The 71,627-nt window shown below is 40.5% G+C and overlaps 3 protein-coding genes across 4 annotated transcripts; all 3 read left to right on the forward strand.

Moving 5' to 3' along the window:
• On the forward strand, positions 7,204 to 7,797 carry LOC109224495. The gene is made up of 2 exons (XM_019389071.1): positions 7,204 to 7,322; positions 7,380 to 7,797. Exons 1-2 carry the CDS (start codon positions 7,204 to 7,206, stop codon positions 7,795 to 7,797), a joined length of 537 nt encoding a protein of 178 aa, XP_019244616.1.
• LOC109224098 (protein trichome birefringence-like 14) lies at positions 31,001 to 43,535 on the forward strand. The gene is made up of 6 exons (XM_019388682.1): positions 31,001 to 31,272; positions 33,388 to 33,605; positions 40,322 to 40,612; positions 41,008 to 41,157; positions 41,357 to 41,552; positions 42,013 to 43,535. Exons 2-6 carry the CDS (start codon positions 33,461 to 33,463, stop codon positions 42,839 to 42,841), a joined length of 1,611 nt encoding a protein of 536 aa, XP_019244227.1. The 5' UTR covers positions 31,001 to 31,272; positions 33,388 to 33,460; the 3' UTR covers positions 42,842 to 43,535.
• On the forward strand, positions 46,824 to 53,635 carry LOC109224099 (mediator of RNA polymerase II transcription subunit 20a-like). Of its 2 annotated transcripts, none has more exons than XM_019388683.1 (6): positions 46,824 to 46,968; positions 48,118 to 48,238; positions 48,339 to 48,481; positions 49,764 to 49,945; positions 51,965 to 52,054; positions 53,069 to 53,635. In XM_019388683.1, exons 2-6 carry the CDS (start codon positions 48,225 to 48,227, stop codon positions 53,309 to 53,311), a joined length of 672 nt encoding a protein of 223 aa, XP_019244228.1. In that variant the 5' UTR covers positions 46,824 to 46,968; positions 48,118 to 48,224; the 3' UTR covers positions 53,312 to 53,635. The 2 variants fall into 2 exon arrangements, with proteins under 2 accessions (XP_019244228.1, XP_019244229.1); XM_019388684.1 differs by having other exon boundaries at positions 49,767 to 49,945.

The following is a 71,627-nucleotide window of genomic DNA, read 5'->3' on the forward strand; positions in this document are numbered from 1 at the left end:
AAGACTCAAGGATCAAGCAGCAATATCTTCTGAATTGATCGAAAAGGTTGCATAAAGGATGAGGAGATGAAGTCTCCTAATGTGAAGAGAACTTAATCCGGATCAAGGATAAGGGTTGGAGTTTGTATTGTTGTAGGACTCAAATTCGACAAAGGATCAGCAATTGAGTCTCAATCAAACTCTGATTACTAACTCATTAAATAACAATGATTGTTCTCTTTTACAGGTGTTGCACAAACGCAGAAGTGAAACTAAACTGAGAGCAGAAGAGCGAGGCAATTTTACAAGCAATTTATGTGAAATTCAAGTGTGCATTCCTGAAGCTACTTGGACAAGATAGAAGAACCAATTTTATTGTGTTTATTCTTATTCTAGTTCAATTGTAGTAGGTGGGTTAAAGTTGTACCTTTCCAGCTTTCATAGAAGCAATTGTATTAGGTACTTTGAGTATTCAAGTTAGTGTTAACTTGAAAGTGTTGCAACAGTTTAGGCTGTGTGTCACACTGGGATTAGAGTTTACTCCTTAGGTTTACAAGAGTTTTGTAAATGCTGTTTTGGCTCAGTGATTTTAGTGGAAGTTTGGGAAAATCCTACTGAGTAGTAGGTCGTGGTTTTCTCACCTTTTGAGCCAGGTGTTTTCCACATAAAAATCTCTGAGTTCTTTATTATGCACTTTTAATTCCGCAAACAGTAGTAGTAAGTACACCTAGAAGAACCAGGTTCTTCTAGAGCGAAAATTGGATACCACACAAATCACCCCCCTATTGTATGGTATTGACGTTCAGAACATCAATTGGTATCAGAGAAGGTTATCCTTGAAGAGGCTAACACCTTAGGAAAAGATCAACATGAGTGCACCACCTGGGAACTGGGAAGGGCAATCCACTGCTAAACCTCCACTTTTCAATGGTCAGTACTATTCTTGGTGGAAGAACAGGATGAGAGATCACATCATAGGGGAAGACTATGAACTTTGGGACATAGTCACTGATGGTCCCCTAGCAACAACAGAGAAGAATGCTGAAGGATTGATGTGCCAAAGACAAAGACTGACTGTACTGCTGAAGATCTAAGAAAGTGGGAGAAAAATGCTAAGGCCAAGAAATGGCTGGTGTGTGGACTAGGTCCAGATGAGTACAGTAGGATCCAAAGCTGTACTACTGCTAAGGAGATATGGGACACTTTGCAAGTGGCCCATGAAGGAGCACCTCAAGTGAAAAGATCAAGAGGAATATTGCTGTATTCTCAATATGAGAATTTTACTATGAAGGAAGGAGAAACTATCCAGGAGATGTAAACTATCCAGGAGATGTATACTAGGTTCACTACACTGACAAATGAACTTAAGTCTCTTGGAAGGGTTATTCTTGAAGAAGACAAGGTTGAGAAAATTCTGACAAGGGTTCTGCCAGTCACATGGGAAAGCAAAATCACTGCTATTCAGGAATTCAAGAATATTGCTACTCTCAGACTGGATGAACTGATTGGAAATCTGACTGCTTATGAAATGAGAAGGCAAACCATGAAGATGGATACACCCAAGAAGGAGAGAAGCTTAGCTCTCAGAATTGCTGAAGGTTCAGATCTGGAAGATGATGAGATGGCTATGATCACTAGAGATTTTAAAAAATACCTGATGAGAGGAAAGGGTTCTTCAAGAGGTACAACCTTCAACAAGACAAGAGCTCCTGAGAAACAGACCAATGAGGGTTGCTACAAGTGTGGTAAGACTGATCACATGATCAAAAACTGCCCTCAACGGGAAATTGAGTGGAAGAAAGAAAGAACTGAACGAAGGAACAGGAAGAAGGAACAGGTTCAACCAAAAAGAAACAAAGGTTCAACCAAGGCTATGGTTGCAGCTTGGGGAGAAACCTCAGATGAAGACTCAGAAGATGAAGCTGAAGAAGAGCAAGCACTGATGGCCATCAGAGAATCAGATGATGAACAAGAGGTAAGTATTCTTCATCTCAAAGACAAAATTAAATTCTTGTCTAAAGAAAAGTTGGCTGAGCTATTACTAGACTTCATTGATGAATCTGAAATAATTAACAATGAGAAGGAAGTTCTGTCTAGGTAATGTGTGATCCTAAAAGCAAAATGCAAAAGTCTAGAGTCTAGGGCAAATGAGAGTGATAAACAAAAATGCTGAGTTGAAGAACCAGGTTCTTGAACTTGACAACAGTGTCCTAGAACTTAGGTCTGAAAACTTAAAACTAAAATTAGGAACAGGAAAGAAGAAAGTTGATCACACATATCTCACTCTAGAAGAAAATTTGGGAAAAATGAAAGATGAATTGTATAAGAAAGATGAATTCACCAAAGTCTTAAAGGAAGATCTAGGAAAGGTGAAACATGAACTAGACAGAACTTGCAAGTGGAACAAGGCTTCCGATGCACTCTCCTGGCTGCAAGAGCATCACAGTAGCAACAAAAGAGGACTTGGCTATGGGACTCAAGCTCCAAAATGGGATCCTAAAAGCAAGTACCTCACACTTCCTGAAAATAAAATCTGCACACACTGTGGTAAGACTGGCCATTACAAATATGAATGTAAGGCAAAAGAACAAGCCAGTCAAAAGAACAAAGCTTTTGTTCAAGAAAAAAGTAAGCTGCCTGGATGGGCAAGAAGGAATTTGATTCACCCTTTTGCTTATAGAAAGGGACCCAAACTAGTTTGGGTTCCTAAGACTAACCCTGATTCCTTTTGCAGGTCCAAGTGAAAGNATCTCTTACAAAGTTTTTATATTATGACATTTGAGGCATGTTCAAGGGAATTATACTTGAAGAACCTGGTTCATCAGTATATGTTTATGAGAAAGTTTAGGTATGTTTTCTATACTTAGCACAATTAGAAAGATTAATTTTTCAATCATGAGCAGAAGTCCTATTTTCACCAAACTCCTAGAAATTATATCCGTTGAACATTGAACCAGTTTCATTCTCCTAGAACTCTAAAGAAAACGGGATTCTTGCCTAAAAAATAGCGTCGCCCATTAATCACTAAGAGACCGGAATTCTAAAGTTATTAGACTCCTGATTGACTACTGCAAAAAGGCTGTCGTTAGTGCATTTAATCATAACCCTCTTTAAATACACTCCACATCCTTCTCTTTAGTCCATAACCGTCATTAATCTCTCCCAAGTTCTGATCATCCTCTTTCTCTCCAAAATTTCCAAAAATCCCCAAAATTCTCCAGAAATCCTTCACCATAACAAATCCTCAAGATAACCCTGGAACTCCCCCACCCAGTGTCTCCCTCAAACACATCCTCATCTACTCCTCCTGTTGAAAACCCAAAACCTAGTTTTCGTAGGCAAAAAATGCTAGCCAGAAAAACAGTAGCTTCTGGAGCTTTGAGGAAAGCTCTAAATGAAAAATTGAAGGCTAGTCAGAAGAAGGAAAGTCCTGCTAAAGAATCCGACTCAAGCTCTGAGTCTGAAGCATTTATCTCTGCTAGTGAAGGAGAAGAACATGGGTCTTCTGATACTGACAAAAATCAAGAAACCCCTGGTGAGGTTAATACTTGTTTTGTATTTTCTGATGTGATAGAAAAGGAAGAAAATAGGTTTGTTTTGGTTGGTCCTTTGAAAGATGTAAATGAGGCTGAGTCTAGTAGAAAGGGAAAGAAAAGGAAAGACAAAATTCTTGCAATCTGTGCAGGGGTTGAGGAGAGTGGCAACAAGTCAGGGGGAAGTGGCTCCGGGGAGGCTGCTGAAGGTCTTGCTCATTTGAGTAAACAACAAGATGAACCTGGTTCATTTGTTGAAGAAACCCTAGCTGACATCTTGAAGAAGGTTGGGGCCAGCTATGACCCAAAGAAGCGCAAGGCTTCTTCCCTAAAAGCTCCAACTGCTTCCAAGCCAACAAAGAAAAGCAAAGTATCATCTCCTAAGTCTACTCTCCCTTCAAAGGGAAGAGCAACTAGAAGCAGGGTCAAACAAAGTGAGGAAGAGTTGCAGAAAGCACTGGAAGAAAGCAGGAAGAAAAAGAGGGAAAAAGGAAAGGCAAAAGTTGTGGAGAGTGTTGAGGTTGCAGAAGAAGAAGAGGAGATGGATCTGGTCCATCAAGAAAGAGGAACAACTGAAAAGGTTCCAACACCCAAACCAAAGAGTTCCAAGACTTCGACCAAGAAGTCATCCTCTGTACCTGTATCTGCTGATTCCTCGTTGGCTAAAAGAACTAGGTCTGCTGTGAAGGGAAAACAAAAGAAAATTATTGAAGAAGAACAAGAATGGAGTGGAGAAGAAGAAGAGGAGGAGTCTGAGAAAGAACAGGATAGATTTGCCATTTTTGGCAGGAGAAAGATCTTGAAAGGCAGGTTGTTGAAAGACCTGGAGGAGCCAGGTATGATAAGATTGGTGGATGCCCTAGCTGCACAAGGATGGAAGGACATGATCCTTCAATTGGATGGGAAACTGGCCAGGAAGGAGCTGATTGAGTTCATGGCCAATGCCACTGTCAAGAATGGGGTTGTCACCAGCATGGTGAAAGGAGTAAAGGTGCAGTTTGATGCACCTAAATTGGGTGAGATTCTAGACATTCCAGTGTGGGATATGATGATTATACTAGGCAAAGGTGGCCTTGTCTGGATTCTCTTCCTACTGCACTCCAAATCACTAGAAACTTTTGTGATTCTGCAACTGCTGAAGATGTGCCTGAAGCCAGGTTTGTTCAGAAGAGTGAGATGAGGCCTGAGCACAAGGTGCTATTTGAGTTTGTGAACAAATGCTTGCTGCCAAGGCAGGAGAGAAGGCACACTGCCAATTACATGGACTTGGTCCTCATGGAGTGCCTGGTGAGAGGAATGTAGATAAACTGGCCTGCGTTTATTGTCAAACTACTGGATAGAGTCATCAATGGCTCCAAAGCTCATGCCACACCATATGGGTTCCTATTGACTACTGTTCTGGAAAGGCTAAATGTACCTTTGAAGAAGTGGGAAATGGCATCAAGCAAGGAGCACTTTGGTGTCAAGACTCTTATGGCTTGTGACTATCCAGTGAATGCCACCCCAGTTGAACCTGGTTCATCTCTGAAGACTCCTGTGAATAGCAAGGTTAGGGCATTGGTTCAAGAATGTGGAACAAAAATGCTGAAATTGCTAGGCTCCAGGCTCGTATTGCTGAACTGGAACATTAGAGAAATGGCCTTAAATCTGAGCTAGCAAAGGAAAAGAAAAGAGTGATGGAATGCTTCAGAATATGCTCAACCTTCTCCAAACCCAGCCCTCTAGTTCCTCCAAGCCATAGGATGTCCAGTCACTCTCTTTGAACCAATCTAGAACCCCCCAGTGACCCAGTTAGGGATTTTTTGTGTTTTTGCTCGTGGTTGGAAGTTTTTTTTCTTTCTTTTTGTGGTCTGTGTATGGAGGCATCTCTAATCAATGACAATTTGCTATTTCTCTTGTTCTATTGCAGATTCTGATCTTAATAGTTCATTTTGTTTGCTGGTTGTTGATTAATTAAATCATGTTTTCACTTGCAGTTGCCCCAGTGGCCATGAGTAATTATTAATATCTGGGTTCACAATATATGCAACTTTTCGATGATGCCAATAGGGGGAAGAGATATTGTGCTTTACATTGTATTCTAAACTAAAGTGATATTTATAACCTGATTAAACCTGGTCCTTAATGATAAGTTAAGATTCTGAGTTCCACAGGTTCTCTGATCAGTAAAAGCACAGAGTTTGTCATTATCAAAAAGGGGGAATTTGTTGGCCCAAGTTCGGATGAAGTTTTGAAGATTGACAAATGAACTCAGTCATGGACCGGGTTCATCATGTGAGACACAGTGGTTATCTACTTACACATGTGAGATGCACGTGAAGAAGATAAGACTCAAGGATCAAGCAGCAATATCTTCTGAATTGATCGAAAAGGTTGCATAAAGATGAGGAGATGAAGTATCCTAATGTGAAGAGAACTTAACCCGGATAAAGGATAAGGGTTGGAGTTTGTATTGTTGTAGGACTCAAATTCGACAAAGGATCAGCAATTGAGTCTCAATCAAACTCTGATTACTAACTCATTAAATAACAATGATTGTTCTCTTTTACAGGTGTTGCACAAACACAGAAGTGAAACTAAATTGAGAGCAAAAGAGCGAGGCAATTTTGCAAGCAATTTATGTGAAATTCAAGTGTGCATTCCTGAAGCTACTTGGACAAGATAGAAGAACCAATTCTATTGTGTTTATTCTTATTCTAGTTCAATTGTAGTAGGTGGGTTAAAGTTGTACCTTTCCAGCTTTCATAGAAGCAATTGTATTAGGTACTTTGAGTATTTAAGTTAGTCTTAACTTGAAAGTGTCGCAGCAGTTGAGGCTGTGTGCCACACTAGGATTAGAGTTTAATCCTTAGGTTTACAATAGTTTTGTAAATGCTGTTTTGGCTCAGTGATTTTAGTGGAAGTTTGGGAAAATCCTACTGAGTAGTAGGTCGTGGTTTTTTCACCTTTTGAGCTAGGTGTTTTCCACGTAAAAATCTCTAAGTTCTTTATTTTATGCACTTTTAATTCCGCAAACAGTAGTAGTAAGTACACCTAGAAGAACCAGGTTCTTCTAGAGCGAAAATTGGATACCACACAAATCACCCCCTCTTGTGTGGTATTGACGTTCAGAACATCAACAACTCATTGTCAACCAAGTCACAGGGACTTTCCAAGTTAAAGAACAGAGGCTACAAAAGTACCAGGCTGAAATTCATAAAGTACTACCAGAATTCGATGAATGTCAACTTGACCAGATACCTTGAGCACAAAATATCGAGGTAGATGGCCTCGCCAAATTAGCAGCAGCCACCAAAAACATCACTAAACAAAATGTGGTCACCCTCCTCCATTCGTCAATAGACCAACTTGAGGTACACTCTGTAAATTTGACTTGGGATTGGCGCAACCGTATTATAACATACTTGCAGGAGGGATAACTCCCATCGGACAAAAAGGAAGCCAAAAAGCTTCGAATACAGGCAACCAGGTACAGCATTATCAACCACGACCTGTTCAAAAGAACATTTGGGGGCCCCTTGGCGAAATGCCTAGGGCCGAACCAAACAAGGCGCATCCTCGAAGAAGTACACGAGGGCCACTGCGGTACCCATATCGGCAACCGAGCCCTCGTCAGATGCCTCATTCGGGCAGGTTGCTACTGGCCCATGATGAAGAAGGAAGCCGCCGAGTACTTCAAGAAGTGTGAGCAATGTCAGAAATACGCTCCTATGATACACCAAGCAGGCGAGCTCCTCCACTCGGTTACATCACCAGGGCCATTTATCAAATGTGGAATGGATATCGTTGGGCCCCTCTCAGCAGGACGAGGTAACACACGATTCCTTTTAGTTTTAATTGACTATTTTTCCAAGTGGATGGAAGCAGGTGCGTTCGCCAAAACACGCGAACAGGAAGTTATCACATTCATATGGAGAAACATCATATGCCATTTCGGCATCCCCAAGAAATTAGCTGCGACAACAGACCCCAAATCATCGGAAAAACGATCGCCGAGTTTTTTGAAAAATGGCACATCAAGCGAATACTCTCCACGCTATATCGTCCCGCCGGTAACGGTCAAGCCGAATCCTCCAACAAAACAATATTGAACATCTTGAAGAAAAAGCTCGAGGACACCAAAGGATTATGGCCAGAATTGCTACCAGAGGTACTGTGGTCCTATCGCACTACACCGAAAACAAGCACAGGCGAAACGCCATATTCACTAGTCTACGGGACTGATGCCATGATACCTGCCGAGGTCGGGGAACTAAGCCCGAGATACTCCAATGAAAGCGGATAAAACAATGATAAGAACAGAAAACAAGACCTCGACGAGGCAAAAGAACGAAGAGACATGGCTTACGTAAGAATGGTAGCCCAAAAACAACAAGTAAAAAGGTATTACAACAAAAAAGCCAAAGTACGACCACTCAAAGTCGCAGACTATGTTCTCAAGGCCAAAACACAAGCAAGAAAAGACCCGAAAGAAGGCAAACTAGGAACCAATTGGGAAGGGCCATACAAAATCACGGAAGCAATAAGCAAATGAGCGTTCCAACTAGAAACAATGGAAGGAAAACTACTACAAAACAATTGGAATGTCGCCCACCTCAAATACTTCAACTTCTGAAAAAGGATGTCCCTCAAGTCGTACTCTTTTTCCCTCACCCTGGTTTTGTCCCAATTGGGTTTTCCCGGGGAGGTTTTTAACGAGGCGATGAAGGGGATGTCTCGAAGTTCAAGTATGGTTCATCGCCCCGCCTGCCGACTGCTTCTCCAGGCCGAACGATGAAGGGACTAGATACATGGAAACTTCTCCAATATATGTATGAAATGGACATGTATAGTATTCTCCAATGAATGAAATAAGGCAACACTTTCTCTCCATCAATTTTCTTTTTTGCATCTTCAATTCGACCTCGTTTGAATTACTTCGCATTCGACATCGTTCGAATTACATAACATTCGACCTCACTCAAATTACTTCACATTCGACATCGTTAGGATTACTTAACATTCGACCTCGCTCGAATTGCTTCACATTCGACATCGTTCGAATTACTTTACATTCGACCTCGCTCAAATTACTTCACATTCGACATCTTTCGAATTACTTAACATTTGACCTCGCTCGAATTATTGCACATTCGACCTCGTTCGAATTACTTCACATTCGACATCGTTCGAATTACTTCACATTCGACATCGTTCGAATTACTTAATATTCGACCTCTCTTGAATTAGTTCACATTCGACATCGTTCGAATTACTTCACATTCGACATCGTTCGAATTACTTAACATTCGACCTCGATCGAATTACATCACATTCGACCTCGTTCGAATTACTTTACATTCAACATCGCTCGAATCACTTAACATTCGACCTCGCTCGAATTACTTTACACTCGACCTCGCTCGAGTCACTTTAATATCTACGATCGATTACGCCAAAACACTACATACAAACGGCCAAAAATCCAGAGACCACCGCATAGCAAACAAAAATGACTCCGAAAAAACACAGCAAAAAGGTAATCATTCCATTACAACTGTTATGTTACAAAACTTTTTATAAAGGTCCCTAAGACGCCCTTACAAAAATAGCAGAGCAAAACAAAAATAAATATAACGGCCTACGCCACATCATCTCCTTTAGCATACTCATCATTATACCAAGAGTCGGAGGCGAGCCTGTCCACATCATCATCAACATCGTCCCCTCCAGGCGTACGAGGGTCATTACCACAGGCTTTACGGACAGCACGTGCTTTAACATGGACACCCTCAAGTTCAACCTCGGAAACTTTCCCGTCGACCTTCAGGGACTTGTACACATCAAGCTGAGTCTCAGAATGAACCCAGATCTCATACAACTCCCGCGGCACGACGGGATCGACAGAAGTATGAGACGTAGACGGCCGCGACGGTGCTTTCTCAGCCTTCATAGCAATAACTTGTTCGTTTAATTCGGACAACTCTGCCTCCAGATCCTAAATCCGCTCTTCTAGCCTCGCCACCTTGAGCGCCGACGTCTCTACCTCATTATTCCGCTCAGACCTACAAACACGGAGGGCGTCATCTAAGGCCGCTACTTGCGGTTATGGCAACCACCCTGCTTTTTTCGGCACGAGTCAATTCCTCGACCTTAACGCTCAACTCGTCCCTCAGGTTGATAGCCTCTGTTTACCTCCGCCCAAGCTCAACAGTTAAGGAAGCCACCCGCGCTTGAAGGTCGACATTTTCGGCCATCATCCCCTTACTCACCTCAAGCTCATCCTCCTTGGCCTTAAGAGCCGCCTCAAGCTCGCTGCAGCGACCTATAGCCTTCATCAGCTCATCATCCCGCTCCTTCAGCTCCTCAAATTTCCTCGCCAACTCTTCCTCTCTCTGTTTGAGCCCGTCACGAAATAGCTTAAACTTGCTATCTTGGTTAACGACGTCGGCCAACGCTCGGTGCATGGTACGGTATTCCTTATACTTGGAGGTCATTTTCTTAAAATGGTTGTCCTCCGTTCATCCCGGCGGTCGCGCTCAATCCCCATAACGAGGGTCTGACATGCAAAAGAAAGGAAGTCAGCATAAGCAGATTACACATACGAAACAAATCCTAACAGTAAAATACACTTACTCGAAAAGCCATGCTAGAAATACTTAGCGACAGCTCTGCGTCACTCATCGTCTGAAGCGCCGCGTTCTCAGAAGCAGCACACAAGGGGGCGAAGGACGACACCGCCCGTTCAGAGTTAGACAAAAGGTCGTAACCCACATGAATGATCACATGTCGGTTAGGACCCTCCGTCCTCACTTCCACGCGAGTGTTTCTCTCCAAAAAGGCCCGCACCTCTTTAGGGTCGATGTCCGAGCCTGAACCATCATCCTCTGCAAGCACCGCTCTATCTCCTCCATCCGTCGACGATGCGCCACCTTCAGCAGCCCGTACATGCTCCCCACCTTGATGTACCCCCTCAGCCCTAGGGGACCTCCCCGCTGCAATAGCATCCGCCATAAAAAATCCCCAACATCTGGCACAAGTGCGGACGCCGCCCTCGGGGCAACGACCTTCCTCTTTTCAACTCTAGTAGAGACGGTCTTCCTAAGTTCCATTCTTTGCCTCTTTCTCGATGGCGACTCCTCCCCATTAGAGGACCCATCTATGAGGTGGTAGGTAGGTCGGGAAGAGATCTCATCCCGTACAACAACATTCTGAGAAGAGTCCCTAGTTGACACAGCTTGAGTACGACCTTCGCGGACGGACTCAGGTAAAGTAAATTGCATCCCTGCCGATGCAATAGCCTAGCGAAACGCCGGCAGTGGAGCCTTCTTTTTTGAAGCACGTCGACCTGCCACCATAAGGAGGTCGTATCAACAAACAACGGTAAACACGAAAGGCCGAAACAAAAGTGGCACTTACTAGACGGGACCTTTGGTCCAAAACGTTTGTAGAAAACCACCCAATCTCGAATACCCGCCATATGAGGTAACACGCGAGCCACCCAGTCTTCAATGCCGACGACGAGAAAGGGTGCACGACTCTCAGCTAAAAAAAAAAACAACACAAAGAAACCACAAATGAATGAAAAAAGAAGAGACGAAAAGAAGACAACAGGCATATGCCAACAACACCTACGATTATGGTTCCATTGCTCGAGAAATCCAGCAGGGTCCGATACCAAGTGTTCGATTTTGATAAAGAAGTATTTGTGCCAAAACCTCCAATTCGTCGTGTCATCCATTGATAACTAGGGATTATGATGCATTTTACATTCCTTCTTACTTGAGTTTTGATTAGAAAGGTGTAGAAAATAGTCCCAAAGGCTCACATGTTGTACTTGATTGCAGGGTTTGGTCAACAAGGTGACAATTCATCAAAACCAGCTCAAAAAGGAGTGAAACATGCACAAGTACCAAGAACAAGTCCAAGCTCAATATAACAGGACCAATGCCGTCGCACTTCATTTTGTGCGGTCCGCAAAGAGGAGGTTTAGAGAGTGCTCATTTCAGGCGGCCAAGCAATACAGCCGCAAAAAATTTCATGCGGACCGCATTGACTTCATTGTGGCTGCACTCGATTTTGTGTGGTCCGCAAAGCTCAAGTTCAGAGAGTTGCTAAGTTGGAGGAACATTGCCAATGCGGTCCGCGGTCCATTTTGTGCGGACCGCAAAAGAAGCCACCGCGGCCGCGGTGCATTTTGTGCGGCCCGCGGTGGCCAAGTTCAAAGAGCAGAAATTTCATCCAAGAGCCTTAGTGCGGCCGCACTCGATTTTGTGCGGTCCGCACTAGCCCCGCAGGGGTATTTTTGTCCAAAATTTTCGGCCTAGTATAAATAGTTTCTTTTCCCATTTTTAGGTCAGCAGTTATAATTTTAAGCTGATCTGCGATCGTGAATAATGTCCTTTTACCATTTTGAGTAATTTTACAATAGTTTTATCATTGAATCTTCAAGTTTTAGTTAGTAATTAAATATTATGGATTTTTCTTCATCTATTTCTTTATTTTCCTCTATTATCATGAGTAGCTAGACCCATCAGCTAGGGTTGTGGCTCAACCCTAGTGTGGGTAATTGATGGGTCTTGTGCTTTAAGGCTTGAATGTCTATGGGTGTTTGATATTTGGACTAATTTATAGTTTTAATGTTGAATTAGTGGTTGAAAACACTAGCTTATTCCTAGTTGACTTGGGCTCTTCTTGAGAAAGAGAGCCTAAGTCTATAAAAATTAGTCCAATAAGGAATTGGGGCGTACTCAAGAGACTGATAGCCCCAATTAAAGGGTTAAACCTAGAGATAGTAATACCCGACTTGAACCTCAATTGCTTGCACAAATGATCATACCCAATTGATCTTGAGAAAGTCAATTAGGGAAAAATCATTCGAACTACCGAGAGGTATAGAGTGTGTAGAATCGTGCAATGGTTATATCGTAATCCCCAAATATGACAACCTAGCCTTAGACACGAGAACCCGTCAAGTATCCACCTAGGAGAAAGTCACTCCCCTAGTGCCTTTTAACTAATTAGACAACCTTCAATAGTCTACTCTTAGCTTAACTTAGCTTAATTTATCATCTTAGTAGTATAAATTTAGAAGTAATATCAAAAGCAAATATGTTTAGAAGTGCAATTAGGAACAATTACGTAACTCCAATTTAGATAGAAACTCAATTCCCATCTCTAGCTCTCTGTGGAAATCGATCCCGACCTTCTCGGGTAAAAGCTGCTTCGATCACTCTTGCTAGTTTATAGTAGTACAGGGTTGGCCTCGATCACTTTTTGGCACCGTTGCCGGGGATCTAAAGGTTTTGGCTATCTATCTAAATAGTTTGTGTATTGTTCTTCTTTCCTTCTGTGTTACTAATTTGTGTGTGTGACAACTTCAGGTACAAAATGGCAGCAAACAACAATGACCCTCTTAGAAATGTGATTGCGGGGGAGGAGGTAGATGATGTCGGAGATGATGAGGTGCCTTTTGTACCTCAAGGACAACGTAGAGGCCGCAAGGCCAATGCAAATGAAAATATTCCAGACCCTCCTCCGCCACCTCCAAGAGTGGCTCCTCGAGTACTTCCCAACCAAGGCTATGCTAGTGCAATTGTCCCGCCCCGGATCCGGGCGGGCAATTTTCAAATTACTAATGTGATGCTGACATTGTTGGAGCAACGATGGTATTTCACGGGTGCTCCCACTCAGAATGCTTACAAACATCTCAAGGGGTTCGTGGATACCTGTTGGGGGAGCAAGCAAACCAATGTGTCCGAGGATGCACTTCGGTTGAGACTCTTCCCGTTTTCACTTAGAGGGAAGGCATTGGATTGGCTTGAGCGACTTCCCAACCATTCCATCACTACTTGGGATGAGTTGGCGGATAAGTTCATTGCCAAGTTTTTCTCACCGGGGCACATGGCAGCATTGAGGGATGAGATCTTAGCTTTCAAGCAGGAGCCCACCGAACCATTACACGAAATTTGGGAGAGATATAGAACCATGGTGAAGGAATGCCCCAACAATGATATGACTGAGGCAATGATACAACAGACCTTCTACCGGGGCATCAACACAACGAATCAATGCATAGTGAACTAACTTGCTGGGGGTAATTTCATGAAGCTGCCTTATGATGAAGCTTGTGCCATTCTTGACGAGATGGCTGACACATCCTCCGCTTGGCAAAGTAGAGCCAATGTGCCACAGGGTGACCCCACGGTCACTCACTTGAATAAAGAGCTACATGACCATGGGCAGGCTATAGCAGAATTGACAACAACAATGAACCAACTAGCAAAGGCACAGTTGCAACAAGTTCAAAATCCTCGTCAAGTGAATGCCATGGAGGGTGTCAACATGCTAGTGAACAATAGAAGACAAAGAGGTCAACAGAACCAAGGGAGTTCGGACCAATTTGACAATGATTGTGGTGGATTCCAAGATGATGGTTATGATGGGCAGAATGAAGAGGTACAATACGTGAATAATTATCAAGGCCAAAGGGGCAATTCTTCTAACCAACAGTAACAATGGAGATCCAAGGCAATTGGGGTAACCAACAACAAGGCAACAACAATTGGAATAATCAACAACAAGGGAACAACGATTGGGGAAACAATAATCAAAATCCGAATTGGGGCAATCAAAACAACAATCGGAACAATCAAGGAAACTGGGGCAACAACAACAATTGGGGTGGAAACAACAACCAGGGTGGATGGAACAACAACAACCAGGAAACTGGGGCAACAACAACAATTGGGGTGGAAACAACAACCAGGGTGGATGGAACAACAACAACCAGGGAAATCAGGGGCAAGGCTTTCAAAGGCCCCCAGTGTATCAACAACCGAGCAATCCACCGCCTTTTCCATCCCAAGGACCTAGTTCATCCAACAATGACATGGGAAGAATTGAAATGATGTTTGAACAGATGATGAAGAAGAATGCTGACTCCGATGCGCAGTTGGCATCTCACAACACTTCAATCAGAAATTTGGAGGTTCAGCTAGGCCAAATCTCACAGTCCTTGAATACTCGCCCTAAGGGGGCTCTACTGAGTGATACAGTAGTTAACCCAAAGGGTGGGAACAATCATGTTATGGTGGTAACTACAAGGAGTGGACAAGGCGGTGATGTGAATGCCTCCAAACAAAAGCAAATTTTGAGTGATGAAGTTGAGTAGCAAGAAGATGAAGTTCCTTTGGTGGTTGAAAATGTGATTGATGAAAATGTGAATGAAGAAGTGAGGATTGATATTCAAGATGCCGAGGTGGAAACACAGAATGACGTGAACCCGTCTAGGGAACACGTAATAGACATGCCGGAGCCGGTTGTGCCAAAAGCCAAGGCACCCTTGCCTAGGCCACCTCCACCTTATCCTCAGAGGCTAGCAAAGCAGAAAAATGAGAATCAGTTCAAAAAGTTCATTGACATGATGAAGAGCTTATCCATTAATGTGCCTTTGGTGGATGCTTTGGAGCAAATGCCCGGCTATGCTAAATTCATGAAAGATTTGGTGATGAAGAAAAGATCCATGGACTGTGAAACTATCAAGATGACCCACCAAGTTAGTGCTATAGTACATTCAATGGCTCCGAAGTTGGAGGATCCTGGTGCTTTCACCATTCCTTGCACTATTGGGAGTGCAGATTTTGCCAAAGCTCTATGTGATTTGGGGGCGAGTATCAACTTGATGCCCTACTCAGTTTTCAAGACTTTGGGTATTGGGCAACCGAGGCCGACTTCCATGAGATTGCAAATGGCGGATAGATCGATGAAGAGACCATTGGGTATTATTGATGATGTGCTTGTCCGGGTGGACAAGTTTATCTTGCCAGCTAATTTTGTGATCTTGTATTGTGAGGTAGATTATGAAGTTCCGATCATATTGGGGAGACCTTTCCTTAATACGGGGAAGGCCTTAGTTGATGTGGAAGCAGGGGAACTCACCTTCCGGGTGGGTGATGAAAAAGTGGTCTTTCATGTGTGCAAGTTAATGAAGCAGCCCAATTATACCAAAGTGTGCTCATTTTTGGATCTTGTCACGGCTGTGATAATTGATGATACTAGTGCAATGATCAATGTGGAGGACCCTCTGGAGGCCGTATTGTTGAATCTTGATATCAATGATGATGAGGGCCGAGTGGAGTGCGTGAATGCTTTACATGGAATGGGCTCTCATTCTTATGATCCTAGGAAACTCTCTTTGGATCTTGAAAATAGAAAGACTCCTCCAACAAAGCCTTCAATTGAGGAGCCTCCGGTGTGGAGTTGAAGCCATTGCCTCCACACCTCAGGTATGAATTCTTAGGCCCTAGTTCAACTTTGCCAGTTATTCTTTCCTCTTGTCTTACTAACATGCAGGTAGATGCCACATTGGCGGTGCTCAAAAAGCGGAAGAAGGCAATTGGATGGACTTTAGCTGATATTCGAGGAATAAGCCCCGCATTCTGTATGCACAAGATTATTCTTGAAGATGATGCAAAACCCTCCTTGGAACATCAAAGGAGGTTGAACGAGGCAATGCAAGAAGTTATGAAAAAGGAGGTGATCAAGTGGTTAGATGTTGGGGTTGTTTACCCCATCTCTGACAGCTCGTGGACTTCACCGGTGCAGTGTGTGCCGAAGAAGGGTGGTATGACCGTGGTGATCAATGCTCAAAATGAACTAATTCCAACCCGGGCAGTTACCGGATGGAGGGTGTGAACAAGGTGACCCGCAAGGATCACTTCCCATTGCCTTTCCTTGACCAGATGCTTGATCGTCTTGCTGGGTGTGCCTTCTACTGTTTCTTGGATGGATATTCTGGGTACAACCAAATCTTGATTGCTCCGGAAGATCAGGAGAAGACCATGTTTACTTGTCCATATGGTACCTTTGCCTTTTCTCGGATGCCTTTTGGGTTGTGTAATGCACCGGCGACATTCCAACGGTGTATGATGGCCATTTTCACCGATATGGTGGAAGATATTTTGGAGGAGTTCATGGACGACTTTAGTGTTGTGGGTGATTCATTTGATGAATGTTTGAAAAATCTGGATAGAGTGTTGGCCCGTAGTGAAGACACCAATCTTGTGCTCAATTGGGAAAAATGCCACTTCATGGTTGAAGAGGGCATAGTGCTCGGTCATAAAATTTCAAAGCATGGCATAGAGGTGGACAAGGCTAAAATAGAGGTGATTTCAAGGCTTCCTTCCCCCACTTCTGTCAAGGGGGTTAGAAGTTTTCTTGGGCATGCGGGGTTCTACCGGAGATTTATCAAGGATTTTTCGAAGGTAGTGAATCCTTTGTGCAAGCTACTAGAAAAGGATGCCAAGTTCGTGTTCGATGAGGGATGTATGCAAGCATTTGAACTTCTCAAGCATAAGTTGACCACCACCCCTATCATTACCGCACCCAACTGGAGCTTGCCTTTCGAGCTCATGTGCGACGCGAGTGATGTTGCGGTTGGGGCAGTTTTGGGTCAAAGAGTGAACAAAATATTTCATCCGGTGTACTACGCGAGCAAGACAATAAATGAGGCTCAAAGAAACTACATGGTAACTGAGAAAGAGTTGTTGGCTATTGTGTTCGCAATGGAAAAATTTTGGCCGTATCTCATGGGAGCCAAGGTCATAGTGCACACCGATCATGCAGCTCTTAGGTATTTGATGACGAAGAAAGACTCCAAAGCTAGGCTGATGCGATGGGTCTTGTTACTTCAAGAGTTTGATTTGGAAATTGTGGACCGGAAAGGTAGTGAAAACCAAGTGGCGGACCACTTGTCCCGCTTGGAGGAGGAAGGGAGGCCGTGTGATGGCCTAGAGATCAATGATGCATTTCCCGATGAGCAACTACTTTCTGTGTCAATGAATGATATGCCATGGTTTGCAGATGTTGCTAACTACCTTGTGACTGGTATAATCCCGTGTGAGCTCTGTTCTAACCAAAGGAATAATCTCAAACGGGATAGTTGGATTTCTATTGGGATGAGGCCGTACTTATTCAAGATTTGCACCAACGGAGTGATCCGGAGGTGTGTCCCTGAAGAGGAGCAGTTGAGTATCTTAGAGGCTTGTCATTCCTCTTCCTATGGTGGCTATCATGGCGGGGCGAGGACAGCTTCGAAGGTCCTTAGTTGTGGGTTTTACTGGCCAACATTGTATAAAGATGCAAGTGATCTTGTGAAGAGGTGTGACGAATGTCAAACAGCGGGTGGTATTTCGAAGAAAGATGAGATGCCTCTCAACACCATTCTAGAAGTGGATATTTTTTATGTGTGGGGTATTGATTTTATGGGCCCATTTGTAAGCTCGTGTAGGAACACCTACATTCTAGTGGCGGTTGACTATGTTTCAAAGTGGGTCGAGGCCGTGGCTTTGCCCAACAATAAAGCTCGGAGTGTGGTTGCGTCTCTCAAAAAGAGCATTTTTACAAGGTTTGGCACTCCTCGTGCAATCATAAGTGATGGGGGTCGCACTTTTGCAATAGAGCTTTTGACACCTTGCTTGCAAAGTATGGTGTCAATTACAAAGTTTCTACTCTGTATCATCCTCAGGCGAGTGGCCAAGTTGAAGTCTCAAACAGGGAAATCAAGAGTATACTGTCTAAAACGGTCAATGCATATAGGACCGATTGGTCTAAGAAGTTGGATGATGCTCTATGGGCTTACAGGACTGCCTACAAGACTCCGATTGGTATGTCTCTGTACCGGTTGGTGTTTGGGAAAGCTTGCCATCTACCGGTTGAGTTAGAGCACAAGGCCATGTGGGCTTTGAGAAAACTGAATCTTGAATGGGATGTGGCAGCAAATCTTCGTGTGGAGCAGCTTAATGAACTTGATGAATTCTAATTCCATGCCTACTAGTCTGAAGAACGACTCGAAGATGCTGCTCGTGCTCCACCCAGCTGCGGGAATAGATCAAAATATCGTCAATGAAGACAATCACGAAGGAATCCAAATAAGGCCTGAACACTCGGTTCATCAAATCCATGAAAGTTGCTAGGCATTTGTCAACCCGAATGACATTACCAAGAACTCATAATGCCCGTACCGAGTGCGGAAAGCTGTCTTAGGGACATCGGATGCCCTAATCCTCAACTGATGGTAGCCAGATCTCAAGTCTATCTTAGAAAACACTTGGGCACCCTGAAGCTGGTCAAACAAATCAGCAATCCTCGGCAATGGGTACTTATTCTTGATTGTGACCTTGTTCAATTGCCGGTAGTCTATACACATTCTCATCGATCTGTCCTTCTTCTTGCGTAAAGGAGTTGTGGATACTGCTGTACGAACATCAGACGCTGGATATCTCACTCGCAGACTTGTTGAAGTAGTTCAACACATTGTTGTACGTCGAACGGATTGTGGCACCGCCCGGGGTATTTCTGTGAGTCCTCGGAATGGGATGATGCCGGAAAGGATTTTTATCCAAACATTAATTGGTCGTGTATTAGCAGATGATATATACATGGGTCCGCGATGTATTGCCACTAGAAATCAAGACATTGGCATTGGACTTGTAAATCGATTCATAACCTTTCGGGCACAACCAATCTCTATTCGAACTCCCTTTACTTGTAGGAGTACATCTTGGATTTGTCGATTATGTTATGGCCGGAGTCCTACTCATGGCGACCTGGTTGAATTGGGCGAAGCTGTAGGTATTATTGCAGGTCAATCGATTGGAGAACCGGGTACTCAATTAACATTAAGAACTTTTCATACCGGAGGAGTATTCACGGGGGGTACTGGCAGAACATGTGCGAGCCCCATCCTAATGGAAAAATCAAAATTCAATGAGGATTGGTTTCCGACACGTACACGTCATGGGCATCCCGCCTTTCTATGTTCTATAGACTTGTATGTAACTATTGAGAGTGAAGATATTCTACATAATGTGAATATTCCACCCAAAAGTTTGCTTTTAGTTCAAAACGATCAATATGTAGAATCAGAACAAGTAATTGCTGAGATTCGCGCAGGAATATCCACTTTGAATTTTAAAGAGAAGGTTCGAAANGGCTGGCCTCCACCTCTAGCGGCCTGAACTCCACCTCTAATACCTCTACCTCCACCTCTAGCACCTCTACCTCCCCCTCTAGCTGGCTGAACGAGCGGTGGAACACTCGGTGCCTGAACCATGGCACGGGAACCCTGATGTTGAGAGATGCTCGGTGCTCGAGGGCAAAATCTAGCAATATGCCTCGTATCCCCACAAGTATAACAAGCCCTCAGCTGCTGAGACTGCTGACGACGACCTAAAGGACCACTCTAAAAACTCTGAAGCGGCGGTGCACTGATAGGAGCTGGTGGTGCACTGTAGGACTGCTAATCAGAATACTGCATATGAGAACCACGACCACCTGGAGCACCGTGAGAAGCCTAAAGTGCTGAATGATACGGCTTGGAAAGATGGCCCCTACCAAAAGAATCTCTGCCTCCAGATGAGGCACCACTGAACCTGCACGAATGACGAGGCCTCTTGTCAGACCCCTGACCACTCCCCTGTGATAGAACCATCTCCACTCTCCTAGCCACATTGGCCGCATCCTGAAAAGAAATCTCGCTCCCCGTCTCCTTAGCCATCTGCAATCGAATAGGCTGAACGATTCCCTCAATGAACCTCCTCACCCTCTCTCTCTCTCTCTCTCGGTGGGAGTATAAGAAGAGCATGACGGGCCAAGTCAATGAATCTGGTCTCGTATTGAGTGACAGTCATAGAACCCTACTGGAGACGCTCAAACTGCCTCCGATAGTTCTCGCTCTGAGTGATTGGAAAAAACTTCTCCAGAAATAGCTGAGAGAACTGATCCCAAGTCAAAGCCGGTGACCCAGCTGGTCTAGCCAAACAATAATCCCTCCACCAAGTCTTGGTGGATCCAGACAGTCGAAAAGAAGCAAAGTCGACCCCATTGGTCTCCACTATCCCCGTGTTCTGTAGAACCTCATGACAGCTATCCAAATAATCCTGGGGATCCTTAGAAGACATACCACCAAAAGTAGTAGTGAACAGCTTGGTGAACCTATCCAACCTCCACAAAGCATCGGCAGACATAGCTGCTCCCTCACTGGTCTGAGCTACTACACCTGGCTGAACTCCTCCAACTGGCTGAGCTGTTGGAGTCTGAAACTGGGGAGCCATCTGCTCTAAAGTGCGGGTAGCGGGAGTCTGTGCTCATCCCCCCGGCCTGAGAGACAACTGGTGCTACAGGGAGTGAGCCTGCCCGAGTGACACTCTCCATAAGGCCCACTAGACGGACCAGAGCATCCTGGAGTACTGGGGTAGCAATGAACCCCTCTGGGACCTGAGCTGGTCCTACTGGAACTGTCTGGGCTGGAACTTGCTCGTCAAACTCAACCCGAGATTCCGCCACTAGTGTTGCTGCTCTGGGCTGAGCTCTGCCCCTGCCTCGGCCCCTAGCACGGCCTCGGCCTCGCCCTCCACTCGTAGATGTTGCCGCTGGGGGCTCGGGCTGCTGATCAACGGATGAAGAAGTGCATGTTCTCGCCATATGCAAAAGAACAGAGTAGAAGTTCAATTAGCATTGAGAAACCAGATCGCACGACAGGAAAGAATAGACGTTAAGTTTTTCCTAACTCTGTAGCCTCTAGGGGATAAATACAGACGTCTCCGTACCGATCCCTCAGACTCTACTAAGCTTGTCCGTGAATTGTGAGACCTAAGCAACCTAGAGCTCTAATACCAACTTGTCACGACCCGGATTTTCCACCCTCGAAAGTCGTGATGGTACCTACTAGTGAAAGCTATGCAAGCTAATTGTTCCAATTACTTAACCCTTTTCATGTTTTAATTCCTTAACAATTTCAAAACAACATAACAAAAGCATCGGAAATAATAATAACAAAATGATGCGGAAGATGAAATATGATAGTTTAGATTAATACAAACTGCAGAAGTATAAGTACAACTCTACCCAGAATTTGGTGTCACAATGTCACAGACCATCTACGAATACTACAAATAAAGTCTGAGTAGAATTACACGAACCTGTCTCTGAATAAGTAAAAAGAGAAAGGAAATGATAGAAGGAGACGCCATGGCCTGCGGACGCCTGCAGGACTACCTCGGGTCGCCTGATGGACTGGAAGCAGCAACCTCACTGTGGTCCAAAAGCTGCAGCACCGGGATCTGCACACAGTGCAGAGTGTAGTATCAGCACAACCGACCCTATGTGCTGGTAAGTGCCTAGCCTAACCTCGGCGAAGTAGTGACGAGGCTAGGACAAGACTACCAATTAAACCTGTGCAGATATATCATATACAACAAGTAATATTGACAGAAACTAGCAGTTAAAGATGGGAAGGGGAAACATGCTGCGGGGAATATCATGTACAGACAAAATCTCAGTAAAGAAGTGAAAGGTACACGAAAATTCAATTGTAAGCAAGAATAAGGAAATCAAAGACAAGTGCACGGCATCACCCTTCGTGCTTTTACTCTCGTCCTCACCATAAGAATCAATATAATCGGCACGGCATCACCCTTCGTGCTTTTATCTCACATAATCATGGCACGAAATTAACCTTCATGCATTATTGCTTATATCATGGCACGACATTGTACATCGTGCGGCACGGCATCACCCTTCGTGCTTTTACCTCACAATATCGGCACGACATCACCCTTCGTGCATTAACACTCAAAATCATGCACGACATCACCCTTTGTGCTTTACACTCTCAAAATCATGCACGGCATCACCCTTCATGCTTTACACTCTTCCTCACCCAAGCAACAATCACAAAGCAATTTGGGCAAGGGATTCAATAACATCACAATAAAATCCCGGCAAGGGAACAATAGCATATCAACAATATCCCGGCAAGGGAAACAATATCACGGGTAATAACATCCCGGCAAGGGAGATAATATCAAAAGCAATAACATCCCAGCAAGGGAGATAATATGAAAAGCAATAACATCCCGACAAGAGAGACAATATCATAAAACTCTTCTCTTTTCCACAATTACTTCACAACTCAATTATCAACTTGAGCCAACGCTCTACAATGTTCATTTACCAATAATACTTCCACAAGCCTTGTTCAACAATAGAAATCATCATGTAAAACATGAAAAATACGAAATGGAGTCACATTTATCATAATATAAGACTCACGGGCATGCTTGACACCGACGTGTAGATACTCGTCACCATGCCTATACGTTGTACTCAATAATTAACACATAGCAAATAAGACACAACTCATAATCCCTCGAGCTAAGGTTAGACCAAACACTTACCTCGATGCCACGAACACAATTCAAGCCTCAACTACCGCTTTACCTCTTGTTTCCACCACCAATTCGCTTGTATCTAGCCACAATTTACTTAACGATATCAATAAATGCTAAATGAATCAATTCTAATGCATGAAAATAGGTTTTCCAATGATTTCCCCAAAAAGTCAAAAATCGACCCCGGGCCCACATGGTCAAAACTCGAGGTTCGAACCAAAACCCGATTACCCATTCACCCACGAACTCAAATATTTAATTTATTTTGAAATCGGACCTCAAATCGAGGTCCAAATTTTCAAAATTTGAAAATCCTAGGTTCTACCCAAAATACCCAATTTCCCCCGTAAAAACCCTTGATTTTGAGTTGAAATCATGTAAAAAGATGTTATAGATTAAAGAAAATGAGTTAGAAATGACTTACAATCGATTTGGAGAAGAACTTTTCTTTAGAAAATCGTCCAAGAGAGCTTAGGGTTTGAGGGAGTTTTGAAAAATGAAGAATTTTCGGCTAAGTCATGATTTACACAGGCGCAAATATCACATTTGCGATGATATGTTCGCAAATGCGAACTCGCAATTGCGGCCAAGGCTTCGCTATTGCGAAGTAAGGCCTGCCCTGTCAACCTCGCAAATGCGAACAACCGTCCGCAAATGCGAACACTGTTGGAGTCGCAAATGCGACTGGAACTTCGCAAATGCGAAGGTCACCCCCCCTGCCCAGTCATAGCAAATGCGATGGTTAGTCGCAAATGCGCGCTCGCAATTGCGAAGCCTGCAGACCTGCAACACACAGCAGTTTTCCTAAGTCCAATTCCACTCCGTGGCCTATCCAAAACTCACCCGAGCCCTCGGGGCTCCAAACCAAACATGCACGCAAGTCCAAAAATATCATACGGACTTGCTCGTGCAATCAAATCATCAAAATAACATCAACAATTATGAATTAAACCCCGAATTCATGAAATCACTCAAGAACATCAAAATGACTATTTTCTCAACTATAGGTCCGTTTAATACCAAACCAATTCTGATCTTCACCAAATTTTACAAATTCAAATTAATTATTATTTCAAACTTGTACAGGGCTTCGAAACCAAGATATGGGTCCGATACTATCAAGAAAATGCATCAATTCACTTCTAAAAACCTCTATATTTTCCAGAAAATAATTTTCTTTAAAAATTTATTTCTTGGGCTTGGGACCTCGGAATCCGATTCCGGGCATATGAGCAAGTCCCAAATTTTACTACGGACCCTACGAGGCTGTCGGATCACGGGTCCGAATCCGTTTACCAAGAATGTTGACCAGAGTCAATGATCGAGGCCAACCCTGTACTACTATAAAGTAGCAAGAGTGGTCGAAGCAGCTTTTACCCGAGAAGGTCAGGATCGATTTCCACAGGGAGCTAGAAATGGGAATTGAGTTTCTATCTAAATTGGAATTGCGTAATTGTTCCTAATTGTACTTCTAAACATATTTGGTTTTGATATTACTTCTAAGTTTATACTACTAAGATGCTAAATTAAGCTAAGAGAATACTATTGAAGGTTGTCTAATTAGTTAAAAGGCACTAGGGGAGTGACTTTCTCCTAGGTGGATACTTGACGGGTTCTCGTGTCTAAGGCTAGGTTATCATATTTGGGGATTACGATATAACCATTGCACGATTCTACTCACTCTATACCTCTCGGTAGTTCGAGTGATTTTGCCCTAATTGACTTTCTCAAGATCAATTGGTATGATCATTTGTGCAAGCAATTGAGGTTCAAATTGGTATGATCATTTCCGAAACGCGTCCGGATTGCGCACGCAAATCGAGGTGAGACAAAAAAAGATTTTTAAGGCCTCGGAGCATAGAATTCACTTTCAAAATGAGTGATGACATTTTGGGTCATCACAAAAAGACTCCTTTATACCCACGCTAATGAGATTTTGATTTCTACTACCAATTGCCTTTGAACTCTAAGAAATCAACCCGTTCAAACCAAAATAAAATAAGACAAAAAAAATACTCCAAGCTATATTTATTACTCACTTTATAATTTAACCATAATAAGCACAAAACCTAATATGCTTGGCTTAATCATCTATTATTTATTTATTTTAAAATTTGAAATGACAATATTTTACTTCAATAAAATTTAATTATGAAAAATGAGATCAATAGGAATATAACTACGTTTAATTCAAATTTTTGGCATTATTATTCATTTATTAGGATTAGTGTATCTTTCGATCTTCTTATTCAATATAAGTGAATAAATGAATGATGATATAGAAAATTAATATTGGAGTGAATGAAAGTCAAAAGAATCAAACAGTTAGAATACATTGCAAATGATTCAAAACTAAAATTTGATGTAAGAAATATATTTTACAAATCAAAAATTTGATTGTACGGCTTTAGGACGTCATTTAAAATTTTGTGAACTATTTCAGAAAAATCTTAAATAGATATTTTAGAAAAAATTAATTGCTTCTATTTTCATATTGCTTTAATTTGTCTTATAATAGTCTTTTTGTATAAAAAAAGGAATTTGATCTTTTCTTTTTGGTAATTAAATTTATTTTATCAATCATCATGAAGAAACACGTAACAATATCTAAGCGATCACAAATATTAGGAAGCAAAATTAGTTATTTGGGATGAAACACTTACAGGGAACAACAACAACAACAACCCAGTAAAATTCCACTAGTGGGGTCTGAGGAGGGTAGTGTGTACGCAGACCTTACCCCTACCCCGAAGGAGTAGAGAGGCTATTTCCGAAAGACCCTCGGCTCAAGAGAACAAAAAGACAAAAGGAGACAATAAGAGTTCTAATTATAACAAATAGCCAAAATATCACAAGGGAACAAACACAAGAATATCGTATATAAAGAAGTATAAGGTAAGAAACAATTATATATTTTTTTTTTCTATACCATGAATACATATATCATTTGCAGGTTCAGACGATGATGTCTAATTATTTTAAATTCAAGTATAATATAAGTGTAATAACTTTTGAATATAGTTAACCGTTGCATTCATATAGATAATATTTTAGGCAAATTTAATTTTTGGTTCCTTAATATCTATAAATAATTAATTGAGAATTTACGTGAAAAATATGAATGTCAAAATTTTAGCAATCGAAAATCAACGTGCAATTGTTATCGTGCACCGCACCTTCATAGAAACTAGTACTATATTAAAAGCATGAAGGCCCTTAACGAAATATCGTTCGCCTTTTTTACCCTTTAAAACTAAACTTTACATCGGACAAAATTGTAATTTAATTATTATCCTAAGATATAGGCTTTAAAATTAATTAATTGCTTTATTATTAAATCTTTCCTTATTTGAATCATGTAAGAAGTCCTAATATTAAGGACTTTAAAGTAGATATTATTTGGGGAAATAGAAGTAATATTATGTTTCATTTCCTTATATGTAACGACCTGACCGGTCGTTTGGAGCTCTAGCGCATCGTTCAATGGTTTGAGGCCCTGAGTAGCTTCATTTCAGGTATTATGACTTGTACGCGTGGTCGGAATTTAATTCCGGGAAGTTCGGAGTTGATTTGGAAAGAGAATTCTCATTTCGGAAGCTTTAAGTTGAAAGAATTGACTAAGATTTAATTTTTGAGTAAACGACCTCGGAATCGGGATTCGAGATTCCAGCAGGTTCGTATTATGATTTCGGACTTAGGCGTATGTCCGGATCGGATTTTGGAAGATTCGGGAACGCTTCGGCACCTATTGTGGAAGTTAGCAGTTTTGGAGGAATTTTATAAGTTTGGGTTGAAGTGCATTTCAGTGTTATCAGTGTCCATTTGGGATTCCGAGTCTGGGAATAGCTCCGTATGGTGATTCTGGTATTGGGAGCACGATCAGAAGTGAATTCGGAGGTCTGTAGGCCGTTTTGGAGTCATTTGGCTAAAGATAGAAATCTAAAGGTTTTTGAGAAGTTTGACCGGAAGTGAACTTTTTGATATCGGGGTCGGATTCCGATTCCGGAAGTTGGAGTGGGTCCTAATGTCAAATATGACTTGTGTGCAAAATTTGAGGTCAATCGGACGTGATTTGATAGGTTTCGGTATCGAATGTAGAAGTTTAAAATTCTAAAGTTCATTAAGCTTGGATTGGAGGTCGATTCATGATTTTAGCGTTGTTTGATATGATTTGAGGCCTCGAGCAAGTCCGTAATGTCTTTTGGGACTGGTTGGTGTGATTGGACGGGGTCCCGGGGGCTTCGGGTGGATTCCGGATGGTTAACGGATCAAATTTAGAAATTTGATGAAGGATTGAAGCAGCTGGTATCTGGTGTAACCGCACCTGCAAGGTTTTGGCCGCAGGTGCGGAGCCGCACAATCGGCCATGAGGGTCGCAGATGCGACTTTGGCTGGGAGTGCTGGGACCTCAGATGCGGTCGCCCCGCCGCAGAAGCGGGACCGCACCTGCGGTGAAGAAGGCACAGATGCGAAGTGGAGGGGGCTGGAGGAGAATCGCAGAAGCGGGCCAAGTGCCGCACCTGTGGAACCGCAGAAGCGGTCAAGTGACCGCAGGTGCGGAAGTGCTGGAGGCAGTGAGTTCTTTAAAAAATCAGGATTTGACCCATTATCCTCCATTTTTCTTCTTGGTTGGGCGATTTTGGAGCCTTTGAAGAGAGGGATTTCATCATCAAACATGAGGTAAGTTAATTCCACCCCTTGTGAGTTAAATACATGGTATTATTACGGATTAAAGTATGAAAATTGGTAGAAACTTGGTGTTTGAAGGAAAACCTAGAAAATTCGTATTCTTGGATTTTAACCATGATTTTGGACATGAAATTGAGAGTAAATTATATATGAGGTTATGGGTAAACTTTATCTTAAAAAAATTTCGGAATCCGGGCACGTGGGCCCGAAGGCGTTTTTGTCAACTTTTCGATCGGGGTTAGGAATTGTTATAAATGGGATTATTATGAGTAATTGAACATATATTAATGGGTTTGCATAATTATTGGCTAGTTTTGGAGCGTTGTGCATCAATTTGATCTTCGGAAGGGCGTGGAATGCCGATTATGGAACTTCGGAGCGAGGTGAGTCTCCTTTCTAACCTTGTAAGAGGGAATCGTCCCCATAGGTGAATTAATTGAATATGTGTTGTTAATTGTGGGGGCTACGTACGCACGAGGTGACGAGAGTCCGTGCGTAGCTACTGTTATGCTTAAGTCCGGATAGTCTAGGACCCAATAGCATGCTTTACTTGCAATATTTGAAATATTGTTGTCAATTTAAAAACATATTGAACGTGTATAATGATTTTCTAAAAGACTGGCATCGTATCTTGATTTTTAAAAAGAGAATTTTTTTTTCCTTGAAAAATTGCTCCCTGATGAACTTTTGATTGACTGTTTGTTGTGTTTATTTATATTTGACCGCGTCACATGTATGACTCGCGAGCGGGGTAATAGATGCATCTATGGTTCGCGTCATTCGACCCTCTGGCAGTGCACAGTTTAAATATTGTTGGATCAGGTCGTACATCCTCGGCATGATTTGCGCATGCTTGCCTTGAAATTAATTGAAGTTGATATTGTTTCTTCTCAGTTTGAGAATATATGTATAAATGATGAAAAAGGAATTTGAGAATTTCCTATAAAAGAAAGGATTGTTTACTCGCTTCACTCTATTGAATTGGAATCATGTTTTTAAAAATCCTTGATTTATTATATTATTGTGTACCATTATTGGACCACTAGTAAGTGTCGAAGTCGTCCTCTCGTCTCTACTTCTTCGAGATTAGACGGGATACTTACTGAGTACGTGTTGTTTTCGTACTCATGCTACACTTGTTGTGCATTTTTGTTGCACAGGCACATGTATTTCTAGTGGCCTACTAGGCGTAGCAGCATGGATGATTCGGGGACTAGGTGGGCTGCATTCTCGAGGCGACCCGCAGCCAGTATAGTCTCTTTCGACGTGTTATCTTTACTTCTGTCCAATTTGTATTCCGGACAGTATTGTACTTTATTCGATTTTCTTAAGTAATTGCTCATGGACTTGTGACACCGGGTTATGGGATATCTATGGGATTATTCAGTATTTTGAAATTGTTAAAGATATTATTATTTATTCAGTGGAACTTATTCTTTATTGTTTAAATGTATAAAAGAAGCGAATTCAGAAATATCTAAATCGAGAAGTTACTAGTTATTTAGTGCTGGCTTGCCTGACAAAGGTGTCCGGCGCCATCACGACCCTTAGTGGATTTTGGGTCGTGATATTGTATATCCAATGACAATTTCAATAGAAATACATTTTACATTCATTCTTTTTATATTGGGGAACTTATAATTCTATTAAGATATACTACTAAAAGTAAGAGATTTGAGACATACTACTAAAAGTAAGAGATTTGGTACCTAACTAAATATATATTTTAATTATTAAGTATAGCTTTTAAATATTACACAAATTGACAAAGAGAATAATATATTGTTCGAATAGGAAAAAAGTTCGAATAATTTGTATCTTCTATCATTTGCACGTGTTCCTATATCAGTAAATATATAATTTTTAAACATTACGTAAATATTATTAAATAATGTATTTGCATTATTGAATACATATTAAAAATTATAAGTTTCTAAAAATAACGAATGTTAATCTCACTAAGTTGGCTCTGTCAACAATTTTAATATCGCTAGGAACTTATAATATTGTTAGGAACTTATAATTTTTAATATTTATTCAATAACTCAAATATATTATTTAATAATATTTACGTAATATTTGAGAATTATATATTTACTGATATAGGAACACGCGCAAAGCGCGTACCCTAAAACTAGTAATAAGTAATAACAACACATAGATTGATTAGATAATAGATGAACCAAAGTCAATAAAAAAATGGGTGCATGAAAGCGTACGGAAGTGGACAAGTATAAACGGTCAAGTTATGAAAGAATAATGGAATTTTTACCTCCTATAGCAAAGGTTAACACTTTATTTATTTTAAATAAATACCATTTAAAAAAATTATATTATATAGATACCTTTTAATGTTTATAGCAAAATATCTAATTTTGGTTACCTCCTACCCCTAAGCCACTAAATACGCTATTCAGTTACACTATTTTCTTTCTCTCTCTACTTTGATACATGCCATTCTCTTCCCCCATTCTCTGAAAACACGATGCTCAATCTCAAAATTCCTCTCACCCACATCACCTACCATTAGTCACAAACGGTGATTTTGCCTGTTATACCACGAAGACTTCTCTGACTTTTCCCCTCAATTTTGTGCAACCAAAAATTTGGTCAATCCCTTTGCGATTCACGGGTCTTTCATCTGGAGAGGACTATATGTTGATGAAGGAGTTTTAGGTAGACAACAACAATATAGTTCTCCTGCAATACAAATACGTGCGATGGACGTTGTATGAGTTACATACCACTTACAAAAAGACATGTAGTGTTCAGGGTTTTTGCTCGACGGCGGATTCGTCGGAAATAAGGGTTTGTTCTTGAACAAAGACGATGGAGTTTGGGGCTGAGCAACTTGATTTTCTGTTAATATATTTCAATGTATTTTCAACGTATCACGCTGTATTTTCATGTATTTCATTGTATTCATTGTCTTTTTTCGTTGTAATTCAATGTATCTCGTTGTATTCCATGTATTTCATTGTATTCACTATCTTTTTTTCAATTGTATTTCAATATATCCCGATGTATTCTATGTATTTCATTGTATTCACTGTCTCGCTATATGCCATGAATGTATTCATATGTTTTTTTAATTAATTTTTTCGGTTGAGAATCTTTTTTTATAATTGGAAATATAAATTTTGTGTGTTATAATAGAGTTTGTTGAGTTATATTAGGAGTCTATTATGTTAATTGATTCACTTTCCGTTTAAAAGCAGTGTAACCCCCCTGTTTCACGTCGTGAATACAGCCGAATACAGTCGAATACAATAATCTGTCCAGCTGTAATCACATGTTTCACGCTATGAATACAGTCGAATACACTCGAATACAATAACTGATTAGCTGGACTTTCCTGATTCACGCCTATTTTTGCTACTGTATTCATGAATACAGTAGCTTAAATATATCTAATACATCTTATAACAACAAAAAACGTATCTACAATCCGTAATATAGCAAGTGATATTTATAGATAGTTAATTACCACTAAAAGATAGTGTTTTACGAAAATTTCTCCGTATTATAATTTTTCAATAAATAGACCACACTTATGTCAAAGACTAAAAAATAAAAAAAGCACGAAAATGGACCGTATTTCGACTACCACTGCTCCCTTTTCTCCCGTGATTTACTCCGTTAACACGTCTTCTTTCTGTTCTTCTTCACTCCAGCACCTTCTTTATCCCATTTACCCCATTTTCTCTTGATTTTCCAAGTTATTACTTCTTTAATTTCTACCCAAATTCACCATTATTATATGATTTTATTAATTTCTTACTTGCTTTTATTTTTTCCTCCTGTATAATTTCTCCAAGATCAATCCCCGGCTTTCCAGCTTCAATTTCGTCCAATTTTAGGTATGCATTTCTATATATAAATCCTCCATATCTGTTTCACTCTAGTCAGATTCAATACAATATATTATTTTTTTAGTGTCTATTGTTTGTAACATTGCTATACAGTATTATTTTGTCTACTGCTTTTTGCTTCCTTTAAGTTTCTTAAAGATCCGACTTTTTTGCAGAGTTAATTGTTGCTATTATTTCTTCATGTTGGTAAAATGCTGCCATTTTTGTTTTCTACTAGTATTATTAGTACTCATTGTTATGTTTTTTATTGGGAATTTTTATTTTTGTTACTAGATTTTGTGGTAATTTACATATTATGTGTATTGGATTTTTCAATTTAAGCCCTTATCCGTCCGGCACGGATCTGAATAAAATTTGTTCCCATCTGCCTAAGCCTTGTGGGCAGAGTTACCCAATACCTGTGTTGGTGGGAGCGGTAGCATGTACTCAATAGAATAGTGGAGCTGCTCTGAATAAAATTGTTGCTATCATTCTTTCATGTTGGTAAAGCTACCATATTTGTGTTATAGTAGTCTTAGATTGTTACTTTGATTAGTAGGATTTGTTAGCAAGGTAGAAAATAGTAGCGAGTAGGATGGATCTGCTTCAAAGATAAAATTTGCGCCAACCATTAGTTGAAGGTGGCCACTAGTAAGAAGCAGTGAAATTATTGTTATTAGTCCATGTTTTTGCTGGAAATTATCTATCCTTATATGGGGCTACTGAGCCTTTGACTTGGGAAAAAATTCTTACAGGGAGTTACTGAACCTTTGTTGTCTTTAGAGGTGGGGTTGGACTGAGTGAAGGGCAGGCCGGTGAACAAAGCATCCTCATTCATGTAGGGTTGGGGGAAGTGCCGCACCTAAAGAGTGTGTGCGTGTGATGTAGGCAACCTACCCTTCGAAGAGTTCTTTATCAACCGCCATCTACTTCAAAGATCCCAATGGAAATCTTTTTCAATTACAAAAGTTCAGTATCTTTCCCTGAATAGATAGGATTCCAGAATAAGAAGGGCATCAAGTGGTTGATATTATCCCCCTTAGATAAGAACTTCTTATTTCCAAGGGCGAATCAATCAAATCTGATTTAGGAAAAGGTATCTCAAATCGTTCCACCAGAGAACCAAACCAGGACTAGGTTAGGGGCCTTGAAAAAGGGAATTCCCCGCTTCCTGTTTTGCTTTCTTAGCGAATGCTTGCTTCCGTTCACATCAAACATAGTTTTTTCCCTTTCGCCTACCTTGGTGTTGACCTAGGTTTGCTAGCTTCCGTTCCTTCCTCGTATGGGAAGTAACTTCGTTAAGACTTAAGCCATTCCACTAAAATGCTCTTTTATTGATTGAGCTTTCTCAGTGTTGGTTTGAAAGCCTTGACAATTCAGTTTGCGTAGTTCGTAGCCATCGTTCGAGGAAAGAACTTGTATTACAAGGATTCAGTAACTCAATCATTGTGGAAGGCAGGAAACTTCTATGTGTAGTCATGGGAAACAACAACAACAACAACAAACCCAGTGTAATCCCACAGGTGGGGTCTGGGTGTCATGTGAAAGCAACAACCTGTATATAATAAGTCAATACTAGGTCATCGAGACATTCCACTCGAACCAGTGACCTATGGTTCACACGAAGACAACTTTACCGTTGCTCCAAGGCTCCTCTTCGGGTTGGACTGAGTATGGAAAGATTATAATTGGGTTATGGCAGGGTGGATGGTTTTTCTTGAGATAAAGTGAAGGAACCAGAAAGGTCTATAAAATCGGAATGGGCTTTAAGTATTTGTTGATTTATCCTTGTTACTGGACTCGATCAATGAGAAAAAATTATTTCTATGCAGTGGAGTGGCATTTATCGTTCTCAAACCTAGAGAACGAAGTTTAAGGAAGGCAGCAGCTTTTGATAGAAAAATGGAGTACTATTTAGATGCAATTTCTTAAAGGCCTACTTCCTGAATTGAGAGCACGTATTAGTTTATAGAGTATCATTGTCCATTACCTCCCACAGGTGGTTGTCTGATTTTGTGGTCCATATCAAAAGTCTTCAAAATTGTGCCTTTGAACACATTTTACACCAGAACAGTACTTTTCCTATTTTTGTCTCTTTAACATTTTCCTTTCAATAATTGACAGATGTTAATCTGAAGCAAACACAAGTCCATTGTGGTGGAATGAGTTCAAGTCCAGACATCCCTAATCTTCAGGGATGAATGGAGGTATGAAGGTGTCGCAGATCTCTCTCATCCTTATTGGATTCGTATGTGCTAGTGTTCTACTTTTGGCATATGTGAAAAGCCTATTTCTTTCTTCTCCAGTACTACCTCAGAATCATGTGCTCCAGCTTTCTCCAGGTTTGCATAAACCCTCTGACGTACCATTGGTTTCTTTATCATTTTTCCATTACGGTTTAGCTAATATCTTCATCAAGTTTAAAGAATATGGTAGTTTTTTGCATTCGAGCTCTCTGCTGTTTGGGCGCTCATTAATGATTCAACCATTTTATATATCTATTGAGTACAATAGGTCCTTCTTTAGTTGAGATGCATTTATGTGTCAAAGTTTGCATAAAACACCAGTACTATTGAATCAGCCAGCTTTGATTGTGAGGATCTCTTATAAAGACAACTTGTCTAAATGGCAAAGTCACTCTCCTTGAAGTGAACACGTCTCACTTTTTTTAATGTGAGTTTAGTTCACATGCTTACTTGGCAGGCATGGAGTCTCTAATACGTCTTTTTGTCAAAGGGTTTGGCTGGATCTTTTCCACAGTGATATTATTTATTGTGGGCACACTGCTGACCGTCGATCTAGCTGCAAATTGCTAAACCATAGTTTTTCTGTTCTCATTTTTTCTTCTTCTAAGAGAATGGTGAAGTTCATTTATTTCAACTACTTTTTGTTAGTTTGGTAGTTAAATAGTACTCCCTCCGTTTCATATTAAATGAGGTACTTTCCTTTTTAGTCTGTTCCAAAATAAATGACACATTTCTAAATTTGGAAATAATTCAACTTTAAACTCCTCATTTTGCCCATTTTACCTTTAATGAGAAGCTTTTATAACCACACAAAAGTCATGGCCCCACAAAGCTTTACCCCTTAAGCTTTTAAGACCACAAATTTCAAAAGTCTTTCTTTTTTTCCTTAAACTCCGTGCCGAGTCAAACTACCTCATTTAATTTGAAATGGAGGGAGTAGTAAATAACCCTAGTCCCATATGTATTAGGAGTAGGACATGTATTATATATATATAGGGCTCATTATATCATTGTCATAATTAATCAATAATATTTTCTCCTGTGCTTTCTCATATGGTATCAGAGCTTTGGTGAGAAGAGATCGCTGTGCGTCATTCCAGCGACTTCCGGGAAGAAAGAACTTAGTCACCGTGCAATTTTCAGGTGACCTAAGTGACTATTTGTGTCAAAGTCTCTAATTATCAATGTTCTGCGAAATCCAACACCACCAAAAGGTTCCCAAGAGATAGGCGACCAAACCCCAGAAAAAAACCACCTGAAAACACTGATCCACGCGCCCCCACGCGCCTGCCGGAGTTCTGCCACCGGCGGCGCGTCTGTCCCACGCGCCGGTCCAGAATTTTGAAACGCTTCTTTTGGACAGTGGCATCTCCTTGCAATTCCGAGTCCATTGGTACTATCTCTGACAGATTCTGACAACTTTGGAATTCTCCGGCGAGCTACAGTGATTTTTCCGGCGTGAACAATGATCCCCAGCAAATTTCTGCTTTTTCCGGCACGATGGATCCAATGCATTGAATCCAATCCAGATAGTTTCTTTACCGGATTATATTGAGCTCCTTCAGTACAAAGCACGTAAACAGACATATTCAGGATTAGTCTCCGTTGTTCCAACAAATAGTAGCTTGTGTCTCCCAATCTTCACCTTCTGAGTCTTGGCATTGATTCAGGTGCATCTGATCATATTTCTGGTAACAAATCTCTTTTCACTAGTATTTCATATTCTCAATCTCTTCCAACAGTCACAATGGCCAATGGGTCTCAAGCCATGACAACTGCAATAGGTCAAACAAGTCCACTTCCTTCCTTACCTTCAGACTCCGTTCTTTATGTTCCTAGTAGTCCTTTTAATCTCATAGCCGTTAGTCGCTTAGCCAAATCACTTAAATCTGCTGTTTTATTTCTTGATGACCTTGTTTTTATACAGGAACGCAGTACAGGGTGGATCATTGGTACCGGACGCGAATCAAATGGACTTTATTACCTTATCCTTGCAAAATCACATGGACTCACATCTTGTCTTCCTCCAATAACTTGTCCCGTTACTGATTCACCAGATTTATTACATAAACGGTTAGGACATCCCAGTTTGTCAAAACTTCAGAAAATGGTACCTGGCTTATCTTACTTGTCCACTCTAGAGTGTGAGTCATGTCAGCTCGGTAAGCATACCCGCTACCATTTCCCGCGGCGTCTTGATAATCGAGCAGAGTCACCTTTTACTTTAGTCCATTCAGATGTTTGGGGTCCTAGTCGGGTCGGTTCTACCTTGGGATTCCGTTCCTTTGTCAGTTTCATTGATGATTATTCCAGGTGAACTTGGATATTTTTGATGAAAAATCGATCTGAGTTGTTTTCTATTTTCCAGACCTTCCACGCTGAAATTCAACATCAATTTGGGGTTTCTATCCGCACATTTCGTAGTGATAATGCCCTGGAGTATTTGTCTTCCCGATTTCAGCAGTTTATGAACTCCCATGGGATTATTCATCAAACATCTTACATATCCCAACAAAAGGGGGTAGCTGAAAGAAAGAATAGACATCTTATTGAAACTGCTCGTACCCTACTCATACAATCTCATGTTCCGCTGCGTCTTTGGGGAGATGCAGTTCTTACATCTTGTTATCTTATTAATCTTCTGCCATCTTCAGCTATCCAAAATCAAGTTCCATTCTCTGTCCTGTTTCCCCACTTACCTTTGTTCTCTCTTCCACCCCGTATCTTTAGGAGTACGTGCTTTGTTCATGACCTTACTCCAGGAAAAGATAAGTTAGCTCCTCGTGCTCTTAAGTGCATGTTTCTGGGTTACTCGAGAACGCAAAAGGGATATCGATGTTAGTCTCCTGACCTTCAGCGATATCTTATGTCTGCTGATGTTACCTTCTTTGAAACCCAATCATACTTCACAGGTCCAGTTAATCACTTAGATATTTCTGAGGTGCTAGCAGTTCCTTCTTTTGGAGATTCAGTCCCTATCTCCCATTCATCTTCCTCCATAGCTCCACCACCAACAGTTCCAGTTGCAGCTCCACCACCTATAGCTCCAGTGCCATCACCGAGTCCAGTGCCATCGCCTAGTCCAGTTCCACCAACTATAGCTCTAGTGCCACCACCTAGTCCAGTTCAACCTTCTACAGCTCCACCACTCCTGACTTATCATCGTCGTCCGCGCCCAGCATCAGGCCCAGCTGATTCACGTCAGGTGCTAATACTGCGGACTTGTCTCCTCTTAATCAACCGATTGCACTACGAAAAGGTATACGGTCCACACTTAATCCTAATCCTCATTATGTCGGTTTAAGTTACCATCGTCTCTCACCATCCCATTGTGCATTTGTGTCATCTTTGTCCTCTGTTTCCATCCCTAAGTCTACAGGTGAAGCACTGTCTCATCCCGGATGGTGACAGGCTACGATTGACGAGATGTTTGCTTTACATACGAGTGGTACTTGGGAGCTTGTTTCTCTTCCTTCGAGTAAATCGACTGTTGGTTGTCGTTGGGTGTATGCAGTCAAAGTTGGTCCAGATGGCCAGGTTGATCGACTTAAGGCTCGTCTTATTGCCAAAGGATATACTCAGATATTTGGACTCGATTACAGTGATACTTTCTCTCATGTGGCTAAAATTGCATCAGTCCGCCTTTTTCTATCCATGGCTGCTATTCGCCATTGGCCTCTCTATCAGTTGGACATTAAGAATGCTTTTCTTCACGGTGACCTTGAGGATGAGGTTTATATGGAGCAACCACCTGGTTTTGTTGCTCAGGGGGAGTCTAGTGGCCTTGTATGTCGGTTGCGCCGGTCCCTCTATGGTTTAAAGCAGTCTCCTCGAGCCTGATTTGGTAAGTTCAGCACAGTTATTCAGGAGTTTGGCATGACTCGTAGTGAAGCTGATCACTCTGTATCTTATCGACATTCTGCTTCAAATCTCTGTATTTATCTGGTCATTTATGTTGACGATATTGTTATTAGGCGAAATACATAAACGGCCCCTTCAAGTTATCCTTAACGACCAACTGAACACCCCAGCTGATCCATTTACCATTTAGACACTTCAAGTGTTTATTAAGTGTATCAAGTAAACACCTGAGTCCTGAAGACTATGCGTGAGCTACACTTGCCAATGACGTGTCAAATGATCCAATTAAAAAACGACACGTGTTAATTGGAATAAAAAATTGACACAATTAAAAAAAAAAAGAAAATACATTAAATATGAAATAGAAAGCCTCTTCCTTTACTTTTGTAAAGACCAGCACTACCCCTCCCCCTCCCCCTCCCCCTTCCCCCCTCCCCCCTCCCCCCTCCCTTTCATCTTCTTCTTTGCATCAGTCATGTCCTCCATCCCCTTTTCTTAAATCCTTTCTCTCTCCCCCTCCCAACAAATTAATATTCAAACCATATGAAATAACATAGAATAGCCAAATAGAGAACCCACCAAGGGATCATTAATTGACCTCGCCCGAAAAGCTCATTATGCGACCTCCATTGTCAAAATGGAGAAATCTGTGCAATGGAGAACATTTTTCTTGTTTTCTTTCTACTGCAATGAGAATAGACAAGGGGGCAACATCTCTGCCTTTTTTGGTAAACTCAATCAAGATCAGATGTGAAAAATATGATTTCCTTACCTGTATGGTGGTTTCATGGTGGGTTGAGGTGGTTTTGTTAAGAACAAAGGAAGAAGAGAGGCTAAGATTGTATTAACTTTCCCTACCCAAAGAGATCTGCCAACCCCAATTATTTGGTTACCGTCGCCGTCCAAACCCCCTCTACTTTTTTTTCTTTCTCAAAACCAAATAAAAAATCGTCCTAACCCACTTAATTGAATATTTTCACCAGCGTAGAACCAATTAGAAAATTCAATTGTAGTAAAATTAGAAGGTTTTAGATGAATTTTTTTCTCAAATTTGGGGTAAAGTAAGATGAAGGAGGTGATAGTGGTTCTTTGATGGTGTAATTTGTGTGTGGCCAATCAGGTACAAAAGGCGTGTGTGACATTCTACAGAGAAAATTGATATTCTTTTTTCTGATCCAGGTACTTAATCTGGAGGCCATTGACAAAAAGTTTACGCTGAAGGATTATGGGTTGTAGCGCATACATCAGACTAGGGCTACTTGATGATTTGGTTGGCTGGTACAATAAGTCGTCTCTGCAATGATTCTCCATTATTATCATAAGGCTGGTTGTTTTAGCAATCAAATACTAACACTCTGCCGAACTAAAAAGAGTTTTAGTAATGTTTTCATACAAAAAAATGGGAGAAGAAAGGTCGGATGCGCATAGAATGGTGGAGGGAAAAAATAGAGAAGAAAGAGACGGGGTCCACATTAAGTTTAGGAAAAAAGTGAAGGATAAAGTTAATTTTAAAGAGTTTCACGCGCTTCAATCTGAGTGTAACACACAAATTTTGCCATGTCAGCCTAAGGGGTTTAAGAGACATATTCCAACTAAGCAGAAAGTGTCTATTTGGTCATTAGTATTTTTCAGGTGTTCAGCTGGTCGTTGAGGACAGCTTGAAGGGGCCGTTTATATATTTCGCCTTGTTATTACCGGCAATGATCAGGATGGTATTAGTAAGTTGAAGCAACATCTCTTTCAGTACTTTCAGACTAAGGATCTGGGCAGATTAAAGTATTTTTTGGGTATTGAGGTCGCTCAGTCTAGCTCAGGTATTGTGATCTCACAACGGAAGTATGCCTTAGATATTCTTGAGGAGACAGGAATGACAGGTTGTAGACCTGTTGACACTCCGATGGATCCGAATTCTAAACTTATGCCAGGACAGGGGGAGCCTCTTAGCGATCCTGCAAGATATAGGCGGTTGGTTGGTAAATTAAATTACCTCACAGTGACTAGACCTGACATTTCCTTTCCTGTGAGTGTTGTGAGTCAGTTTATGGATTCTCCTTGTGATAGTCATTGGGATGTAGTTGTCCGCATTCTTCGGTATATAAAATCAGCTCTAGGCAAAGGCTTATTGTTTGAGGATCGAGGCCATGAGCAGATCGTTGGATACTCAGATGCTGATTGGGCAGGATCACCTTCTGATAGACGTTCTACATCTGGATATTGTGTCTTAGTAGGAGGAAATTTGGTGTCTTGGAAGAGCAAGAAACAGAATGTGGTTGCTTGGTCTAGTGCAGAAGCAGAATATCGAGCAATGGCTATGGCGACATGTGAGCTAATTTGGATCAAAGAGTTGCTCAAGGAGTTGAAATTTGGTGAGATTAGTCAGATGGGACTTGAGTGTGATAATCAAGCTGCTCTTCATATTGCGTCAAATCCAGTGTTCCATGAGAGAATTAAACACATCGAGTTTGACTCTCACTTTGTTAGAGAAAAGATACTCTCGGGAGATATTGCTACAAAATTTGTGAAGTCGAATGAACAGCTTGCTGATATTTTCACCAGTGAAGCTGATATTTTCACCAAGTCCCTCACTGGTCCTCGTATTAGTTATATATGTAACAAGCTCGGTACATATGATTTATATGCACCAGCTTGAGGGGGGTGTTAGTTTGATAGTTAAATAGTAGTAAATAACCCTAGTCCCATATGTATTAGGAGTAGGACATGTATTATATATATATATATATATATATATATATATATATATATATATATATATATATATATATATATATAGCTCATTGTATCATTGTCATAATTACTCAATAATATTTTCTCCCGTGCTTTCTCACACTTTTTAAAAGGACTATTCTGAATTAGGAGTTAGGACTGAACTCCTTGGTGGAAATGTTGAAGTATCCTTATGGATTACTCATTTATGCTCTTTTATCTCGCAGATCTTAAAGTGAAAGATGAAGAAGCTTTGGGAGAAGGAAGCGGATCGGGGAAATCAGAAGAAAGTTTTAACTTTGAATCCGACAAATATTCTTCTTATACAAACTCTTCACCAGTGATTAAGGTGACTGAAGAATTGATTTCTCATGATAAAGAAGCCTTGGGAGAAGGAGGCGGATCGGGGCAAGTAGAAGAAAGTGTTTACTTTGAATCTGAAAAATATTCTACTTATACAAACTCTTCACCAGTGACTAAGGTGTCTGAAGAATTTATTACTCGTGAAGAAATAGGAGGTAGGTCTTGTTCAGGACATCATAATTTCCTTATCTCAAATACCTAAAGCTTGACGAATTAGAGGAATTATAAAACTTTGTTAATTTCTCTATCTGAAAATGTGGGTGCCTTTTGTCCTTTCAAATTCAAACAAGAGAAGAACTCCCCTTTCCCTGAATAGTAACAGTAAAAGTAACTTATACTCTAGTTTTTTTATACTGAAGCTGTATCCCTCATAAACTTGAATTGTGTTTTCAAAAGTGGCATATTAAATTTTAATGGATTACTTTCACAGGGTCGTCTTGACATGCTAAGTTTGATGGACTCTTTCATTTTATACTTAGATATTACTAAAGTTAACTGATCTGTAGCCTCTACAATTTGATGTAGTAAGTGCATTTTTTGGGCAGTGCAGGTATTGCTCCCAACTTTACTGACAAAGGAGATCTAAAAGATGTTTCAGACAAAAAAAGTGGTTCAAGAGAGCAGCAAACTGATGTTCCCGCTCCTGTGAGTTCTGGGCGTGAACATAGTGAAAATTTGACAACCACCCTGAAAAGACAAGGTGACCTATCTTTCTTTTTCCTATTCTTATTTATCTAATCATTAATTTTCTTTTTCATTTTCTCTGACCACATGATAATTATCGTTCAACCGAGAGAATTTGTCTTAGTTTTGTTTTAGCTGCCCTTAAGTTGGCCAGTAGATTTTGATTGAATAGGTCGAAAGTAATAAGATACTAATACCTTTATGTTAATTTTCAGATTGTAGCTTAGCTAAAGGCAGATGGGTCACTGATGATAGCCGACCTTTATATTCTGGATTTGGCTGCAAGCAATGGTTGTCATCTATGTGGGCTTGCCGCTTGACACAACGTACAGATTTTGAGTACGAAAAGTTACGTTGGCGACCAAAAGATTGTGAGATGGAAGACTTTACAGGTGTTAAATTTCTGAAAAGGTAACATTGTAACTTTTCTTACAAAGTCTTTGTTTCTGATCCAAGTTTGAGATGTGGTATACAAAGTGGCAAAAATTTCTTTATCAACTGACTGAAAACCTTTACTCTGTTCTGTTTCTATCATAGTTTAAATAGTGCCTACCTTCACTTGGTCGGTTTTTTCCTCAAGGCCAATAAGATAGGCCTTTGACTGAATCAAAATATTAAAATGTATGTCAAACCTGAAATGCTTTAATCTGTAGCGGTAGAGCTCTCTTTGTATCTTGTGGCTTCTTGCCCTCCCCTCTCTTGTACATACAGACATGCCAAATATGAAATTTTGTCCAGATCATCTTTCAGAGTCTAGGTTAACTGCTGTTGCTTAGCATTGCAATCTCTCTTCCTTGAGTCATCAGTTGGAACTATTTGTATCTAGTTATTTTATATGCAAAAGATACACTAAAGTTGATGGTGTATCCAGGATGCAAAACAAAACTCTGGCTTTCATTGGGGATTCACTTGGTAGACAGCAATTTCAATCACTTATGTGTATGATTACTGGTGGAAAAGATAGACCCAATGTTCTTGATGTGGGGCATGAGTACGGTCTTGTCCAATCTCGTGGTTCTGCTCGACCTGATGGATGGGCTTATCGATTTCCAGACACCAAAGCAACTATTCTTTACTATTGGTCTGCTAGTCTCTGTGACTTGACACCCATAAATCCGTCCGACCCTGCTACTGATTTCGCCATGCACCTGGACCGTCCTCCAGCATTTTTGAGTCATTTCCTTCCAAGGTTTGATGTCCTTGTTCTGAACACAGGACACCATTGGAATAGAGGAAAGCTTAAGGCCAACCGGTGGGTTATGTATGTTGGCGGTGTTCCTAATAAGAACAGGAAGATTGCAACTATTGGTGGTGCCAAGAATTTTACAATTCACAGTATTGTCAACTGGGTGAACTCACAGCTGCCAAAACACCCTCGTTTAAAAGCATTTTATCGGTCTATATCGCCGAGACATTTCTTTAATGGAGATTGGAACACTGGAGGGACTTGTGACAACACTACTCCACTTTCTGGTGGGAAGGAAGTTCTACAAGATGAATCAAGTGACCCTGATGCAGCCGCGGCTGTAAGAGGAACAGCTGTTAAGCTTTTGGACATCACTGCTTTATCCCAGCTGAGAGACGAGGGTCATATATCTCGATACAGCATCAAAGCAACACCTGGAGTCCAGGATTGTTTGCATTGGTGCTTACCTGGTGTTCCAGATACATGGAATGAAATTCTTTTTGCTCAACTTTAACATACCTAAACTGGCAGATGACAGTGTCTAAAGTTATTTTCCATTTGCCGGTCAAAGGAATGGAAGTTGGCAAATGATGCAGATACTACACGAATAATGTCTGGTTGATTTTACTTATTGGAGCTGGACAGCTTGTGTTCAGGAGGTTGATTCATGGATAATGTCTGCAGTATTTGCATGTGTTCATCGACCATTTTTTAGGAGTAGATGACATATACATTATTTGTAGACAATGGAGATGCTCCGGCATTTTACTGATTGGACAACATGCAGAGAACTACCGCCGCTGCATTATCATATGTTAGAGACTAGGCTTTTAGGATTGGAAGAGAGCTCGACCCTTGATTTGTACACTGAATTCAACAGGAGTTTGTACTATTAGAAAGATGAGAAAACTATCCAATTTTTTTCTTTTCTGGCAATCAAGTGATACTTAAATGTTTCCATATGCTTATGATCAAGATCATTAATCTCGAGGAAAGTCGAGCAACCTGATTAACTTTGGAGGGCACAAACGTAAGACTTAACTCTTCCTTGCTATTAGTGAATCGCGTGTGGCAATCTGTTGCAGTTTTGTAAGTATTTGCCTATCCAGTGCCAATCAGTGGCATTTGTGATGTATAATATCAACTTTTGTTCTTTGTTGTGCAGGTTTTTGAGAATTGTTAATAGTACTTTATAATGTTAGATCTAATTATTCTCTGTATTCAGTAGTTTTGAGGTACAGTTTCTGCAGTGTCCCCCTTTTGACGTGCTGTGGGAACATATTACTGGAGTACATGCTATGTTGCTCGGACTCTTCAAACATGCTACCGGGTGTGTCAAAGCCTTCAAAAGTTGTATATTTTTGGAAGATTCGACACGAGTGCGGCAACGTTTTGGGAGAGTCCGAGCAACATAGCATGTAGTCCCGTAATACTTTTTCTCCATAATCACTATGCCAGACGATTCCTCACAGCATCATTCTCCATTCTGCTAATCAGCTGATTATAATGGTAATATAAATTAAGTTTTTCTTTTTAAACAAAAAATTTGGACTTTGCTTAAAGTTTACCTCTCTTTCTTCACATGCTATAGACCTCCATACAGAAGACCTCCCGTCAAACACACCATTTGTTCAAATGCAATCACATCAAACTTGTTGCCACTGCTTCTTTTCATCTTTTCTTGGCTGGTTTATCGGAAACAATTTTTCTATCTTTCCAGGATAGGCATTGGGTTTGCTGTTGTTATTATTGCAATCACGCCAAACTTTGTCAACCAAGAAAAGTGCCATTATATTTACCCAAGGAAAAAAATTTCAGAATTTTTTTCTAAAAATTCTGAACTTGGTTATGCTGATACAGGGTCTACATCTTGTGCTAGAAATAAGGCAGTAATGCCATTGAAGCTTGTTTGGCTCTAAGACAGAAAACACTTTTTTTTTCTTCAAAAAAATACTTTTTTTTCAAAGTTGAAGTGTTTGGCAAAACTTTTAAAGGAAAAAAAAAGCGCTTTTGAGTAAAAGCGGAAACATTTTTTGAGAAGCATAGAAAAGTAGCTTCTTCAAAAGCACTTTTTAAAAAAGTACTTTTGAGAAAAATACACTTAAAAGCACTTTTTAATTTTTTTTAACTATAAACTCTTCATTAATTGCCAAAGTATCATGCCAAAATTTCACGGTATAGCCAGTTTTCAGACTGGTCAATCAAAAATAGCCAGCGTTTACCAAGTCAATGAAAAATAGCCACCGTTTTGTTGCAATAGAGATCGGTCCAGCATAATATACTGGAGTTCGGTGCACTTATATATGAACTCCAGCATATTATGCTGGACCGGTATAATTTGCTGGCTCCAGTATAATATACTGGAGACTGGAGCACTGGTGCTCCAAACTTTAGTATATTATACTGGACCATTATACTTGCTGGAACTCCAGTATATTATGCTGGAGTTCTAGTGTATTTATGCTGGAACTCCATCATATTATGCTGGAATTCCAGCATACTATCCTGGAACTCCAGTATAATATGCTGGAGTTCAAGTATACTTATGCTGGAACTCCAGCATAATATACTGGAGTATTTTCCGGGTTTTGAATAGTGTTTTCGCTCAGATTTATCTTTACATAAAAAGTGGCTAAATTTTGATTACTTTTGAAATTGGGCTATTTTTGAACGACCAGTTATAAATTTGACTATTTTTAAAAAACACCCTCATGTATCATGTACAAAATGAGCTAGACTTTATAACACAGTCTGCTTTGCTTACAGTAACTATCAAGAGCAACTCACTTTAATACTGAAAGACCTTTCTATCTATGTTTACTCTCTCCTTCCTATTTAAGGAATCTACACTTCTGGAGTAGTATCTTAGTGGTATCATTGGCTCTAACGTGACATGTATATGCGATCTCTCTAGCTATTGTTTCACATGTGCTGTCCTTCTGGGCAAACAACCTGTTTGTTCCTTTTTATCCAAACTACACCAGCTTCATTTTTTAAAAGCTTGGCCAAATACTAATTGCTGTTCAAAAGTGTTTTTCAAAGTAATTCGTCAAATACAAATTACTTCTCACCAAAACTACTTTTGAGAAAAACGCTTTTGAAAAAAAAAACACTTCTCAAAATAAATTAATTTTAGAAGCCTGGTCAAACAAGCTATAAACCTTCAAAAAAACTATTTACAGTAGCATAAATCATATTGTTACATTGCTCGAGCTTGTAGCCAAATTTCTATTACACACTTCTCCTTCTAGGGAAAATAATATACAGACAATGTGTCGATTTTTTATAAGATTAGTAATTTTTAACTATGATAGGAGATTGCTTATCATTTTTACCTCGTTACCTATTTTTGTTTATCATAATGATATTTAACTATAATTACCCAATACATTCACTGATTATGTAACATTTTTACATTGTATGGATAGAATTTAAATTCAAACATAAAACCAACAACAATAACGGTAGAAGCTTTCGTCCTATAAATCAAACCCAGGTTAAACAAACCGTATTATCGACAAAAAGAAATAATTCTTCTCCAATCTATTTACATGTCCTAAAAATTCTATACACTGTTACATACTTCTTCCATTCAATTTTTATAATATCATTACCATTTAGAGAACCAAATATTTATTATTTGACTATAATTATTCATATATTGTTAAATATCTCTAATTTTAAAAGATCTCAATTTGTTGTACTTTAATTCACCTCGCTCTAAAATTACTGGAAAAGTTCCATAATGTAACATAATGCATATTTAACATTAATGTTAATGTTATCTTTTAAAGGAATAAAATAAAAAAAGGGGCACTTGCATTTTCCTTTATTTTTCCATATGCAGTAATTTCAAGATTCCCTTCAGCGGAATTTTTTCCTAAAATATGTACTTTTGACTTGCACCCAGGATTGTGTAGTTTTTGGGAGAATGCCAAATAATATACAAAATGAGAGTGCGTTTGGTATGAAGTATTTTTTGATTTTTTTTTGTTTAGTTGGCTTAAATATTTTAAAAAATATTATTATGAATATATTTTTCTCCAATTGGAGGAAAATGACTTCCCTACCAAAAGGAGGAAAAATATTTTGTAAAATTCTTTGTTAACTTTTCCCACGCTTGCATATCGGCATCCTACCCCACCTCGCTCACCCCCCTATCACCCACGCTATCCTCGCCACCAGCACCCTGATGCCTTTACCTATATCGTCTCTCATAGTATTTACCTACATATATTCTTCAAAAAAATATTTTCTGCTTTCTAATCAAATACCAGAAAATAAGAAAATCACTTATTTTTCAAGTAGTATATATTTTCCAAAGCAAATATTTTCTTTAATACCAAACACACCCTTAAGAATAAAGGGTAGCATGAAAAAATGGTGACTTCTATAGCGCATAGTAAATGGACTTGTAAATCGTAAATAACAAATGTTTTATAATTCGCAAATAAGGATGTGGCTTAAAAATGCGACTTATAAATCGCATATGTTCAATTGCATACTAAATGCAATTTGTAATCGCAAGTATTCTGCCGTTCGGCAAATGAAGTAATGTGGGCTCAATAACCTACATTAACCTTCAATTCCTTCACTGCTTCGTCCGAGAAAAAGCCCTAATCAAAATCTTTTGATTTTCAGGTATTTTAAACAATCCATTGATACTATGTATCGTTTTTAAGTTATGAGCATTGATATATAACAAGGATTCCCTTTTTAAAAAAATATAGATTTTGCTCAATTTGAGTTTTGAAAGCTTCTATTTTCTTCTCTTTTGAAAATCTGAGCTCCCTTTTGTTGATTATAATCTTGTGGTGTTAATAGTAGTTTTGAATTTGCATTATTTTGTGGTTTTGAGTTTGTACTTTGTTCCGAAAGTTAAATTTCCTCACTCGAATTAGCATTTTCCAGTAGATGACACTAATAACAGTGAGCTCTTTGTTTCTGTAAACACTCCACATTTTTATGGCCTTTTTCATTTGGTCTTTGCAAAAGATTGCCTTTTCCCCCATTTCTCTGCTTCACATGTTGCCATATAGTACTCTTTGTCTAGCACAGCTTTTGTCAAGAATGGAATATTGTGGTTGTCAATTGCCATTTGGTTTAGCACTGCTTTTGTCAAGAATGGAATATTGTGGTTGTCAATTGCCATTTGGTTTAGCACCAATATTGGTGAGTTCATATTGCCAATTGAGAACTCAATAGTCGCCCCAGCCTATCATCAAATGTCCGTCCATGTGTTACTGGTAGCAATTGAGTGAAAACCCATTGAGAATTGATAAGTTAAAGGAATAATGGCTGCCCTTTCATGAAATGATAAAGCCTCTGTAGCAACAAACATTTCCAGTGCATTAATCCTCAAGTTCACATAGTCACAATTCAGGGGTGCATTTTAGTACAAATATTCTATAGTACAAATATGCTCCACATGTCAGGAATCTCTGCATATCAGGAATATCGCAAGCCTTGAGTGCGTTTCAATTAATCGCAATTTTTAATTGCACTTAGAGTACGAATACTCTCTGCAGCATGGTCAGAGTCTGGAAAGAGCAAAATAAAAAAACGTTCAAACACTGAGACCTAAAAGTTGCGAATTCTAAATGAGCTTCATAAGTTGCATTATGACATTGAGTGTTATAAGACTCATTTAAAGAATGCAATCTGAGCTAATGTCACTCCTTGTTGGCTCTTTACATCAGTAACTTAGGACGCATGAACATCGCATTCCATGTATGATTTTTGCGTATTTTGCTATTCTCAGAATAACTACATATTCCTGGAATTTTGCAGTCAACGAGCGCACACTTGGGGAAAAACATCCCTTCATTCTTTCCTTCAAGAAGAGCCAAAGGGCTAAAGGGTGTAACTTTCTCTAGCTTGTTTTTGCAATCAACAATATGCCAATTAAATGGTAATGATTCTTAAACTGTACAAAAAAGTAACATTTTCTACAGATTTTTGTGCATTTGCTTATATTTATCTGTACACCGTGTTACTTTGTCCGTCCCTAGGGTTTTGCACTGGCAGCCAAATGCAGGCACAACAGTCAACACTCAAATACTAACAGAAGTATCTCAGTGTGTTGAGAGTATAAATGGGGTTAAAGAAGGAAGGTGGAAAGCTACTCTTAGCTTCTACAAACCGATGCTCCGAGGTATTTGCTTACATAATTATCCATATAATCTATTTAACACATGCTAGTATTATCTTTGCATTCTTTTTTGTTTGTACCTGTGTTTTACTATAAAGGGGTGGATTTTTCCTCTGAATTCATTAAAAAGATTGGGGTTTTAGCATTTTCTGTTGATACCTGTGATTTTCTATAATTCATCAAAAAGATTGGATTTTTAGGTAGGTTTTATCTTCAGTAACGTAAATTATGTATAAGCAAAGTAGTTTGGAAATTTGGGTCCGAATAGAGCAGAATGGTTATGAAGGATCTTTTTTTTTGGGGATAAAGTAAAAGTTTATTCATGTACCAACCTGTGATTTACTATAAAGGGGTGATTTCCCCCCTCTGAATTCATTAAAAAGATAGGATTTTTAGGTAGGTTTTCTCTTCTGTAAGATAAACTATTTATAAGCCAAGTAGTATTGAAATGATTTGGAGGATTCATCTAGCTGACACTAACTGTGTAGTTGATTGATTGATGGATTGTTCCTCTTCCATAAGGCAGGCTTTTGGAAGAGTGTTAAACTCGCGCAGGAGCATGAGTAAGAAGAATTTTACAAAGATAAGATGGGAGGGGTCAAACAGCCTCTCTGCCCCTATCGGGGCAGGGGTAAGGTCTGCGTACACATTACCCTCCCCAGACCCCACTATGTGGGATTTTACTGGGTAGTTGTTGTTGTTGTTGTTGTAAGATGGGAGGGGTCAAGAGGATGTAAAGATTTACAGGGTAAAAAATTGAAATGAAATTTTAGGGCGAGGAATTAAAGATTTATAGGGTAAAAGATTGAGAATGAAAAGTTAGGGCTCTCATTGAGCAGCCTTTTGTAAGGCTGAAAACTTGTCCTTTGGAAAAAAAGAGTGGTCCTTTTAGGCAATATAAAACAGATGCACACAAGCATTGACATATATGTTAGTGATAAGCTTAAGCTATTCATTCTCAGGCTAGTTAGGCTTGATAATGTTGTGCACATGTGAACCTGCTTCAACCTTGCATATCATTTTGTTTTATAATCGAAAAATCTCCCGAGGTTCGGGACTCGATGTATAATGGGCCCACCCCTCTACTTTTTTCAACTTAAATACCTAGCTTTCCTGTGACATGCTTTGAACATGTATGTATGTCTAACTTACACATCACACGTTGCCCTCCTCGTATCACTAGGATAAATCCCGGGGGGCAACTTTGCATGTCATTTTTATGAGTACTTTTGCACCTTTATAGGAGATATGATCGTGGAGTGACCTTTTTTTTTCTTCCTCTTAGTAGAACAAGCAAATGCATTGGAGTTTCCCCGTGATTTTTTGGGTATTTCACTTCAAGAACAGCCCAACAAGTATTACTTTGTAATTAGAGGGCAACGGTTGATCTTGGAAGCAGAGTCATCAATTCAGACGATAATGGAGAAGTTGCAGTCTTACAAAACAAGGGTTGCACTTAATTTTGAGGTTTGTATTACGATCTGCAAATTGTTGTTCTTACTGCAGGAGGATGATTAACTTATCTAGCACCATCCACAGTCTTGGCTTTGTAAATTAAATGTCTATAAGTGATATTATCCGTATTTACTGTGCTTTAATGATTTGGAAGATTGAAGAACTTCCCCACTTTAATAAAATTATTTACCTAGTTAATAAAAGTGAAGATTGAAGAACTTCACGATGATGACTGAATACATATGTGGGCCCTTAAAATTGCCCGAATTGTTCATTAGACACCTGAACTAATGATTGTACCTATTGAATGCTTGAACTCGAGCCAACCTGTATCTATTAAACACAATAAACTGACATGGCACAAGATGTGAGTCTCACTTCTCTTGAGCGCGTGAACACAGTAAAAATGAGCTGATATGGATTTTCTCCTTCCTCAAATGTCTTTATAATTCCTTTCTCATCTCCCTCAACAAAACAAGACCATCTTCCTGTACCAGATGTACTCACCAAAAAAAGCTCCATTCCTTTGTTCCATTTCTCTCAAAGTCACCACTCTATAGAGAACCTTCTCAATTTGCACCTTTTCCATAATCCAAGACAGTCCATTCCTTAGTATTCTAAAAAAATACAGCTATATTTTCAAGGACTTAAGATATGAAATAAAAAACTTTGATCTTAGATTTGGAACGGGAGATTGGACACCTGCCATCCTTGAAATATAAATTATTTATATTTTGTACCTTCAAAATTTAAGTAATCAAAACGCAGTAGTTTTAACTTTTACGGGTTAAGGATGAAAAGCAGTGGCTTATACTGGTTTTTGAGGTAAGGCCTTTGTCCTTTAATTGATGGAACAGAGCATCACTTACATTTCAAAGTATAAGAATGGGTCTGCTAGAGTTTGGAAAGAGAGAGAGAGAGAGAGAGAGATGACTGATGGAATTGGGTTTCACCGGAGTTTGACTTCCAGCGAGTTCCTTTCCTTTAAAACTGATTGGTCTTCTACAGCGAGAACTTAGAGGAAAAAAAATCCAAGGAGAAGATGGAAGGAAGGAGAAGGGTGAGTGTCTTCTGTTAGATCTTGAATGTTGCTGGTTCTGATTTTAATGGTGAAAAGAGATGAGAAGCAGTTGCTTTTTTGGGAAAAAACAGAGTTTTCTCCTTTTGATTTTGGCTCAATCTTTTTTGTCTCTTTTATTTTGATAATTTGGGATTAATTGCCACATGGCTTTCTCTCAGTGTCTTCTTTGCTGTGTCACCAGCATGTGAAACACACGCATGTATGTTCTTAACTGTTTCAACACATCTGTGTCTAATAAGTACAGTTTGAATAGAGATCAAACGGTTAATAGGGCATGAGCTTAGTTTAAGTGTCTAAATAAAAAATCCTGACAAGTTTAGGTGTCTTCACTAGGTAGAGGTAAGGTCTGAGTTCACGCTACCCTCCCCAGACCCCACCTATGGGAATATACTGGGTTTATTGTTGTTGTTGATGACAAGTTTAGGTGTCTTCAGCCTAAAATAAAGTTTCAATTCTTAAATAATTGTCTTATCCAGTTGGGTGGCCATTGGCCAGCTATACCTTTTCAAACAGGACTCATTTTTGAACTGGCCAAGCCGGACGCTTCAGTGTTGTCATCAAGGCTCTAAGGCACACTTTCCCTTGCCAATGAGCGTCATCCCGAAGAGACTTCACTAAACAATTGATATTTCACTTTACCATAAATTTTCTTCAATTTCTTTGTCCATATATTTGGTATTCATGCTTATAGATATTAGTCTTGGACTACACATACATATTAGTAGTTTTTCTTCATTTGCGCATTTCTTTATTAAAGCCCGCCTTTATTTGCGCTTGCGCTTAAAGCCCATCAGACCTTAGAGCTTTTTTGCGCTTTTTGGTTTTGGTAATCTCTATGGTGATTCTTAGAAGATAATTTTCCATACTTTGGTTTATCCTTCAGAATTCTAAAAAAAGAATTTACTTAGCACTACTTCATAATACTCATTAAAATATTTGACTTGCAATAGGGGTTTCAGTATCAACTTGGTGACTTCCAGCTGCGAGTGGGCAAAGTTGTTCCAATCCACTCTGAGAGCTTGAGGGGAATAGTTATGGAGGTACGAAATAAGTTTAGATATTTATTCTCAGTTGAATGCTTATTATGTGGTTAAGACTTTCTTGGAACATAGCTATGTAGGGTTTTTGTGGTCTATTGTGCTTGTTATTCTTCATGGAGAGGAATTGACCTATTGTGCTTTCCTAAAATAATTACTACTTCTGTCCTTTACTTAATGCTAAAACATGGACACATAAACATATTTTCACTTAAGACTTCAGTAGTGCTGGTTTCTGGAAACAGCCTCTCTACCTGTAGGGGTAAGGTGTGCGTACTATCTACTCTCCCCAAACCACACTTGTGGGACTATAGTGGGTTTGTTGTTGTTGTTACTTCAATAGTGCTGGCTGAAGGAGTTTGAGTCCTAATTTTTATCCCATTAAAAGTAAGTACAATGGAATGGATTGAATCAAGTCAATAGTTGTTGGTGTCTCTGGGGGTCTGTGATGCTGTGTGGGGACTGGGGACTATCTTGTTGATCTTATCTATTAAGGTTCTGAAATGCTGACATGAGATAGTGACTATCTTATCAGTATGCACTATTAGATGGATATCATTTGATGTTGCCTAAGTTCATGGTCTACCTTATAGTACAAAGAAAGAATGATGAACTTTTCTGGGTTTATAGTTTTAGGAACATAACTTCATGTCACACTTCACTTTGAACCCCAAATAGTCCACTAGTAGGCTGTTTCAGGTTGGTTCTATTTTAGGTAGAATTAGGAGATGAGGAAAGAGAAGATAGGCGATGAATGTTGGCATGAAGAAAATTACTTTATATATATCAAATACACAATGGACGTTCTTTTCTTTTCCTCTCCTCCCATTATCTTCAGCATGATCTCACCCTCCTTCTTTCTTCTGATCTTAGTACGTGTTAATTGGGTGTTCTTAACTTTGCAGTGGTTTTCTCCACCTAGTTTTTGCATTGTGACAGTAGTTCATAAATTTCAAGCAGTTCTATGTTATGACTTATGAGCATGCTGGCCTCACAAGTTGTTTGTTTCTTTTGTAGATGGAATATCTTCCAATTTCCTCATGGGAGAAATCGCACCAGATTATGGGTGAATTCTTCGACATATGGCAGGAAGCTCTTGCGAAAAGATCATTACCAGGTCATTTCGTGCACATTGAACCAATTTTGTCAGAGTTTGGACTCTCTGATCAATATACTTCACAGCACACAGCTGTACAGTATGCGAGCATTATGGCTCAAATGATAGCTACAGCTCAATCAGCACAAGCTGTGAGAAATTAGATTTTAGCATAATATTCTGTTGACAATATAAGATTTTAGCTATGTACCTGTTGTATTCTCACAACAAAAAGATAAAAGCAATGGTTTTCCCTTTAGCTCCAGACACCAGTTGATTATGATGCTGCTACTACTGCCTTACATATAAAACCGACGTTAAAGACAGATCTGAATATTAGGAAACTAAAGTGTTTCGTCGTTTTAATCATTGGCCTCAAGCTGCATAGAGATTGCTTTTGTAAATTGTCTGTTGTACACTTTATGTTCAGAAACAGATCGGGAATATGCACGTAGAAGGTGATGTCTATACATAGCTTCTTTTTCTTTTATTGGGTGATATGAAAGGAAAATGTTTGCTTTTGTCTCAAGTGCAAGAATAAGGAAACAGGATTGTACCAGAGATGGAAAAAACCCTTTTCTGGGTCATTTATTAAACTTGAAAAGTTGAGACTCCCATCACCATAACCCTAATGCCATGTGGCGTCTTCCTAGAATATCTTGAAAAGGCGATGTGAGGCAAGGCAAAGCAATCTAACTCGTGATCATTTTTCACGCTTAATGTTTGTATCAAATTAATAAATATAACAGAATTGTACCAAATATCGAGTATGATTGAATAGTCAAGGTGTATCACGCACTTACATTTATTTTGTCGTGCTACCTCCTATTGACATACCGACATCAAAGGCTGATCGATATTTTAATCATTGTTGATCAGCATAAAGAATGTACAAATAATTTACGCGAGTACTATTTTAAGAATGTCAAGTAACCGATACAATTAAGTAGAACATTTGTGTTTGCTGATATGTTGGGTTGTACTAGAGATGAAATAGAGTAATAGACTTTAAGCCAGCAACATCACAAGTTGGATCTTGAAGCTTTGGAAACTAAATTTATCTATTGATTCTATCATTAAACATTAAACCCTACTACTATAAGCCTAATTATTACTTAATCATTTTGAAGCCAAATGACCATATACAGTCAGGCTTCGCTATAACAGCATCCCTATATAACAACACTTCATTATAAAAGCCAAGATTTTTCGAAACCAATTTTTATCTTATGTTATAATATATATTTTCTATAACAACACTTTGCTATAACATCCAAAAATATTTGGAAGGGACAAAAGAAAGATCTTGTTGTTTCTTCAACAATTTCTGATCTCTAGTGGACCTCTCAGTAGGATTCGAACCCAGGTGAAGTTCTGACCATCTATCAGAGAAAAAAGAACGAACCGATCTTGTAGGATTCCCAAGAAATTCTTCGATTTCTTCCGGAAACAGATGATTAATCATCTGCTTCTCACGTTCCGTGAATAGCCGGGACATTGAGGAATATCCAGAAAGGCATTTCGGGAATCGGCCTGATTCTATCTCTTTTCGTTCCGTTTGAAGAAAGGAAGGATCCCAAAGAATCGATCTTTCTTTTCGTTGTTGAATCTCTCTTTGATTAATCAATGTGTGATATTCCGAATCCTCATTACTAATGGAATCCAAATGATCTCTGGATTGATCAACGAGGCTGTTACAGAGAGGTTTGATTGTAGTAGTTTGTCTATATCTCGTCGTATTTCATTTGACCTAGTTGATTTTTCACCAAAATTGAAAGAAATTTTTAATTCATTAATATAATTATTTTTTAACTGTATATTAGCTAGTAACTCGTTGACAAGTTTGTTTACTCGTAAAACAGTACAATTGAATTTGTATGTGGTTTATAGACAAGCGAATCGATTTGATCCTAAAATGATAAGTAAATTAAATAAAATGCAAGACTTAGCATTGAAATTGAGATAAGACAGTGAATAGTCTGATTCCGGGAGCTTTCGAAGGCAATAAGAGCAATATTTATAAGTAAGAAATAAAATGTTATTGAGCTTTTGAATAGTATGTAGCATAAGTTTGTTAGAAAATTCCTCCCACTACAATGGCTGTTGAAATCGCTATTTATAGTTGCACCTAGGGAACAAGGTCCTAGGATCAAGCTCCTCTTAAATGATAATTATAGGGGCTATTGAAGAATGTGTAACGGCAGGCTATGAATGCCATATTCTCTATAACGGACTATGTTTTTAATATTGCGGAATATTCTTCACTGAATGCTAATGGGTGGCAAGCATTCATTTGTCTTTATGAGCAACACTCTATTCGGGGGCTTCCCGGTGCCAATCAAAACTATTTCCCCCGGTCTCATTTTCCACCTGTATCACTTTTCATCTGTCTCCGATTCCACGTATCGCTCTATTATATGATTATTTAATACGAACTGATTTTACCCTATACAGATAGTCCCCCTGCTTTCCGGTGGCACATCTTTGTATCATCGGGAAGTTGATGAAGACACCTTTCTAGGGGGAAATGTTTTCGATCTTCTTTGAAAAGTTTCTGACGCTTGATTAGACGCATGTCTCTCCGCATTTAATGTCTCGAACACGCGTCACTCCACAATTCAGCAATATTTTTGCCGGTTCTCGAGGTAATCATGGCCACAATTTTAACCGCCTATTCCTTTACTTATACGCCTCATTCTCCTTCTTTCACACTTCATAATTTTTGGAAACCTCTCGGCTTTTCTTACTCAAATCTCTCTTGCTTTCATCTTTCTTTAACCTTCTTCTTCATAGAAATCCTCACTTCCTTCTACTAACTATGGCTTCCACTCGCAACAACTCCAATTCTTCAAAGAACAAGGAAATCACTGATGATGCTGCTCCTCCTACGGTGAGAACCATTATCTTCAGAAGGTTTAATACAGCCAAGGACTTTGAAGAGAAGTTCCCTTCTGCTAACTCCCGCACATGGGCTGTTGGCGTGTACCCTTCTTCCATCCGTCTTCCAGCATTCCTGCTGTGAAGAAAGACTGTGGTTGTCATGATTTGAACATCATCGCTCCTGATTTGGCGGAGCGAGTAACTTTCCCCAAGAAGGGTTTTACATACGTTTACACGTATCCCTTCACCTTGGGTCCATTCTCATTGAGCAGGGGACTTGATCCCGTAATTTTGGAGTTTTGCTACCGGTATCAAGTCTGCTTGGCACAGGTAATCCCCTCTGTGTGGCGGACGGTAGCTTCTCTACGGAGGCTATGCCAGGAGATGGGGTAAGACCTCTCCTTGGCACGTGTGATGAATCTTTACTCCCCCAAAATCTTCTGTGGGGGAGTGATAAACTTCAGGAAACATGGTCACCTTGCTTTGCTTACCAACATGGATGATGACAATGACCGCGGATGGATGGAGCGGTTCGTTGTAGTTGCCACCAGGGACATCATCTCGGACACAACTCCAGCTTTCCCCCAGTTATGGACTCGTACACGTAAGTTCGATGTCCATTTTTTCCTTGATCAAAGGTTGTTCCGTGTTGTTAATGATCTCTCTCTTCCCATTATTTCAGCAACTCGGTGGACACCTCCAAGGGTCGAAGACTTGGAGCAGTGGGTCTAGAAGATTCTGGATATTACCATGCCCGAGACCCGCCGGTGGAAAGAACTGGCCCTCAAATACGGGTGGAAGGCCAAAAATTATGGTAAGTTGATTCTTGAACTAATCTTGTTTCTACCTCGTGTATAAGAAAATTGGCTAACTTCTATTTTTGTTGAATTCAGGTCTTCCGCAGGGCTGTGTTACTGTCCCCGAGGAGGATGTTTTGGCTGATCCCACAGAGGTGGTGAGGTTGCTGCTGGAGGCTTTCACCCGAACGGGTTCCATCGGACCTGCTTTCGGTGCAGGTGTTTCTTTTCGGAGTCCCCGGTCGGAGAACAAGCAACCAAAAAGGCGACACTCCTCTAGGGCCGGGGTAAAAATAAAAGGGTGAAGAGTGCCGCGCCCGAGTCTGAACAACTAATATGGTGATCGATGACGAAGGGGAGGCCAGTGATGAAAGGGCTTCCCCACAAAGGAGATGCCGACCTTCATCGTCTAATTAGATCGCTCAATTTGTTGAGTTAATAACACCAACCGAGGACGATGTCCAAACGCTTTGGGGGGAGTGTGATATAGAAGAAGATGCCAACTCTCGCTTACGGGCCCTAGTTGCTGCTCCCGGTACCGTGAGGCAGGGTACCCGGCCTCTTCCGTCTTCGGTTGATGAGCAACCAATAACTAGTACTGCTTTTGCTGCAGCTGCTTTTCAACCCTCAATGCCATCAACTTTAGCTCCTTCTTCGCCAGCCATGCCTTCTTTACCAGCAACTGCTATATCATCGTCTCCACCGGGCGCAGACACTCGAGAGGAGGATGTCCCTCCTCCCCAGTCCCCGGTCCATGGGAATTTGGGGAGTAACAATTTGCCCCCTTCTGCAGATCCCCAGAGGAGGAGGAGCATTTCCCTCTCGATTTCCACCGAGTGCCATCTGCTGTCTCGGCCGGTGGAACTCGCCAATTATCTATAGCCTCTGGCTTAAGAGAAAGATAAGAATAAAATACAGTCTCTCTTGGGAGAGTGTATGATAAACAATGCCATGCACAATGCGGTAGTGGTACGCCATTTGTTCCCTTTACTGTTTTCTTCTAACTTCGCTATGGCATGATTTTTTATTTGAACTTTTGCTTAGCAAGCTAACTTTCTTGCTTCCGAGGGCCTTCAGAAGTTGATCCTTAATAAAAAAGAACTCACGTCCGAATGCGATCAACTGTTGGCCGGGCGGGAGCAAATTACTGCTCGTCTCCCGGTACTAGAAGCACAGTTTGTCGAAGCCGCTGAGTTGGAGGCTCGGGTTGCAGCAGAGTGAGCAAGAGGAGATGACCCTTAGCCAAAAGACTGCCCTGTTAAGGGTGAAATTTCAAGAGGCCAAGGCAAAGTGGTCCGAGGTCCAAAATGTTGTTCACGCTGCTGCCGAGTTTGAGGCTGCCTCTATTGAAAGAATAAATAATTTGGAGGCAGCCGTTGCTGCTGCTGAAGAGAAGCACACCTGGATGGAAGAGAGGTATAAGAGGGTCACATAGAACAATAAATTTTATAACTCCACTATCCGTGACCTTGACGTCATCCTTCAGGCTACCAGAGACGAGCGGAATAACCTTTCGGCCGAAGTTGACCAGCTTAAGGAAGAGTTTCAGCGCCGAGCAGACTCCCTCACTGTTGAGAAAACATATTCAATGTATAGCATGGGGAGAAAACACCTTGGAAGAGGCCAAAGCAGGTGTCATTGATTTTGATGCCGGGATTGCCAAGGCCGGTGAGTTGGAGACAACTGCCCGAAAGGGCCTCCCGGTCCAACCTGATGCAACTGACTCTTTTGGTTCCAGTTCTGCATTCTCAGGAACTAAGGTGGAACTTGAAGGGGATGACGATGAAGGTCAAGGTCCCGAGATGGTGGCAAATCCGCCTACTTCTCCTGGGGGCGCAAATGCTTCTTTTCTCCCAAGTTCTGGGGACGCAGTAGTTTAGCTTTTTGTTTTCCTTTTCCTTTGTTTTTTTTCATATTCTTGTACTTATGCTGCTTGGCACATTTGTTTTATATAAAAGTGCTTTCTGTTTAAGCATTGCACAAAGTTTATTTTTTTTTGCATCTAGTTATACAAGGCTTTATGTGAATTTTCCCCCGATGGAACTTGGATTCCGGGCATAAATTCTTCCGGAACCAACCATTTACCGTGAGGGTTTCATAAGAGAGGGATCCCTTGTCTTTACGGTGCTCTTAAAGAGGATGTCTCTTATTCATTCCAGCACTGGCATTTGAAGTACTTGATTAACTTTCAAATGATAAAATTAGTTCGTTGTGCTGAAAAGAAATTGTCATTATTTGTGGCTAACTTGTAACTTGTTTCTACGGGGCTGGCTGTGCAGTCCCCAGTCCCGATGATGCATCTTGGTTCCCGACTTTCGTAGTCCCGGTTTATGTGGCAATCATGTTGCTGTATTCTCATATCATATTCCCCCAGTGTTCGAATGCGAAGAATGCGAATTTGAATACTAGAAGTCTTGTTCCTTTGAGGATCCCACTAGTGAATGGTTGGATAATCTTTGGTCCGCTAGCAAGATTCATTTCCTGTTAGGAACTTGGATATAGAACCAAAGATTATCTAACCACCCCCAATGGCTTGCACTCGTGAGCGGTTGGGTAACCTTTGGCAGGATAGCAAACTTTATTTCCCGGTAGGAACTTTGCTATCGAGCAAAAGTGTCACGACCCGAAATTCCCACATCCGGAACCGTGATGGAACCTAACATTTCACTTTCTAGGCAAGCCAACGTTAGAATGATTTTAACCATTTCTTTTTTTTTTCAATTTAATTTAATTAATAACAAATAACCAAATGGGGAACAAAAATCTGAAATAAAGTAATTAATCCATAATAATAGCAATGTCTAAAAGCCATCTTAGAACTTGTGTCACAAGTGCACGAGCTACTAGAATAATACAAATAAAGGTTTGAATGAAAATAAAGCTGTCAGAAAGAAATACACAGCTATGAATAAGTGGAAGGGGACTTCAGAACTGCGAACGCCATGCACCTACACCTTAAGTCTCCTCTGATTAGCTTAATCCGAGCAAGTCTACTGTGCGCCGCTAGGATCAACTCTGATATCTGCACAAGAAGTGCAGAGTGTAGTATGAGTACAACCGACCCCATGTACCCAGTAAGTGCCGAGCCTAACCTCGACGAAGTAGTGACGAGACTAAGGCAGGTCACTTACATTAACCTGTATGCAATAATAATAATAATAATAATAACAATAATAGGAAGACAGGAATAAAAATAAAACAGTTAGCTCATATCAACAATCGAAGCCAACTCAGTAGTCATAGTCAATTATTACTTCAATCAATTCCTGTTTCGACGTGCAACCCGATCTCACAATATATTCATATTCAATTCTATTGCAGCGTGCAACCTGATCCTCAATATATCTTTTCAATTAATTCTGTTGCAGCGTGCAACCCGCTCCTCCAATATATTCATTTCAATCAATTCTGTTGCGGCGTGCAACCCGCTCCTCAAATAATATAATATACCAATTCTTATAAAAGAAATTACTCCAATAAATGCAATAATTAATATGAAATTATAAGACAACAAGCATATAATAATTATGATTTATTTAGGAAACAAGTGATGACAAGTAGCAATTAGTTGTAGAAATTAAGGAGGCAATAGGAAATTTAATAATTAGTATGCTAAATGTCAAATAGCAATTAAGTCACATAAATCAAATAAGCATGTAGCAATTATAGCATGAATTCAAGGCATAATATTGAGCAAGGAATGTACAAGAAACAATAAATATAATAATTAATTCATGATTTAAACAATTTATTATGCAAACAATTAATTTGACGACGTATAGGCACTCGTCACCTCGCCTATACATCGTTACACATGAAATTCACTTAACAAATAATTTAAGGGTTCTATTTCCTCAAGTCAAAGTTAACCACGACACTTACTTCACTTCGCAATCAAATTCAAGATTCCAATAAACCTTTGCCTCGCGAATTCATGTTCGAAAGCCTCAAATCTAGTCACAAACAATTCGAGATACTCAATACAAATCGTAGGAATTAATTCCGTATGAATTTACTAATTTTCTGGATTAAAATCCGAAATTCATAAAAAAATACTGTGGGACCCACGTCTTGAATCCCGGAAAAACTCACGAAGTCCGAATACCCGTTCGATACGAGTTCAACCATACAAAAATTATCGAAGTCCGACATCGGATTGACTTACAAATTTTAAATTTTTGTTTTTGGAAGATTTGATAAAATTCTAATTTTTCTTCCATAAATTCACGGATTCATGATGTAAATGAGTATGGAATCATGAAATATAATCAATTTCGGATAAAGAATAGTTACCCAACTCAAACTCGTGAAAAATGCCTCTGAAATCGCCCAAAACAGGTCTAAAAACTCTAAAAATGAACAAAAATGTCGGACTCTGGACATATATATTCTGTCCAGGCAAGTCGCATCTATGAGATGCGACTTGTCTCAAAATTTTCAAGCCAAAAATTGGGGTGCCAGTTTTCAGTCAATTAATCATAACTTTTTGTACAAATGTCCAAATGATGAATGATTTAACTTTCTAAAAACTAGAATCAAGAGGCTACAACTTTCATGTTTTGTATTTTCATATTCCTTATAAATTGCGAGATATAAACTTCCAAAGTCAGCCCTGTGCATCCAAAATTTCTGGCGATCACAAAACTGCATTACCAGCCTTCAGTCAATCGATTATAACTTTCTGTATAAATGTCTAAATAATTAATGATTTAACTTTATGGAAACTATAATCAAACATCTACAACTTTTATGTTTTGATAATTTCCAGATTCCTTATATATTGTGAGATATAAGCTTTCAAAGAAGCTCCGCACATCAGAAATTTCGCACACTGCTGTCAAAAACACCAGCAATTAAAATTGGACTAAAAATGGTCCGAAACCACTACGAAACTCACCCGAGCCCCTCAAGACCCCATTCAAACACACCAAAAAGTCTCGGAACATATTATGGGCCTGCTCGAGGTCTCAAAACACACATAACCATGGCGAAACTACAAATCGCGCGTCGATTCAGACTGAGTTTATGAAACTTTCAATTCTATAACTCGCGCCGAAACATGACAAATCAATTCGGAATGAACTCATATTTTGCATGCAAGTCATAAATGACATAATGGAGTTGTTCCAATTTTCAGAATCGAATTCCGACCCTGATATCAATAAAGTCAACTCCCAGTCAAACTTTCCAAAAATCTTCTATTTTTCTAACTTTCGCCAAAAATGCGTCGAATTGTCCTACGGACTTCCAAATCCAAATTCGAACATGCGACCAAGTCCGAAGTCACCATAAAAAACTATTGGAATCATCAAAATTCTATTCCGGCGTCGTTTGCTCAAATGTCAAATCTCCGGTCTAACTTTAGAAATCTCCAGCCTTAGATTTTTAGATTCCGTTAAATGGCGATAATTTGAGCCAGGGACTTCCGAATTCAATTATGGACATACGCCCAAGTCCCAAATCATGATATGGACCTACCAAAATGGTCAAAACACTGATCCGAGTCCATTTGCTCAAAATATTTACCGAAGTCAACCCAGTTGAGTTTTAAAGCTTTATTTAACATTTTAATCAATTTTTCATACAAAAACATTCCCGAAAAATTTACGGACTATGCACGAAAGTCTGAGAAATGCTGAATAGTGATTTTCGAGGTGACAACACACAAAAATAAATATTTAAAATTAAATATGACATATTGGGTCATCATAAAAGACTGTCTAACCGTCACGTAGTGGCCCATTGCTTCCTTGCCTTGTCATTTAAAGGTCTTATTTCTGCTGGTGACATTTTCTTCATAGTATGGTTTCCGTTGTTGGCTCGTTAAAAACCTTTCTAGAAAAACCCAATAGGGACAAAAACTGGACGAAGGGAAAAAGAGTGCAGCACATACTTTTAGTATAGACGGTGCTCATCAGCAATATTATCTTTTGAGGTGTGCCACATTCCAATTGCTTGGCAATTTTGGTCCGTCTTGATTTTCTAGTTCGTGTGATCCTTTTCCGGCGACAGCTGAAACCCGGTAGGGACCTTCCCACCTTGGACCCAGCGTTCCTACGTTGAGCTCCTGTGGGTTTTGAGTTACTTTCCTTAAAACCAAGTCTCCAACTTTAAAATAACGGAGATGGCCCTTCGATTGTAGTATCTTTCCATTCTTTGTTTCTGGGCCACCATCCTAATATGCTCCAAGTCCCTACGTTTGTCGTGCAGGTCCAATCTAATCAACAATGCTTAATTATTTGATTCTTCGTCCTCCCGAAAGTATCTCTTGGTAGGTTCTCCCACTTCCACCGGGATCCAGGCTTCTTCTCCGTACAAGAGAGAGAAATGCATCTTCCCTCGGGATGTGGGTGATTGTCCATTCCCTGAACTGTGCGAGAAAACTCTGGACTTTCACTACATATTGTTGCATGTGTTCCTTTTTGGTGTCGAAGATCCCGTAGACTTGATTTACTACCAGTTAGGAATCACATTTGATTTATATGACCTCGGAATCCAGTCCCTAGGCTAGCTCGAGTCCTACAATCAAAGCCTCATACTCCGCTTCATTGTTAGTCATGGGAAAGGTGGTCCTTATGGCATACCTCAGGGTTTCTACCGAAGGAGTGATTAGTACTACACCGAGCCTAGACCCTTTTCACGTTGGAAGCTCCGTTTGTGAACAAGGTCGAGACTCCCGATGTCGATTCCAACACCATCACTGCCTCTTTGGTGGCCGAAGGCAACAGTCCAGGATTGAAATTGGCCACAAAGTCGGCCAAAACTTGTGACTTGATCGCAGTTCTAGGTTTATACTCTATGTCAAATTCACTCATTTCGACTGCCACTTAGCCAGTCGATCTGAAAGTTTAGGTTTTTGAAGGATATTTAGCGGGAGAAAGGTTTTCACCACGGATATCAGATGACATTGACAATAAGGCCTAAGTTTTCGAGCGGCGACTACGATAGCTAAGGCCAATTTGTCTTGATGTGGGTAGCGAGTTTTCGCTCCCGTTAAAATTTTACTAAAATAATAGATAGGAGATTGCATAAATTCATCTTTACGGACTGAAATGGCACTTATCGCTACCTCCGAGACCACTAAGTAAATCAACTCTGTTCTCTTTCCTCCGGTTTCGATTGTAATGAAGGGCTTGATAAATATCTTTTCAAATATTTCAGAGCATGTTGGCATTCCGGAGTCCATTCAAAGTTGTTCGTCTTCTTCAGAAGTGAGAAGAAATGATGGACTTTTCTGAATACCGGGAAATGAACCTGCTCAACGCAACCAATCTTTCTATTAATGTTTGAACCTCTTTCACATTTGATAGCTGGTCGGGAATGTCCTTAATGGATTTAATTTTATCGGGATTAACTTTGATCCCCCTTTGTAACACCATCAACCCCAGGAATTCACCAGAGCTGACTCTGAATGTATATTTTTCAGGGTTAAGCTTCAAGTTGTGCTTCCTTAGGATGTCAAAGGTTTCTTGTAGGTGTTTAAGATGATCACCTGCGTTCAAAGACTTGACCAACATATTATCTATGTAAAATTCCATTGTTTTCCCTATTTTTTTTCCAATTATTTTGTTTACAAGTCTCTGGTAAGTGGCTCTGACGTTCTTAAGCCCGAAAGACATCACATTATAGCAATATGTGCCAAAGTTCGTTATGAACAAAGTTTTTTCCTGCTCCTCCGGGTTCATTTTAATTTTGTTGTACCCGGCATAGGCATCTAGTAAACTCATCAACTCGTGTCCGGTCATCGCATCAATCATTTGATCAATGTTTGGCAATGAGAATGAGTCTTTAGGCACGCCTTATTCAGATTCTTATAATCTATGCACATGCAAAATTTATTATTCTTTTTTGGAACTACTACTACATTAGCTAGCCAGTCATGGTACTTTACCTCCCACATTGAACCGATATCAAGTAATCGAGTTACCTCTTCTTTGACAAATTTGTTTTTGACCTTGGCAATTGGGTGCTTCTTCTGTCATACTGGAGGGATGTTAGGATCCAAGCTTAACTTATGCACGGCCACCTCTAGCGGAATACCTGTCATATTCGCATGCGACCAAAACAGTCAATGTTAAATTTAAGAAACTCTATAAATCCTGTCCCGAGCTCGGGTTTAATCCTGTCCCCAAGTGGAACTTCCTTTCCAAGAATTTTTCGAACAATGCGACTTGCTCGAGTTCTTCCTCTATGGACTAGGTTGCCTCCGTTTCTTCTAGTATTTGGAAATATCTTGGTACCTGATAGGAGTCCGATGACTCCTCTCCCCTATTGACGTCGTTTGGCTTGGGAGCATGCACCGGTTCCTGTAATTGCTATGTCACGTGCTTCTTCCCTTTGCTACTGGAAACTGAGATTGCGTTCAACTCCCTTGCCACCGGTTGATCTCCTCTTATTTGTTTGATTCCATCCGGAGTTGGGAATTTCAGAAGTTGATGGTATGTCGACAGCACAACCTTCATCTCGTGCAGCCAAGGTCTTCCAAGAATAATATTGCAGCCCATATCACCATATACTTCTTCAAAAAGGGTCGTCTTCATTACCCCTTCGGCATTTGTGGGCAGCAGAATTTACCCTCGGGTTGTCATGCTTGCTAAATTGAACCCGGAAAGGAGCTTGGTGGCCGGAATGATATTTTCGGTCATCTTGACTTGTTCCAGCACTCTCCATTGGATAATATTGGCTGAACTCCCTGGGTCTACCAAAACACGTTTAATTTTAAAATCTAGAACATTAAGAGAAATTACCAGGGTATCATTGTGCATTAGTAGGAGTCCATCTGCGTCCTCTTCCGTGAAGGTGGTATCGTCCTCGGCGATTTCCTAGAGTCTCTTGCTATGTTTCACAGAGACCTTTGTCTTTTTTGCTACTGAGAAGGTTACACCATTAATATCGTTCCCCTTGAAAATCACGTTGATCGTTAGACGAAGAGGATCTTCTCCCGGTTTCAGGGGTTCCGCGTTATCCCCGTTGCGGCCATAGTTGTTCTTAGCTCGCTCACTTAAAAATTCTCTAAGATGGCCGTTCTTCAGCAATGTAGCCACCTCTTTGAGCAGATATCGGCAGTCCTCAGTTCGGTGGCCATTAATTCCATGATACTCACACCATAGATTAGGATTCCTCTGACTGGGGTCAGATCTCATCGGCCTCGGGAATCGTGCTCCCATAATGTTCCTCATCGCTGACATTGAAGTTGTATTCGAACAATCTGGGGTAGGTGGGATCCCGGGAGCCCGATACTTCTTTATCCTGCAACGATCTATTGCTTCGGCCACGATTAACTCTCGTATCGGTAGCAAATCTATCCGCCGACCAGAAATCTCCCCCGTCCTTTGGCCCTTTCGTAGGGCAAAAATTTCATCTAGAAGACCGCGGATCTGCGTCAAAATCATCCTTGAACTTTTCCTTATGTTCTTCTCGGTCCTAACCCTAGGTTGACGCCGGGAAATTGAGCTGGTTATCTGTGATGACCCAAAAGGCCATCACTCGTTTTGAAAGTAAATTATGTGTTTCGAGGCCTTAAAGCCTCCCTTTTGTTTCACCTCGATTTGTGTGCACAGTCCGGGCATGTATCCGGAAAGCCATTATGTGAAAATCTGTGAAAAATGATAAATTTTGCCTTTAAAATGAATTTAGGTTGACTTCGGTCAACATTTTGGGTGAACGGACCCCGACCTGTGATTTGACGGTCCCGGAGGGTCCGTAGGAAAATATGGGACTTGGGCGTATGCTCGGAATCGAATTCTGAGGTCCCAAGCCTGAGAAATAAATTTTTAAAGAAAATTGTTTTCTGAAATATATATGAGTTTTTGGAAATGAAATATGTTTGAATTTGATGGTATCGGGCCTGTATTTTGGTTCCAGAGCCCGGTACAAGTTTGAAATAATAATATGGTTGAATTTGTAAAATTTGGTAAAGATCGGGATTGGTTTGGTATAAAATGGACTTAAAGTTGAGAAATTGGAAATTTTGATGTTCTTGGATAATTGCATGAAATTGGGGTAGTTGTTGATGTTATTTTGATGATTTGATTGCACGAGCAAGTCCGTATGATGTTTTTAGGGTGGTGTACATGTTTGGTTTGGAGCCCCGAGGGCTCGGATGAGTTTTGGATAGGCCACGGAGTGAAATTTGGACTTAGGAAATTGTTGCAGGTTGCAGGTCTGGTGCTGGCCTCTGATCTCGCAATTGCGAGATCAGGGATCGCAAATGCGAAGTCTGAGATCTTGGGAATTGCGAGGGGCTCTTCGCAAATGCGAAGTAAGCCCTGGCCATCCTTGCTCGCAATTGCGAGTATTCCTTCGCAAATGCGAAGTACTCAGAACTCCCCAGCTGTCGCAAATACGACAATACCTTCGCAAATGCGAAGGAAGTAGAAATCCTCAGGATTCGCAATTGCGAACCCCTTATCGACCGGTCGCAATTGCGACATCAGAGACCTGCTAAATGAATTTCATACGGGATTTCAACCATTTTTACAACTTTTTCAAAACCTAAACTCTCTTGGGCGATTTTCTAAAGAAAAGTTCTTCTCCAAACCAATTGTAAGTCATTTCTAACTCGTTTTCATTAATCTTTAACGTCTTTTCTCATGATTTACACTCAAAATCAAAGCTTTTCATGGGGAAAATTGGGTGTTTTGGGTAGAACTTAGGTTTTTCAAATTTTGGGGATTTGGACCTCGATTTGAGGTCCGATTTCAAAATAAATTATATATTTGAGTTCGTGGGTGAATGGGTAATCGGGTTTTGGTTCGAACCTCGGGTTTTGACCATGCGGGCCCCGGGTCGATTTTTTACTTTTTGGGAAAAACTTTAGAAAACCTATTTCCATGCATTAGAAATGATTCATTTAGCATTTAGTGATATAGTTAAGTAACTTGTGGCTAGATACAAACGAATTGGTGGTGGAATCAAGAGGTAAAACGGTAGTTGAGGCTTGAATTGTGTTTGTGGGATCGAGGTAAGTGTTTGGTTTAACCTTAGCTTGGGGATTAGGTGTTGTGTCCTATTTGCTATGTGTTAATTTTGAGTACGACATATAGGCATGGTGACGAATATCTATACGTTGGTGTCAAGCATGCCCGTGAGTCTTATGCTATGATTAATATGACTCCGTTTTGTATTGTTCATGCCTTATGTGATATTTTTATCGTTGAACAAGGCTTGTTGAAGTAATTTTGGTAATTGAACATTGAAGAGCGTTGGCTCAAGTTGTGAAATGAATTGTGGAATTATTGTTGGCAATTGACATTATAGAGCATTGGCTCAAGTTGTGAATTGAGTTGTGAAGTAAATGTGAAAAAGAGAAGAGGATTTTGATATTATGTCCCTTGCCGGGATGTTGTTGCTTTTAATATTATCTCCATTGCCGGGATGTTGTTGCTTTTAATATTATCTCCCTTTCCGGGATGTTGTTGCTTTTGATATTGTTTCCCTTGCTGGGATATGATTGATGCATTATTGTTCTCTTGCCGGGGTTTTATTGTGATTTCATTTATTTGCTTACCCTTATTGTTTGTGATTGTTGTTTGGGTGAGGAAGAGTGTTAAAGCACGAAGGGTGATGCCGTGCATTGTTTTGGTGATAGAGTGTTAAAGCACGAAGGGTGATGCCGTGCATTGTTTTGGTGAGAGAGTGTTAATGCACGAAGGGTGATGCCGTGCCGCACGATGTACCATTCCGTGCCTTTATATGAGAGATATTGCACGAAGGATCATTCCGTGCCATGATTATGTGAGGTAAAAGCACGAAGGGTGATGCCGTGCCGATTATATTGATATTTGGTGAGGACGAGAGTAAAAGCACGAAGAGTGGTGCCGTGCACTTGTTTTGATTTTCTGATTATTGTTGATATTTGAGTTATGGTGTTCTTTACAATTATCTATTTGTTTTTTGTTGTTACTTGATATCCCCGCAGTATGTCTCCCCCCCTCTTACTTTTAAATTGTAAATTTTTGCCTTTATTTTTCCATTGTATACGATTTAATTGCACAGGTTTATTTGGTAGTCTGGTCCTAGCCTTGTCACTACTTCGCCGAGGTTAGGCTAGGCACTTACTAACACACGGGGTCGGTTGTGCTGATACTACACTCTGCACTCTTTTGTGCAGATCCCGGTGCTGTAGCTTTCGGACAGCAGTGAAGTTCCTATTTCCAGTTCATTAGGCGACCCGAGGTAGTCCTGCAGGCGTCCGCAGGCCTTGGCGTCTCCTTCTATCTTTTCATTATGTTTTCTTTCATGTATTCCAGAGACAGTGTTGTTTTAATCTTTTAGACCTTTATTTATAGTATTCCTAGACAGTCTGTGAAATTGTGACACCAGTTCTGGGTAGTTTTGTTATGGATTGGTATTGGTAGCATTATTAAAACATTGCATTTCAGTCTTTCGCTTATTAAATTCTGTTGTTCAATAAATGTCGGTTCTTAATTATTAACGAATTAAAATGGAAACAAGGTAAATAATTCAATTGGTTGGCTTGCGTAGCTTTCACTAGTAGGCGCCATCACGACTCCCGAGGGTGGGAAATCCGGGTCGTGACAAGTTGGTATCAGAGCTCTAGGTTACTTAGGTCTCACAATTCACGAACAAGCTTAGTAGAGTCTGAGGGATCGGTACAGAGACGTCTGTATTTATCCCAAAGGCTACAGAGTTAGGAAAAAATTCACATCTATTCTTTCCTGTAGTGCGGTTTGGTTTCCTGGCGAGAACACACGCTTCCTCATCCACCGATCAGCAGCTCGAGCCCCCAGCTCAGGTCCCAGAGGGGTTCATTGCTACCCAGTACTCCAGGATGCTCTGGTCCGACTAGTGGGCCTTATGGAGAGTGTTACCCGGGCATGCTTTCTTCCTATAGCACCAGCCGTCTCTCAGGCTGGAGGAGGAGTCCAGACTCTTGCTACCCTCACTCCGGAGCAGATGGCTCCCCAGTTTCAGACTCCAGCATCTTAGCCAGTTGGAGCAGTTCAGCCGGGTGTGGTAGCTCAGACCGGTGACGGAGCAGCTATGTCTGCTGATGCCTTGTGGAGATTGGACATGTTCACCAAGCTCTTCATTACCACTTTCAGCGGTGCATCTTCTGAGGATCCCCAGGATTATTTAGACAGCTGTCATGAGGTTCTTAGGAACATGGGGATAGTGGAGACCAATGGGGTCGACTTTGCTGCTTTTCGCTTATATGGCTCCGCCAAGACTTGGTAGAGAGATTATTGTTTGGCTAGACCAGCTGGGTCACCAGCTTTGACTTGGGATCAGTTTTCTCAGCTATTCCTAGAGAAGTTTCTTCCTGTCACTCAGAGGGAGAACTATCGGAGGCAGTTTGAGCGTCTCCAGCAGGGTTCTATGACAGTTACCCAGTACGAGACCAGGTTTATTGATTTGGCCCGTCATGCTCTTCTTATACGTCCCACTGAGAGAGAGAGAGAGAGAGTGAGTGAGGAGGTTCATTGAGGGACATTCAGCCTATTCGACTTCAGATGGCCAAGGAGACGGAGAGCGAGATTTCCTTTCAGGATGCGGCCAATGTGGCCAGGAGGGTTGAGATGGTTTTATCGCAGGGGGGTGGTCAGGAGTCTGACCAGAGGCCTCGTCATTCGGGCAGATTCAGTGGTGCCTCATCTGGAGGCAGAGTTTCTATTGGTAGAGGCCATCCTCCTAGGCCTTTTCAGTCAGCACTCCAGGTTTCTCACGGTGCTTCAGGTGGCCGTAGTTCTCATATGTAGTATTCTGATCAGCAGTCCTACAGTGCACCACCAACTCCAATCAGTGCACCGTCTCTCCAGAGTTTTCGGGGTGGTCATTCAGGTCGTCAAGGTCAGCAGTATCAGCAGCCGAGGGCTTGTTATACTTGTGGCGATACGGGTTATATTACTAGATTTTGCCCTCGAGCATCGAGCAGCTCTCAGCATTAGGGTTCCCGTGCCATGGTTCAGGCACCGAGTGTTCCACATCCCGCTCAGCCAGCCAGAGGTGGAGGTAGAGATTCTAGAGGTGGAGGTAGAGGTATTAGAGGTGGAGGTCAGGCCGCTAGAGGTGGAGGCCAGCCAGCAGCAGGCCGTCCCAGAGATATAGTCCAGAGTGGTGGGGCCCAGCCCTGATGTTATGCTCTTCCAGCCAGGCCTGAGGGTGAGGCTTCCGATGCAGTTATCGCAGGTACTGTTCTGGTTTGTAGTAGAGATGATTCAGTTCTATTTGATCCTGGATCTACATACTCCTATGTGTGATCTTATTTTGCACCATATCTGGCCATGCCTAGTGATTATTTGAGTGCTCTTGTATATGTGTCTACACCGGTGGGTGATTCTATTATAGTAGATCATGTACATCGTTCCTGTATAGTTGTGATTGGGGGTCTTGAGACTCGAGTATATTTGTTACTGTTGGATATGGTTGATTTTGATGTCATATTGGGGATGGACTGGTTATCACCTTACCACGCTATCTTGGACTGTCATGCCAAGACTGTGACCTTAGCCTTGCCAGGTTTACCTCGTCTTGAGTGGAGAGGGACTCCTGGTCATTCTACCCGTAGTGTTATCTCATATATGAAGGCTCGGCGAATGGTCGAGAAGGGGTGTTTGGCCTATTTGGCATATGTTCGTGATTCTAGTGCGGAGGTTCTTTCTATGGATTCTGTGCCTGTTGTTTGTGAGTTTCCTGAGGTTTTCCCTTCAGACCTGCCGGGTATGCCACCCGATAGGGATATTGACTTCTGCATTGATTTGGCTTCGGGCACTCAGCCCATTTCTATTCCGCCGTATCGTATGGCCCCGCCTGAGTTGAAAGAATTGAAGGAGCAGTTGCA

Source organism: Nicotiana attenuata, chromosome 3, assembly GCF_001879085.1.
Source record: "Nicotiana attenuata strain UT chromosome 3, NIATTr2, whole genome shotgun sequence".
In the NCBI taxonomy this organism is placed as follows: domain Eukaryota; kingdom Viridiplantae; phylum Streptophyta; class Magnoliopsida; order Solanales; family Solanaceae; genus Nicotiana; species Nicotiana attenuata.

What these genes read in the sequence shown, in the direction of transcription:
- LOC109224495 (XM_019389071.1), top strand. Translation starts at nt 7,204, where the DNA reads ATGTCAGAAATACGCTCCTATGATACACCAAGCAGGCGAGCTCCTCCA. An exon ending in GCCCCTCTCAGCAGGACGAG is followed by an intron (nt 7,323 to 7,379) that starts GTAACACACGAT and finishes GGATGGAAGCAG; the next exon opens with GTGCGTTCGCCAAAACACGC.
- LOC109224098 (XM_019388682.1), top strand. Translation starts at nt 33,461, where the DNA reads ATGAATGGAGGTATGAAGGTGTCGCAGATCTCTCTCATCCTTATTGGA. An exon ending in TACTCGTGAAGAAATAGGAG is followed by an intron (nt 40,613 to 41,007) that starts GTAGGTCTTGTT and finishes TGGGCAGTGCAG; the next exon opens with GTATTGCTCCCAACTTTACT. An exon ending in GGTGTTAAATTTCTGAAAAG is followed by an intron (nt 41,553 to 42,012) that starts GTAACATTGTAA and finishes TGGTGTATCCAG; the next exon opens with GATGCAAAACAAAACTCTGG.
- LOC109224099 (XM_019388683.1), top strand. An exon ending in CTACAAACCGATGCTCCGAG is followed by an intron (nt 48,482 to 49,763) that starts GTATTTGCTTAC and finishes TCTTCCTCTTAG; the next exon opens with TAGAACAAGCAAATGCATTG. An exon ending in GGGTTGCACTTAATTTTGAG is followed by an intron (nt 49,946 to 51,964) that starts GTTTGTATTACG and finishes GACTTGCAATAG; the next exon opens with GGGTTTCAGTATCAACTTGG.